Source organism: Armigeres subalbatus, chromosome 3 (genome assembly GCF_024139115.2).
Source record: "Armigeres subalbatus isolate Guangzhou_Male chromosome 3, GZ_Asu_2, whole genome shotgun sequence".
Lineage (NCBI taxonomy): Eukaryota > Metazoa > Arthropoda > Insecta > Diptera > Culicidae > Armigeres > Armigeres subalbatus.
This window is the reverse complement of record NC_085141.1, coordinates 279,524,795-279,585,742: the sequence shown is the minus strand read 5'-3', so window position 1 is coordinate 279,585,742 and position 60,948 is coordinate 279,524,795. Positions and strand designations below refer to the sequence as shown.

The 60,948-nt window shown below is 41.7% G+C and overlaps 2 protein-coding genes across 2 annotated transcripts; both read left to right on the top strand.

The window, feature by feature from the left end:
• Positions 1-743: 743 nt before the first annotated feature.
• On the top strand, positions 744-2,764 carry LOC134224592 (PRADC1-like protein). The gene is made up of 3 exons (XM_062703998.1): positions 744-1,030; positions 1,093-1,351; positions 2,222-2,764. The coding sequence occupies exons 1-3, from the start codon at positions 940-942 to the stop codon at positions 2,514-2,516; spliced, it is 645 nt and encodes a 214-aa protein (XP_062559982.1). The 5' UTR covers positions 744-939; the 3' UTR covers positions 2,517-2,764.
• A 1-nt stretch (position 2,765) lies between these two features.
• On the top strand, positions 2,766-26,598 carry LOC134224591 (alpha-L-iduronidase). The gene is made up of 7 exons (XM_062703997.1): positions 2,766-3,055; positions 23,652-23,848; positions 23,906-24,001; positions 24,069-24,372; positions 24,431-25,231; positions 25,298-25,431; positions 26,119-26,598. Exons 1-7 carry the CDS (start codon positions 2,775-2,777, stop codon positions 26,193-26,195), a joined length of 1,890 nt encoding a protein of 629 aa, XP_062559981.1. The 5' UTR covers positions 2,766-2,774; the 3' UTR covers positions 26,196-26,598.
• Positions 26,599-60,948: the final 34,350 nt, after the last annotated feature.

Here is a 60,948-nt window from a genome sequence, read left to right as displayed (position 1 = left end):
CATTTCTGTTGATGTATACAAGAAGTGCTTGGAAAAAATCGAGATTTCAAATCATATACCCGAGCTAGAAAACGCACTTGCATTGCAAACGACGAAAAAGTTCATTTCAGCGATGTTGTCGCGTTACGAAATGCAGCGCGTTTTATATTTAAAGCAAGAAATCCTAAAGGAAATTTAGTGAGGATTATTATAAACCTGTTTAATCATATGCCTCCGAAGCTAATTTTCGAATGCAGACCTAATTTCTCCCTGAAAGTCGGCTCCTCATGGTGTCGCGTTACGCTGGAATGTGTCGTATGTACTCGACTTGCTGTACTTAAAAAAAATTATTGGAACCAACTGATTTTTAACTTTAGTTATAGTTTACTAGAAATCAAACGAGGGCGTTTTGGCTAGGGAGGGCACATTATACCGTCTTACCCTATATACGTTAACGCCTGGACGCAAGCAGGGACGGATAGAAAATTAGCATATGGAGGCGCGTGATACATTGAAAGGTAAATAGTGTCACAAAAGCGTTTTGCTTTCCCAAGTCCCTTGATGTGTTCAATTAAAAATGGCATTTGAAAAGTATACTTATAATGTTGTAAAGTATATTATAATGTTTCATCAAACTGTCGGTTCGATGTTTCCCCTATACTTTTCCAATAAGATTTGATTTTCCGAAGAAATTGCATGCAATATTCCAGACAATTTTTTTTGTAATCTGACAATTACTATTTGACATTTTACTTTCTTTTCTCTACCTTAATGGTGTGTTTTGATATGATTGGCCTGGCCGTGGTCATCGATGGTCATACCACAAATCTCGATAGCGCTTTGGTGAGATAATTATCTTATCAAATTTGCCACCTTGCTGGCACACGTTGTTAGACCGAGTGTTGCAATAGCTATGAATATCACAACCACAATCGGAGCTGATGGTGATGCTACAAAACAATGTCCCTGTCTGTGAAGATTTCGGCCAAGATAGTAGCTCTGATCGCCCTAGTTTCCCTATTCAGTATCTTTGCGGTGGTCAATAGTGGAGGTTTGTTCGACTGGGATTTTTAAACTGGAGTAATGTATTCTAAATGGTGTTACTTTATTTAGCAAATAATCTTCACATGTATGATGGAGTTCGCACGCAGGACATCATAGCTGGTGACGTGTTCTTTGAAATCGTTGATCCACCAGAGTTGGAATACACCTACCGGATAAGGCCGGCAAAAGATTTCGGGTCGTCGTTCGAGTCGGCTTCGTTCAGAGTGCGGGAAGGCAAACTTGTTCCGGCAATCCCTTCCGATGCTTGTGAGGGACGTTTTTTAAACGAGAAGGACTTGAAGGGCAATATCGTTCTTGTAGAAAGAGGGTAAGTAGATGTGTAGTTTGGACATGAAGTTTTCAATGAAGATGAAAAAATGTTGAATTTACGATGAAGAATTTTAAAACCCACCCAACTCCTACCAAATTCAATACAAAATTGAGCGAGAAGATTAGAGTTTATCCGGTGATGCTATTGGCATTTTACTAAAGTCATTTTAATGGACAGACCTCACCTCAAAAAACTCGGGAGAGCATTCAAAGAACTTTTCCTAAAATTCTAAAAGCAATTTTATTAAAAAGGTTAGTAATTCGGAGTTATATGGAAATTCCATTGAAAATGCCTTCTGAAATTTCGTTGAAAACTACTCCAGGAAATCTTTCGGAAATTATGCCAGAAATTTAGTTAATTATTCAAGGGATTCGCTGAATGCCTTTTTTAAAATCATTCGTCAATTTCTTCATGATTTTTTGTGAAAAATGATCGAGCTGTTGTTCAGACATTCCTCCAGGAAATAATTCAAATATGTCTCCTTTGGAAATTTCTTTAAAAACTTGCTTAGAGGTTGATTTGGAAATTCCTTCACAAATTCTATCGGAAATTTCTTCCTTTGAAAAATGCTTCAAGAATTTATTTGGAAATTCATCCAGGAAACCCTCCAGGAATTCTTTTGGAAACTCCTCCAAGATATCTTGCGGAAATTCCCTTAAAATAACTCCTTTTGTTATGCATTATTGTTCGGGTAGACTGATCTACTAGTTTCTATACTATCTACGTCGATGTCACATCACTTTACTCTGTTAGACGTCTGATTGCATGCAACATACGCTTATCGATCCGACATACAGTGTAATGTAGACTGAGACAGGCAACAAGAGCATTAATAAATTAACATATTACATGTTTTTCTTCTTCCAGAGAATGCTCATTCCTGACAAAAGCAATAAACGTCGAGAGCATCGGCGGTCGTGCGGTTATCATCACCGAGATCGATTCCAGCTCGGATGACTACGACTACTACATTGAGATGATACACGACAAAACCAGCCGGGAAACCAATATTCCGGCTGCTTTCCTGCTGGGCAAAAACGGGTTGGTCATCCGAAAAACGCTTACCAAGCTGAATCGGCGATACGCGTTAATCAACTTGCCGGTGAACTTGACTTTTGTTGCGCCGCACGAGATTAATCAGCCACCGTGGTTGCAGTGGTGAACAGCTAGCAAGATTTATCGCCGATTGTGTTAGAATTGACTCATGACTGTTCCACAAACCGGTGTGTGAAAGTGATCATCAGTTCCAGTGTGATATTTGCTTAACATGCGCTGAAAAAAAAAAACAATAAATGGTATTACTGACAAAAGAAGTAGAAGAGACTAATTTTCTAGTCAAGCTGTGACAAAAAAAAAATCGAGAAACGATAAGCAACAACATTTAATTGCAATAAACTTATTAAAAACGCAGTTCATCAAAATGTTCGTTTTACTGGTGTCGTTTGTTTTCGCTATAACTATGGCAGAACCTTCAAAGGTTTATGAAGTTGAAATTGATTTACAGCAAGTGTTCCAGCATGGCAAACCACTTCCACGATTTTGGACTAGCACTGGGTTGTGTCCTCCGGCACCACGAGAGAAAACCGCCGAATTCCTGCTTTCTGATGATAGTCTGCTGAATATGGAAATTGTAGGATCTCTACCGAACGAGGGACTAAAATTCGTAAGAATTCATTGGTTGCTCGAAATGATCAAGTTCTCGTAAGTATATTTTACTACATGCACAAGCGAATTATGGTGCAAAGTAATTTTTCCCACGTCTTCAAATCAATCTTATTGAATGCCCTTACAGAGATGCTCATGTAAATATTCACGGTCTCATCGTAATAAACGAAACAAAAATAAGAAAAGTGTCATTCTAGCTTGGTACTGTATACATTGCAGGGACCACCAGGGACCATTCTTAGCCTAGCGGGAAGAAAGATACATATTAGTGCTGTCTAATGACTCAGCTCGATCTTACTTGAAGTAGCTTTTTTGTTTCTTGGGATCAATGCAAGAAAAAACTAACTTTACTTCCTTTGTGGAGTTGCGGCTTCTGATTTGATAATTTTGATTCATTTGACAGCATGAGCATGAGCATGATTGACCGCCCACGGTTGCTTCTCCGTTATTGCCAGGCAGTGTTGTCCTACACTCAGGGCAAAAAATTCTGCTCTTTGATTTTACTCCTTCTAAACGATTTTATAGTTTCAAACTAAGTAAGTTCAACTAATAGAATGATATTTGAATTTTCTAAATGTCATGGCAAACTGTCAAAAAAAAGCACTCCAGAGCCACAGCAGCGCGCGCACTGAAACTACACTGGAGTGTATTTTGAGCGCGCGCGCTCCTGTGGCTCCGGAGTGCATTTTTTTGACAGTTTGCCATGACATTTAGAAAATCCAAATATCCTTCTATTAGTTGAACTTACTTAGTTGAGATTATAAATTCGTTTAGATGGAGTAAAATCAAAGAGCAGAATTTTTTGCCTTGAGTGTAGGACAACACTGTTGCCAGGCCAGCTGTAATTACACAGAGAACCAATAGATGAAGTTTGGGGCTAACATCATCTTCAATGTGTAAGAACTGGTATTACAAAAATAAGTAATACCCAGCCACCTGGCACGACGCCATGTTTTTGCAGCCAACATCTCAATGTAAAATTTATGGTAGTGTTTGTGTTGTTTACCAACATCTGATTTGATTTCCATTGGGATCCAGAAATGTCAGTGGGGACCAGTCGCGCAATGTTGGCTGCAAAACAAGCCCATTGTGCGAGATATGGATGACACCCACCTGGTAATACCAGCGCCGGCCATGTCCGAATGCAGGTCAATTGAGTAATAGGTAGGAAATTGTTGACGTGATACTCGCTTTGATAGAAGCCGACGAGTCATCTGCACTTCCACGAAAAATCACTGGGATGTTGGATATAGGGGTAAGGAGTATGGCAGGTTTCGCTTTGATAAACGGTCTGCCGTGTATAACGTGTAGTTTGATTTAAAACAAAAACAATCGAAAAACGCTAAATATTTTAATTATCGGATGCGAACTAAATTTTCACTTTCTGATTAACTTACTCACCCGCACAAAGCAGAAGAAAATTTCGGTGACCGGCCGATCGTCTTGCTTTCCGCACAAAGCAAAACTAAATTTTGACGACCGGCTGATCGCTCTGCTTACTGGAGGATCGGAAACACGAAAAATCACGCACTGAACTGCTTGATAATTTTGATTCATTTGACAACCGTCAAAATGTCTAGAACCCGACCTACCTCGAGTCACGATATACAAAAAACAAGGCAGGCTCATCACGTTTGTAAACATTCAGTTTGAATGTAAACATGTGACGTCACTGCTATCTTCGCACAAGCTGGACCGAGACGATGCTCTACACGTAAAAAAAGTAATTATTTTATTCATTTAATTGTATTTATATCCTTCATTATGCATAGCAACATACATTTTATTCCACTGGATATAATCTTCATAACATATTTGCATTCAATGTATTTAGCGTGTCCATATATTATATTTCACGTTGCTATGGAAAGTATAAGTTTTGCCTAGATCGGAGGTGAACTAGCCTTGGGCTAAAAACCTCTTTAATAAAGATTATAATAATAATAATAAGTTTTGCCTAATGGTAAAAATGTATAAGGCTAAACTTATACCTTTGATTAGGATCGGTATTGAGAAAAAAAGCAGCATGGCGCTGGAGCGGCTCAGAGAATTTGGATCCGGTATTTTTTTTTCAATAGATTGCAGTGATTCAACGAAATCATACACACTTAAAATAAATCGCCGAATTCGGTAAAATTTTACCGAAATCTCAACAGCAGAACTATTCGGTAAATAATTTAACTGATTTGCGGTGATTTTGACAGTTGAGCAAGGAAAAAAATTACAAAAAATCTGTAAAATATATTACCGAACAGCTCTGCTGTTGAGATTTCGGTAAAATTTACCGAATACGGTGAAATGAGGTAAGTGTGTATGTTTTCTATCTCGGACTTCAGTGACCGGAATGGATCAAAAATATTGGCTCGATCTGCCTGCCAACAGTTATAAGGTAAAATAAAAATATATTTTCGTTTTTCAATCATTATGAATATTTTGTAAACTTATAGCGAAAATTGGCGATGCACTCCGCAATCATCGCATACAAATATAAACTGCTCGAGAGAAAAACAGGTACGTAACATTATAATTATTGTGGATAAAGAATGAGTTCATGTTTATGCAAACGCAATGTTCATGTTCCAGTGATTTGAGGATCCCGAGCTAATCCGGTCATGGTTAGCACGCGCGAAAACGACATAATGCCCAGAGAAAAACCCGCATCTTCGCTAGCATAATGATATGCGTCTGCCTGCATTGAAGCCTGCATCTTATTTTATGAATGATTTAGGATGAAAGGTGTGTAATGAAATTTAATCTTGCAAATAAAGAAAATATGTTTATTCTACAAATACAAATGCCTAAATATCAGAGTGACATGAAAATGAAAGAAAACGGGATAATTATCTGACATAAAATTATTTTGAGAACCAAATAATTTTGTTATTGTTTTCCAAATGACGATTATCAGCTTAATTTATACAGGTTATTAATCGACCCTAATCATGCATATGAACATTTGACATGAAATGTATAAGTTTCATGTTATGATTATCTTATGCAGTGTCGCATAGTATTTATTCCAATTGGGTATATGTTTCATAACAAAATCGCAATGGCAAAAATGTATGTGTTTTGCTGAATACATTCGTTATGAAGATTTTTTTTCGTGTACGGTCGCAGCATGCTTACTTTTGTACTCCAACATGTGGCGATAAAACATGCATCACATTCGAAGTGTCATTTTTCTAACGAGCCTACCTTGTTTTCTGTATACCGTGCGTCGAGTTGTTCGAACTTGCTCGCACTCGAGCTTCCAATCTGTATAATCTGCATAATCGAACTTATCGCATTCGCAATTGAAAAATTTCCTTGAAATTTAAGTATATACACTGACCCCACAATCATGGGTCACACACTAATATGGGTCATTTCCATTTGATCAACATGCAAAATTGAGTCACTAATAATTGTTACAAAGTGACCCATATGTGTGGGATCAGTGTACACTAAAATTGTTCTAAAAAAAAAGATTTTCTGCCAATTTCCAAAGTCACTGGTGGAGTTTAGACTGTACGCCAAAATTGTTCGGGAAAAAAAAATGCTGTTCCGCCGATTTTTATAAATCCTTAAACCTTTCCTTGAAATGGTAGCTGTAGAGCTCCATCAAATTTTGCACTTTCCAACATTCATCGAATTAATTCAACAACAAAAAGCAGTATTTGGCACGACTTTATGATTTTATTAGACTGCAAATATAATCAATTTTGAGTAAAAATGGTGAAACTATTTAAAACAATCAAGTAACTATTGATTTACAATCAAAAACTTTTCTTTTCGTTTTCCACTAATTTAAGCTATGCCAAATAACTTTTGTTCTAGCAATTTTTCCATAGATGATTCCTTCCTATTGAAATCTTTGAAAAAAGTCATGGGAAAGAGAGGGTTAAGAAACTTTCGAACCAAATTTATGGAAAAATTTACGAAAGAATCCCAGGAGAAATTCTAGCATGAATTAACGGAAGAATTCTCGAAAGAATCATGGAGAAATCTAGGATTTTTTTTGAAATGCGTGTTCCTTTGAGAATTCTCTCGGACTTTTCTTATCCTCGGAAATTCCCTAAGGAAATTCGATTCTTTTCGGAAATTCATTCTGAATCTTTTCCAGGAATTTTCTCCAGGAATAGATAAGAAAATTCAAGGAAGAAATGTTAGGTAATTTTTCGGAATTCCATTAGGCCGATGCCAATGTTAAAAAAAAATATATCTCCCCTCTTCGGATTTTTTTGCCCAAAAATAACAATGTGAGGGTTGTTACTCCCTTCCGAAAAATTTTGATAATTTTCAAAACATTTTTCAACAAGTACGAGCACGCTGTTAAAAATGTCATTAAAATGAAGCACGGGGTGTTTCAAAATATTTCATCGGCCTTTTTGAAAAAGCGATTATTTTTTTGTTAACCCTTTATGCGGCCAACAAAAAAAAACACACGTGGATGGCCGACAGGGTACCCGTGTTCCCATAAATTGATATTCTCATAACTTCAACAATTTTCAACCGATTTGGATAATTTTGACAGTTTTGGAAACAGAAGCTCATATACTTTTTGCCCATTGTCAAAGTTTACAGCTTATGCGCATGGTTATACAAGAAATCTTTGAAGTAAGGCTTAAGAGTCTACACGCGTAACCAAAGGCCATTCAACCAGTTTCAAATATGCTACAAGCTCTTTGCGCTTCTTAGAATTGAAGGTGTTCACAGTATATGCTTCGGGTAATGCAAAAATCCCTAAAGGTCTTAGTCATCCGAGAAATCTCTGGAGTAAAGCCCAAAGATCTACTCGCGTAACCAATGGCCTATTATGCATATTCAAATAATGTACATGCTCTTTGTGGTACTTAGCATAGAATGCGTTCACAGTATATGTTCCGAGTCATCCAAGAAATCTCTGGAGTAAGGCCTTAAGGTCTACACTCGTAACCATGGGTCTATGGACTTCTCTCAAAAGTGGTACATACTCTTTGCGCATCTTGAAATCAAATGTGATCACTACATATGTTCTGCGACTCTCGGATAAGTCCTCTGGCGCCTTCATTGCATATGTTCATGGTCATCCAAGAAAACCCTGGAAAAGGCCTTCAGGTCTACACGCGTAACCAGAGATCTTTTAGATTGTTGCAAAACTGGTACATGCCCTTTGTGGTACATAGAATGGAACGCCTTTTTTGTATAAGTTCATGGTCCTCCAAGAAAACCCTGGAAAAGGCCTTAAGATCTACACGCGTAACCAAAGATCTTTCAGATTTTTTCAAAAGTGTTACATGCCCTTTGTGGTACATTGAATAGATTGCGTCCATTGCATAGGTTCATGGTCATCCAGGAAAACCCTGGAATAGGCCTTTAAATCTGCATGGGTACCCAGAGATCTTTTGGCTTGTTTCAAAAGTGGTACATGCCCTTTGTGGTACATAGAATAGAATACGTCTATTGCATATGTTTATGGTCTTCCAAGAAAATGCTAGAATAGGCCTCAGGATCTTCACACGTAACCAGATACCTTTCGGATTGTTTCAAAAGTGGTACATAGAATATACCGCTTTCATTGCATATGTTCATGATTATCCAAGAGAACACTTGAGCAATCCTCAAGAACATCTCGCGTAGCCAGAGATCGTTCGGCCTGTTTGAATAGTTATACATGCCCTTTATGGTACGTAGAATAGAATGCACCCATTTCAAATGTTCATGGTCATCCAAGAAAACCCTGAAGTAAGGCATTAGGATCTACACCAGAGATATATCAGCCTGTTTTAAATATGGTACATGAATAAAATGCGTTCATGGCATATGCTAATGGTCATCCTAAAAATTTATGGAGTAAGACTTCTAGACTTACACGAATATCTAGAGGGTCTTTAAGGTCACTCCTTACGGAACCAAGTTTCAAAGTGCTCGCGTTTTCGGGGGCACTCCACTCGATACGGAAGCAACGCACAACTGTCATTTTTATTATTTCACGCATGCAGCAAAGCTAAATCAACAAAAATGACCGTTGTGCACCGCCTCCGTATCGATTGCTGTGCCTCCGAAAACGCGAGCACTTTGAAACTTGGATTCCGTGACGAGTGTCCTCAATCTAATTTTAATATGGTACATGATCTTTTTTCCCGTTTTTTCCCTCACGTTCTCGGCGTGAAGTTGCATCGTTCCAATTTATTCACATTTTGCATTTCCAAAGAATAGACAACTTCATATTAGTGATATGAATGAAGTTTGTATACTACCTGGAGCCAACAACAACAAGACAACAATAACTACTTGGAATGCTAATATATCAAGATGAGGTTTTACATCTTGTTTGATTTTCAATAACTGCCCAGAGCTAATGACAACAACTTGAACTACTTGAAATGCAAACATATACCAATAGCCTTCCGTTCGTGGGTTGATCTGCAGATCAACCTATATGGAGTTCATAGACTACCTAGTACCATGGCAAAAACAAAAACTACTAGGAATGCGTTAATTCACTCAGATGAGGTTGACCCGATTTTGCAACTCCCAGATTTTGTCTACCCCTGATTTTGCCTAACCCGATTTTATCACGTTTTCGACCCAATTTGCCGAAAACAACAATGATTTTCATGAAATAACTTTCACTGCTTGTAGCTTATTATGAGTCATTTATGAGTACCTGTTAATAAGTTTGTAAGTCTCTTCGAATAAAAATTATGGATTCCATTCACGTATTTTGCCTTGCCTTTATTACGGAGCCCATGAAAATAAAAATAACTACTTAAAATACAAACATATACCAAAAAGGGGTCTCACAACTTGTTTATTTTCAAATAACTGCCTCCATTAGGGAGGTTGATCCACCGATCTTGACTCTATTTCATAGACTACCTGGAGCTCAAGACAACAACAAGAACTACTTGGAATACAAACATATACCAAGATGGGGTCACAAAACATGTTTATTCTTCGATAACTGCCTCCATTACGGAGATTGATCTACGAAGGACCTCCGTCGTCCTCCGCAGCTTAGCGGGTACTGATGAAACCAAATTCACAGCACCGGGCATGTAGCCGAACTCTCGCAATGCATTCTTGGAACTAACTCTCTCATATATGTTTTTGTACAATGCCAACCAAGTAGGATGAGTATTTACCATTATCTGGCTCCTACACACTTGCTTCATCACCAACGGTGCTCAATGAAGTAGGGTTGTGTGAGATTGTGCCAGTTGGTCGTCAGATCCCAACCCGACCACATAAGCGAAGAGAGATCGCCTTTCGAGTTCAGTACATTCAAAGTTAATTGCCTATGTTCCGGGTATTGAGCCACCCAGAGTGGAAATTAATTACTACGTCTGAAACTCGATTATGCATATGCACAACATGTGATAGATTAAGTTCTAAAAAGATATTGGAGGAAAACCGCTACCTTCCGTCCCTCCCAGTTGTTCTTCAATAACTGCATCCGTTACGGGGGTCGATCCCAAGACCTTGACACTATGGAGTTCGTAGACTACCTGGAGTCCACGACAACAACAAGAACTACTTGAAGTACACACATATACCAAGAAGGGGTCACGCAACTTGTTTATTCTTCGATAACTGCCTCCATTACGGAGATTGATCCGAAGACTTTGACTGTATGTAGTTCATAGACTACCTGGAACTCACGACAACAACAAGAACTACATGAAAAACAAACATATGCCAAGAAGGGGTCACAAAACTTGTTTATTCTTCAATAACTGCCTCCATTACGGAGGTTGATCCACAGACCTTGAATTTATGGAGTTTGTAGACTACCTGGAACCAATGACAACAACAAGAATTACTTGGAATACAAACAAATACCAAGAAGGGGTCACACAACTTGTTTATTCTTCAATAACTGCCTCCGTTACTGAGGTTGATCCACAGATCTTGACTCTATGGAGTTCGTAGACTACCTGGAGCCCACGACAACAACAAGAACTACTTGGAATACAAACATATACCAAGAAGGGGTCACGCAACTTGTTTATTCTTCGTTAACTGCCTCCATTACGGAGATTGATCCGAAGACCTGGAATCAATGACAGCAACAAGAACTACTAGGAATGCAAACATGTTTTAAGAAAAGGTCATTGGATGACCCGGAACATATACTGTGAAAGCATTACAGGTATACCTCGATTATATGGACTTTTTCGATGCAAAAAAGTCCATATAATCGAATTTTCCATATAATCGAAGCAATTTTTTTTTCTCGAAATTTGTGTTACACGATGAAATAAGTCTTAATAGTTGAAAGAAAATATCCATATACTGCCTTACAGTCTAATCCGCATGTTTGGGCTCATTTTATGATAACTCAGTAGATTATGATTTTCTAAAAGAACGTAACCTTTTTTCGTTCGTTTCTAAGATTACATTAGTAATGAAGACTTCTGTGCTCAATGTGAGCACACTAATATACTTATTCACGAATTCTAACTACAGTGCCTTCCTGTTTCAGCAACAAAGCAAACACTGAGTGGTCGAGAAAGGTATATGTTAGATTCAAAAACTGGCTTTATATAGAAGGACTGACACTTTTGATCCTCTTTTGATTTGATCGCAGCAAATTGAAAACGATGTAAAGTTTTGTCCTATTGTCTCCTTATGAAAATTGGCCGGATTGGACTATGGGCTCAGAAGATATGCATTTGTTTATGCAAAAATCGCGTAGAAACAGTCTCACTTTTCTGACACTTATCTTTAGGCTGACCAGATCCTTTCGGTGGAAAAACGGGACAAACGCACTTGCAAAACGGGACACGTAAAAAACTTTGTGACAAAATTTAAGAGCTGTGAAAACTTCAAAATTTATGGGCTTAGTATTAATTTTCTGTGTCAGAATTTTAGAGAAAAGTTTTAGAGTGAATTTTTCACCATCATAACCTTCTATTGAGTACCTTCTAACCTCCTAGCCTTCTAAGCATTAAGTCAGTTATGGAAAAATACTGAACAACAAATATTTCGCTCTTAAAGAGGCGCGCACAAAAACAAGATGCAACAAAAATACGTATTTTTCAATATTAAAAAAGTAGAAGCTTGTAGACACGACCACAAATTGAACATAGAATTTACCTGGGTGCTGCGGATAGAGCCGCTTTTATGCTATCAAGCGAGTAACGGGATATTTTGAAATCAATCCCATAAGCAAAATTATTTTGCAGTACTCGGCTGTCAAACATTTCCCGCTCTTAGAATTTCTCTTTCCATGCTGCATGAAGGCGCACAAATGCGGGAGACTCTACATGACTTTACGATGGTATACATATATTCCTGCTCCAATCAGCTGCTGAATCTCGAGAAATTTCGTAACGAGTGCTTTTTAGTTGCATTCCTACTAATTATCCACTCGAAATACAATGTGAATATATTTGTTACAAAAAATGCAAAACTCAAACTAAGTTTATTTTAATTTTTTCCCCAAATAATAACAATACTTCTCAATATAAGATCTAAAACAAACATAACCACAATCTTCAATGTTTGGCTCCGGCACAATAGAAAATTTTGGCTTCAGTTTGACAACCAAATCAATTCTATCCGCACCACCCAGGAATTTACGTATCGTTCGATAGTCCAAGTGATATTCATTTATTTTGTGCACGTTTATTGCGGATGGATATTGCCACAATGTAGGCAACTTACTGTGAAAGTGAAATTTGAACACTACCTGTCGAAATTGGATTTTCAATAGTTAAATGCATTGAAACAATTGTTTACAATAAATAGTCTTGAAGAGTTAACTGATCGATTCATACCAAAATCTCCAGAATCCGTTGAAATTCGGCTGAGTTACCAATTTGAAACTTTGGAATAACTCCCCTACATATATAAATTACCGAAGACGTAATTCTACGTCAAAAATGTGGAATTTTAAAAATTAGTTTTAATCATCTTTTAAACATGCATTAAGGTTTAAGGATTTTATTATTGACCAATATCGAAAACTTTTCCAATTTTTCAACATTTATAAATAGAAAAATAGCCAAAATATCCTTCCTGGAGGCTAGTTTATAGTTCAGAAAACGTGTCATGGGAGTTATTCCCTCATGCATTTTTCAAGGGGGGAATGAGGCGGTCTATCGTTTTCCTAGCCCAAATCCCCTAAATCCCGCCACTTTAAAAATGCATGAGGAATCAAATCCCGTGATACGTTTTCTGAACTGTAAATCAGCCTTTAAAGCCGGTGTGGGCATTAGAGAGATAAAAAAAATAATTTTAAGAAAAAAATGTCGAAAGACAAATGCGAAAAAAGAAATAAGATGGGATTATTGATTTCCCGTGCCAAAACCCTGGAGTGTAGAAAAATCTGCGGAACAAGAATCTCAACAAGGAAAGAACATTATTACGAAGTATTTCTAATTATTTCCACGAATATGGTTGGCGCATGTGAATAGATTTCAAATCTAAGCAATTCACAGTCCTTTTTGATCGAAATTGATTTAAATGATGCTAAAAGTAGCATCACATCTAGGGAATCTTGTCCATTAATTTTGTTCTCATGGTCATGTGCAACCAAAAAGGCCCACACATATAGAAGCTCCTGATCAGTAAACTAGTCTTAAAGTACGTGAGGACCGAAATCCGACCAAATTTTCACTCGGTTTGAAACCGCCTTAAACTCGATTTGATTTTGTTCAGCTTCATTGATTTTTTTTTTACAGTGGATGAATTCGAAATATTCTGAATTATTCAGAAAGACTCCGTGATTCTTAATGTTTTGAAAAGAATCAAACAATTGGAAAATATGTGGTAAAGCAGATCTGAAAAATAAAATAGAATTAACCTACTTCGTAAAAAAATCGAAAGTGAACTTAATCTGGAAATCTGTCTATTGATCTGATTTTCAGGATATACTTGCCTACCAAGTTACCGGTTCTGTTCAATCCACTAATGAAATTTTAATGCCATTTTGAAGCTCTTCGAAAGAATCAATTAAAAAACGGGACAAATTGGGGATTTTTTAGATTACGACGGGACAGCACAATAACGTCTTAAAAACGGGACTGTCCCGTTAAATACGGTACGTATGGTCAGCCTACTTATCTTTAAAAGATCTCCTTGCAACAAGTTGCGTTTGATTGATATTCTTAAAAAGAATTTAAATCAATGTAAACAAGGGGCTCTATCCATGTATCAGTGTCATTTTTACAAGAACCATTTTTTCCGTTTCCCGTCATTTCCCGCCAAAAAATGTATCTCGTTTTATTGTCTCACTCAATTCTATGACTTATTTAAGTTCAACTTTTTCACAGAATTCATATTTTAGAATTAAAAAAAATCGGAAAAGTGCCGCACGTTTGAAGAATTGGAACTGGCCTTATTTTAATTCAAAATCGGGCGAATGTTAGGTCAAGCTTGGAAACCAGCACTATTCGTCAAAAAGTATGGCGTCAAAAAGTATGGGTTCTTTGGGAAAGTTGTCCTCAAAAAATTGAAGAATCGATTGAGCGGATAAAAATTGTTGACGGGAAAGGTCAATTGCACAGTGCACCTACACCTACACCTGCTAATATTAAAGGATAAATTGTTACGGCTATTTTGGACTATGTTCGTATATTAAAGCAGGGCTGTATTTTGCAACGGGTTTTAAAATTCAAAACGACGCACAGTGGCGGGCCCTCATAAAAATCCCGGACAAAACTTAAGATTGCATTCAAAATTTCACCACCGCGCGCTGTTGTATTTTGTACAACACTAACAAAAAACACAGCTCACATTACACAGCATGAACGAGTTTGCATGAGCGTTACAGGATCACGCTTTGCTGAACTGTTTAGCAGCAATTGATTTAAGAACTGCTAACAAGAACATTCTAAAGATATTCAATTTCTTTTCCTACCGTTGAGCGTCAGTATAATCCTTAAGCCCTGTGCTGAACAAATGTGATATTCGACAACCTTTATGTAAACATAAAGACTGCTCGAAGAGTTTTCAGTTTTTTACATTCAAATAATTATCAAGTTCGTCCAGAAGAAATAATACCAGGTTTGAAAACCATTTGGAACTTTATGTATCACATATTGAAATAAACTCTTCCAGTTTCGTGGATATACCTAAAAAATCAGTCTCAGTGGGTCCGGTTTGCTAAATGTTAATGAGTTAATGAGCGAGAAAAAATGTCCATTAATCGAGGTAAAAAGTCCATATAATCGAGGGTCCATATAATCGAGGTAAGCCTGTATATGCTAAGCACCATAAAGAGTATGTACCGTTTTTGAATTTACACGATAGACCTGTGGTTACGTTAGCAGACCATAAGATCTTATTCCAGTGATTTTTGGATGACTGAGGCCTTACTCCAGGGGTTTTTGGAGACCCAGAATATATACTGTGAACACCGACTATTCTAAGAAGCGCAATGAGCATGTAATATATTTGAAACTGGTTGATAGCCTTTCGGTTACGTGTGTAGACTCTTAAGTTTAACTTCAAAGATTTCTTGTATAACCATGGACAAAAGCTGTAAACCTTGACAATAAGCAAAAAGTATATGAGTTTCTGTTTCCAAAACTGTCAAAATTATCTAAATCGGTTGAAAATTGTTAAAGTTATGAAAATATCAATTTATGAGAACACGGGTACCCTGTCGGCCATCCACGTGGTAAAAAAAATCAGATGCCCCTCCCCACGTCCCTCCTCACTGTATTAATGTGATTTTCTCACAGATGCTACATTTTATGGAGTTCTTAAATGTCACCGAGTTTCAGCTTTCAGCTATGAAAATTCATTGAAATATCACCACTTGAATTTGAAAAAGGAACACGGGTACCCCGTCGGCCGCATAAGGGTTAAATATCTTGGCTGTGCATATGCACAGCACATGTTTCGAAATGGACAAATTGATATGAAATTTGCGAAAAGGAATCCACGTGTCTTAGAGATTTTCGCGTGAATAACAATCTTTTTTAAGTAATTTTCATCTATCTCCGGCATCTATCCTGTTCTTTATTGAACAGTAATTGCATCCTGTTGATAAAATTGCATATCTTCCGACATTTGCGTTAGTGTGTTTAGTCGTCATAAAGTACGCTGTATTTTATAATATTTATAACATTTTTTTTAACATATTATACAGCTCGTAATTCATGCGTATGCGCTCTTCTTCCTTATTTTTTCTTCTTATTTTTATGGATTCTTACTGAGTATTGTACGCAACAGGTTCCGCTCGAAACATCCGAAAGCTTTATAGACTACCTCTCCACGTTGTAGGCCCGTAATTGATCACCGGAAGAATTAAGGTATTATGAAAAGCGAATTTTGTCCCCGTCTGTTATTGTACGAGACCTAATTTAGTTCTAGAACTGGTTACATAAGCCGAAGGTAACCTTATTCGCTCGCAGTAATCTCTCTGTCTCTACACTAAACAATGTAAGCTTACAAACAAATATTATGAGAAAAGCTTGCAAAATTGTAAGGTCCCCTACAATTTTTGTATAAGGATCTAGTATTTTCATATATGCCCAGTTCTTAAACATTTTTTGGTAGATTCTTATCAGTACTGTAATTTCTCAATTTCAATGAGAGATGACACGCGATGTTGACATATCTACCACAAAAAATAATTTAGAAATTTTTATTTTTAAACAAAGCACAACATCCTTTCATGACTGCTTTTTATGCGAAATTGATATTATGTTTTGACTTACATTTTTGTATAGAAATACAAACCCAGACTAACAATCCCATCAATCTATTATTCAAAGTCGTATGAAAATTACTTACTTGATACTTGATGGGCTACAGCTCTTCGATGAACCTACGCCGAATGGAGTATCCTTCTCCACTGGACTCGATCCTGGGCCAATCGCTTCCAGTCGCCCTGAACATTGAGCGCCCTCAGGTCCTCTTCAACTGCAAAAAGTCATCGTGTACGCGGCCTTCCACGAAGCCTGCGGCCTTTTCCGGGTTCCCTACTAAATATTATTTTTGCTTGACGTTCTTCCGGCATACGAACAACGTGACCAGCCCACCGTAGTCTGCCGTGTTGTATAAGCTTAATAATATCCAGCCCTTTATACACCTGGTACAATTCGTGATTCATGCGACGCCGCCAGATACCGTTCTCCTGTTTACCGCCGAGTATTGTCCGCAGCACCTTACGGTCAAACACTCCGAGAGCTCTCCGATCAGCCTCCTTTAACGTCCATGTCTCATGGCCGTATAAAGCCACCGGAAGAATCAGAGTAGTATACAGCGCGAGTTTTGTTTTCGTTTGCAGACTACGGGACTTAAGCTGGTTACGAAGTCCGTAATAAGCCCTATTTGCAGCTGCAATACGCCTTTTCACCTCGCGGGTAACATCATTATCGCACGTCACTAATGTTCCAAGATATATAAATACTTCTACCACTTCAAATTTTTCACCATCCAGCACCATTTCGCTACCACCACCACTAATGAACCCACGTTGATTGCCAGCGACCATGTACTTCGTTTTGCTGGTATTGATCGTGAGTCCAATCCTCGCTGTCTCCCTTTTAAAAGGCACAAAAGCCTCTTCCACGGCACGGCGATCAATTCCGATAATATCGATATCGTCCGCAAATCCCAGGAGCATATGCGATTTTGTGATGATGGTACCGCTTCTTTGCACACCAGCTCTCCTAATCGCTCCCTCGAGCGCTATATTGAACAGTAGATTCGAGAGTGCCCTGCTTTAATCCATCTAAGGTAACAAATGACGTCGATATTTCATCCGCAACCCTTACACTTGATTTCGATCCGTCCAACGTTATACGAATCAGCCGTACCAGTTTCGCCGGAAAACCATGTTCAAGCATAATTTGCCATTATTCATTCCGTTCCACTGAATCGTACGCCGCCTTGAAATCTATAAACAGATGATGTGTCTGCAAGTTGTACTTCCGGAATCTATCAAGGATTTGTCTCAGGGTAAACATTTGATCCGTCGTTGAGCGGCCCTCACGAAAACCTGCTTGGTATTCGCCGACGAAGGACTCTTCAAGCGGTCTCAATCTGTTAAACATAATACGACACATAATTTTGTACGCCGAATTAAGGAGGGTTATTCCTCGGTAATTGGCGCACTCCAGTCTGTGCCCTTTCTTAAAGAGAGGGCAAATGAGGCCGTCCAACCGTATGAAAATTAATCATATCAAAAGTATCATATCAATTTTCTCTATCTCACCAAATTTGTCTCCCTTGGTTGAGGGTCTCCGAGTGTCATGTATCTAAGCTAAGTGATAATATACATTAGAGTGGGAATCCCAAGGTGTCAGGCAACCCGTGCCGAGGGGATGAATGACCTGAGGGGTGAAACAATTAGCCAGGTTGTTAACGGAGCCTGTGGAGGCTTCACAGAGTGAGAGCTGCTTCGGTGGCAAGTGGGTGGTACCCACACACCCCCCTCCACAGAGTGAGGGACCGAGTGTATGGTTGAGCACACAAGTAAGCCACGCATGGTACGCATGGTTGATAGTGATAGAATGACTGAAATCGAGTGAGGTCTGGCAGGAGTGTCGTGGGGCAGATACCTCTGCGGCACCTCAGAATTAAGGGACCCGAAAGCCTTTCTATGCCTGGTAGGAGTGTCGGACGTGAAAGGGTCTGCTTCGTAGCTGAGGTAGAAGCGGCATAGGAGCCAACAACCTAGGTTCGCCTCCGGCTTGGTAGAAAAAGTGGTAATTACTCTGGTGCAAGACGGATGATTACCACACTGATTGAGGACCAACTGGGTCGTTAGATACCAACTCGGGGTAACCCTTGCAAGGTACCTGCACAGCAAATAATTTTGAAAATTCAACAACGTGTAAAATTGCAGCTCATCCCATCAAACGAAATAACATTCGATATTCAATTAAATATGATTGAATTTTACAAGTAAGCACCATTTAAATTTATTTCGATTGAAAAGAATAGTGAGATCGATTGAGATTTACGTTTATTTGCATGCTCCTGCATGGGCTCCCTAACATAGCTCTGGTCCTCACAAGTTCCAATACTCACGCTTCCACGGGTCTTCCGATGACAATTGACCGCCAGCTAAGGGTTGCGTACTTAGCTGGTAGTGCAGCCTGGGCACTGTTGTCCTTCTGACATCAGCTAGAGTGAGAGGGTGCGTACTGTGGGGTCTGCCTAGGATGTGGTGGGGTTCGACAGTGGGCTCTGTTGAACTTCTATAAAAAGCTGCATGTGTCCCCAAGCAGGCCCTATCAAAGCGACCGTGTGCCGCTCAAAGCGCACTAGCCTAGTCCTGGTGTTGGGTGGGACTTTAAACAAATTTGACCCGACTGATCGAGCGTCTGTCCACCAAGGAGGTGCGGCTCCAACAGCGTCTGTTCTGGCATCCAGCGGCTGAGTATGAAATGCTATTCCCCGGAAGCTATACCTAAGATGACAGCCCCATCCCGGTGGATAGGGAACCTTGGGCCAACAACCTACTGTTCCCGAAACATCAATTTGTTCGAGAATCCTAAAGCATGCTCCAAATATGTGCATTAAAATACGTTTAAAATCACAACATATTTTTATCTGTGTGGTCCTCTACTTGTTGGTGGTCTCGCGGCTCAGTTGAGTGAGTGTTGGGGCACAGGTGGTGCATGGGAAGAAAAAAATGTTGTCGAATTCCACGGAGAAAATCAATCTCTCAAAATTTCAGGTCAATCGACTGTTGCCTAAGCTGGCGGACTTGATTTGAAGTTTGCACGGGGATTTCAGTCAAAATATATAGGAAAATACTCCTCCGACACTCATTCGATCTGGAAATTGGTTCTGATTGCTCGAATGAGCCCAAAGCTGCAAATAGGGCAGTATGTAACAGAACAATTTAACAGAACATTGCACGATGATTAAATGAACTTTTATATAGTGGGACTGAGTAAAGTCCGTTGGCCAAACTTTGGAGAACACAGAACGCCGTCGGGACAAGTTCTGCTATACTCTGGTTTACGAGGTGAACACGCTCCCCGGAATCGCGGAGTTGGGTTCCTTCTAAGCGCTCAGGCACACTCTACGCTTATGAAGTGGGAACCTATAAGTGAAAGGATAATCGTTGCCAGATTTAGAACACTGGTCCGAAATCTTACTATAATCCGTTGCTGCCGATCTTCTACAGAACTTCTACAGCCAACTCAATAATGTTGTTTGGGTGATTTCAATGCGAAGATCGGATCCGACAACTCGAACCATAAGCGCATTATGGGATGCCATGGTCTCATAGAAATAAGCGAAGCTGTTCGCAGAATCTTGTGGTAATAACAACATGGTGATCAGGGGTTCGCTCTTCCTTCATTGACCGGTTCACAAGGTCACGTGGGTCTCCCGTGACGGCTTTACAGAAAATAAAATCGACTACATCTGCATCAGCTGAAAATGAAAACGGAGGCTTCTTGATGTATGGAATAAACGTAGTGCCGATATCGCGTCTGATCATCACCTCCTCATCATCGAAAAACGCCTGCGCATTGCGCGGATTCGTCGGCAGGAGGAGAGAGTTGGACAACGCTTCAACACAACCTCGAAACGGTCCTTCGTTGAAGAACTGGAGACGCGTGCTGCAGATATTCCGGAAGATGGCAGCGTTGAAGACCAATGGACTGCCATCAAGAATGCCTTCATCGCCACCAGCGAGAATATTCTGGGCGAACTGCGTACCCAGAGAAAACAATGGATCACCGATGAGATCTGGAGGAAGGTAGAGGAGCGAAGAGAAGCCAAAGCCGCGATAGAGCGATCAAAAACCAGAGGAGCCAAAGTCTTAGCCCGTCAACGATGCAGGGCTCTGGAGAAGGAAGTAAAACGCTCATGTCGACGGGACAAGCGAACGTGGGCGGACTCTCTGGCCGACGAAGGAGAGAGAGCCGCAGCAACCGGGGACATTCGCCTTCTTTACGATATCTCACGACGCTTAAGCGAGGCGAAGATGAATGCAACGATGTCTGTGAAAGACGTGAATGATCAGTAATTGACCGACTCATCTGACCAGCTGAAACGCTGGTTCGAGCACTTCGAACAACTTTTTCAAGTTCCAGCCAGGCCATCACCACTTCGGCATGATCTGCCTAGGATCCGACGTATAACACGCATCAATACCGAAGCTCCATCACAGCTACATAGAGATTCAAACAGCCATCCAAAGCATGAAATCGAATAAAGCCCCAGGGGTCGATCGCATATCAGCCGAGATGCTCAAAGCTGACCCCATGACATCCGCTCAACTACTGCATCATTTATTTCGTAATATCTGGGACACCGCAACTTTCCCGGTCGACTGGATGCAAGGTATCTTAGTGAAGGTACTCAAAAAGGGTGACCTGACTGTATGCGATAACTGGCGAGGCATTATGTTGCTGTGTACCGTTCTCAAAGTTCTATGCAAAGTTATCCTAGCCCGGATTCAGGAGAAGATCGATGCGACTCTCCGGCGGTAGCAGGCCGGATTCCGTGCCGGAAGATCCTGTGTGGACAATATTGTCACGCTCCGCATCATTCTGGAGCAGGTCAACGAATTCCAAGAGTCCCTTTACTTGGTATTCATTGACTACGAAAAAGCTTTCGACCGTCTCAATCACGAGAATATGTGGGGCGCCCTGAGGCGCAAGGGGGTTCCTGAAAAAATTATCAGCCTCATAGAGGCACAGTACGAAGCCTTCTCGTGTAGAGTGCTGCACAATGGGGTCTTGTACGACCTTATCCGGGTCGTAGCTGTTGTGAGCAGGCTTGTAAAATGTCATCTGCATGTCATTTGACTAATTTGTTCATAACTTTTTTCAGAAGCCAAATGTATTCCATAATTTTAGATGTACTCATAACGCTTGAGTAGGGCTATATTTATTCCAAGGGTACATTGCTCTAAATATTACATATGAGGCTGGATAGTGAAAACTCTCCAAAATGTCACGTGTCATTTGACATAATGTCATTTGAATGACATTTTGCCTCCCACGCCTCAGATTACATATTTACAGCAATGTCTTGTTAGACAAAGTTGTAGGCACATTTAAGCGCTATAAGTTCGTCATACCTCAGGAATGATGGCTACCTTCAGAAAAAAGTTCTGGGAAAATTATACAACCGAATGCAAATGACATTTTACAACACTGGTTGTGAGGCAAGGATGTATTCTATCACCGTTGCTGTTCCTCATCGTAATCGACGAGATTCTGTGATTGACCGTGAACCAAACCGAGGGCTGCTTTAACCATGGAGCACCTAAACGACTTCGAATTGGATGATGACCTCGCTCAACGGTGCTCTGATATGCATAGTAAGCTCAACGACCTTGCCGAGCACTCCTCTTCAGCAGGCTTAGTGATCAACGTCAACAAAACCAAATCATTGGATGTAAACACGGTGACACCTTCCAGTTTCACAATAGCCGAGCAACCAGTGGAGTATGTTGAAAGCTTCCAATATCTTGGTAGCCAAATGGCGTCAGCCGACGGTACCAAGATCGTCATAGGGGCACGGATCAAGAAAGCAAGGGCTGCCTTTGCGAGTTCAAGAAATGTCTGGAAAAACAGGCAGATAAGTGAACGCACCAAAATACGAATTTTCAACTCTAACGTGAAATCTGTGCTGTTATACGCTAGCGAAACATGGTGTGTATCAGTGGAGAACGCTCAACGGCTGCAGGTGTTTATCAACAAATGCCTGCGGTATATAATTCGGGCCTGGTGGCCTCACAACTGCATCTCAAACAACGAGCTCCATCGTCGTTGTCACCAGAGGCTGATAGCTACAGAAATTCGGGATCGGAAGTGGGGCTGGATCGGCCACACTCTACGTAGGGGCGGAAACGAAATCTGTAAACAAGCATTAGACTGGAACCCAGCGGGACATCGCAGCAAAGGCAGACCCAGAGGCTCATGGTGGCGAAGCCTCAATAAAGAAATAAAAGAAGTCGACCGAAATCTAACCTGGCAACAGGTTAAAGCGATAGCCGGGCAACGCTCAGGATGGAGATTTTTCAAGTCGGCCCTTTGCACCACCGGAGGTGTACAGGATCCATAAGTAAGTAAGTTTCCTGTATTGTCTGGTGCTCAAAAATCGGATAGTGCACACAGGATCGGGTTCTGTGTCCCTCGATCGGACCGCGGCGACCGGAGATCCGGATTTTTCGATTCGGCCGGTGACGTCTTCCGGCTGACCCGGTCTCAATATATTTCGAACATTTTCCTCCATTTCAATGGAGACGCGTGGTATTTTTCGTTCGTAGCAAACATTCTTGCTGCGTAATTTCAGGATGAACAGGGTTGGGATTTAGGTTTGGGGTTTTTCAGCTGCTCATCCGGATATTTGACGTCATTGACGGTGTAGCGTCGTGCTCGAGTTGTGGTTTGTCAGGGAGCATCTTCCGAATGGCCAGAGCTTCGTGGTACGCGGAACAATGAGACAGAGATGAGATGAAAAAAAAAACTGACAATGAAAAAATAAAAGTATTACACTTTGATGTCGGACGTGCAACGAAAGGCATAAATAGCCTACGTGTGCAAAAGTTTGTGATCCCCTAAAACACTTCTTACCTCCCTGTAGGGTTGCTTACCTCGGGCCACAAGGTTATCCAATAGTTGCTCTCTGGAGGCGTCATTTTCCGAGCAATACCAAACTACGTGATCAATGTCATCGGCTCCACACCTACATAAGTTGCTATCGACAAAGTTTATACTGTATAGATTTTCAGATACTACGATCAGAAGAAGACAATTTTCTACGACTACTCCCGTCTGGATGCATTGATGGACAAACTACGTGTATTTGGGCTATATCCCGCTTTCGAATTCATGGGCATTCCGGCTGGCGTTTACAATAATGAGCGAAAGCATCGTTTCGAATACTTCTGGTCCGATTTGGTAATGCAAATCGTGTCGCACTATCTGCGTAAGACACCTATGATTTTTTTTAATGCAATTATACTTCAATAATGTTGTTCCATAGGTCGATACGGTATACAATACGTGCAAAACTGGCGATTCGAAACGTGGAATGAACCAGATCTTAAGGGATACAACGCTCTGAATTTCACCATTGATGGTGAGGCAAAGTCATGAATTTTAGCTCAAATATACATTCTTTTATTTAACTTTAACCTTTTTTTTAGAATACATAACTTACGTCCAATCGATTCGATTTGGCCTTGATGCAGCAGGTCGTCTTCTAAATAATATTCGTTTGCCGCTCCGCGGTCCGGCCGGACTGTTCAAATCAGTTGAACGCCACCCTTTTTGTTGGAATTCCATAAAGTTGTGCAACGACTCACCAAAGAAGTGTCCCTTCGATGTAATCACGTTTCATCGCAAAGGTTCTGGGTTACGAGCAGATGAAATTCTGCAAAGTAGTTTGGAACTGTTGAAGCAGTTAAGCAAAACATTTCCCAATATAAGTCAAATGCAATTTTCTAACGAGTATGATTTGCTGTTACGCATTCAAAAATGCTTTTTAATACTTCTTCTTCATTTATAGTGAAGCAGACCCAATTGCCGGATGGTCCACGCACCGCAAGTTTCAGGCCAATCTTAGTTATGGATCAATGTTGGTGTCTACAGTATTGCAGCATTGGTCTGCTTTATTTAATGGTCGTTTTAGGAATTTAGAATCAATTTCCCACGATAATGCGTTTCTCAGCTATCATCCGTATGAGTTTGAACAGAGAACTCTTTTAGCTCGTTTCCAAATGAATCTTACTCGCCCTAGACATGTCCAGTTCGTAGTTAAACCCGTTTTCTCAGCGTTGGGGATGCTTTCCAATTTAGGGTCAATGGCGACTGATGGTTTCGCAGTGAGTGACAATATAAGTCACATTGTGTCATATCTAATTGAACCCTTCTACGTGTGCACATTATTAATATCATCAAACGATACTTTCGAATCAGTAGAAAAAAGGCAAGTGATAAATCTCAGCATTGATTTGGACAACGAGTTATCACAACAAGCTATCGGATACATTGTTGAGGGACTGCAAAGTAGTTTAAATGATCCCTACGATGTTTGGAACTTTTATGGTAGACCGCCCTACCCGACCAAATTCCAATTGGAGCAAATGAGGTCCGTTCAATTTCCGAGTATTCTGGAAGGACCAGCAGTTCTTCCTAAAGGACATAAGAAATTGACACTAACGTTGAATCTTCGTTCCCCGTGGATAGTCACAGTTCGAATGTGCAGCCTCCTGTCTTCTAGGCCTACCGAAGTTCTAAACGTTAGAGTCAGAAGTATCAACTCGCACGAGGTTATCATATTTTGGCACGAGATGTCAACAGATGTCAGGTGAGGACGAGGTACGATGGAGCATGGAATTAAACTAATTTTCGATTTCAACTTGTACAACTATAGATGCACTGTGGACTATGAGGTGTGGTTCAGCCAATCTAATCGATCGAACGAATGGCGACAAATTAATTCCGGGAAACATACGCCGTTTTTGGTCTATCAATATGCACCCGATGGCGGAGCAGCTGGCGTGACGGGTGAGTTCGGCTTACTAATACGCAATTGAATTATTGAATTATGATTTTCCAATCGAGTTGTGCTATTTGAAGGATTATGATGTTGTGTTTCGCCATGCCTGAGCAGAAAATTTATGATGGTTGTTGAAGTTTTTTATTTAATTTAAGCAATGAAATTTAGCCTGGAAAAATATATAGGCTGCTACATATATTATGAATTTGTGTTAATTTGCGTTTTAAATGCGTTATAAAGAAATGCATTTTTTAACGTAAAGATGGGCTGTTTCGATATAATTTACCGAATCGAATAGGTTGTAAAATAATCGCCCATGTGCTTCTCGGTGACTCTTTTCATTGCCAGATGGTAATGACAGAGCATGCATTCATTCGAATGCATTATAAACTTCCGACTTATTTTTCACGATGACAAAATGCTTTGTGGTAGTTACTCATTTCAATTTGTATTTCGTTCCGCATCGGCGAACTAGCCAAACTTTTTCACATTCGGCAAATACGTTTTGTCTGCCACACTGGTTAACAATGTATGCACCCCCTTTTTTTCTGTAGTCTATAGAATTTAACAAATTTGTCACTGGCATCGTAATCCCAAAAGCATTTCAAACTGTCATTGGGCGCAGTGTCCCTTTTTATAACACCACCACACCGCTAACAGCGCTAAGCCACGGAATGTATGCTTTTTCGTTGCAGGTCTCTACCGCGTTCGGTCCGTTGATTTGTTCGGGCGTGTTGGCGCTTTTTCCAAAGCTCATTATCATGACGGCTGATTTTTTAATTATTTCGAACTTTTAATTATCCGTGTTTGGTGGTTCCAAACGAAAAAGGGTAAGTCCGTATGTGTGCTTGCAGCACACGCACCGAGTGTTAAATTAATTAGGTACAACGAGGACTACTCTAGAGGCGAAAACGTGGATGCCGATACCCGCTGGGGCGGCAGTGCATCCCATTCGAACGAATGGCCGATTCAGTTTTCCGAGCTTAACGTTGAGTATGGGTTATTAAATGGAATTTATTTTGACTGCGGCGGAGGCAAGCCGAAATTATGCATCTTGTGTGAAGTATAAAAAAATAGGTAGCCAATAGATTATTTGATTAGGAAGGTGCTCGATTTAATAGCTTAATAATGTAGAAGATACATTGATGTTCATTAGTGGTAGATACCTTATTTTAAAAGAGATAAATAAAGAATTAATACTATTAACTCGGCATAATTTTATTTAGGGTAATTGATTCAATAGTCGTGGGTGTTCCTATAGTTGCGGTAGTGTTGTTTATACAAAATCTACGTATTTAACGCAGCAACCCATGTAGTCAATCAAACTGTTGTCCTGTCATTAGATGATATAACTAAGATCGGTTTTGGATTTCCCTCAAAATCGGTAAATTATCACTAAAATTCATTATCTTTATCTCGCCTTTGCTCCAATAGTTGCGGTAGTGTTCCTTCCCATAGTTGCGAGTCCCATATAAAAACAATGGGATTCGCAACTATAGGAACACGAATTAAAAAATATCGCAACTATTGGAACACTGAACCAATAATTGGAGGTATCATTTTAGGTAACAATGGTGGATGCTGCTGCAATTTCGAAACTTTTCTTTTGGAGCACAATTGGTGACTATTCGTATGTATACTTGAGGTAGGTGAAATGAAGTATAGGCTTGGTGTGAACCAAAAAATAGTGGTGGAACGTGCTTAGTTCCTCCACTATTGGGTCTTTTACCCTATGGCTAGGCGAACCTGTCTGATCTCGCTCGGGTTTTATTTTTACTGTCAATCATTTAGTTGGTTGCAGCGTCGCACTCTAGATCGATTTCAGTTCGAGCTTGATGGCTTCAGAACTCATGAAACCTATACTGCCGCTAACCGCAAATCGAGCACATCTGTATAAGATATAGAATAGATAGGTAGTAGAATCTATAGATGAGCAAGAAGATTATCACGTCGAGTTCGGATAACTTTACACGCTTTTTTTTCTCTCACTAAATTGAAAAAACCGTTTTTTTTTGTGGAAAAATGAAGAAAATATAGTAGTTGGCAATTGCTACTCGAGCGTGACAGACGTTTTTCCGCACAGTCGTTCAGTAAACACAGTCCCTTGGTTATTGTGATGTATCCACTCGGCGAAAATGTCGCATAGAAAGAACACGCTGGTTGTAGACGTTAGTGTTCTCCCAAAACGACCCCCTTTAGAGCAGGTAAATAAGTTTCTGGAGGAGTCCATCAAACGTGACATGGCTGATGTTAAGAGTATTTAGCTACACAATCTCGAAAACTGCGGGTTTATCGAAATGAACGATGCAGGTGTTGCTTTACGACTACAAAAGCAAAACCACCTTAAACACTCTTTCCATCACCTGGGAGTAGTCTATCACGTACCAGTGTACGTCGATGTTCCAACTACGACAATAAAACTACATGACCTTTCGCCACGCATGCCGAACACCACCACCTCCAACCATCTGAAGCAATACGGTAAAATAATCTTCATACAAAATGAGACTTGGAAAAACTTCCTCCCGGGAGTGCTGAACGGTGTGAGAGTAGTGCGGATGATGGTAGAAAAACCAATACCTTCGCGCTTCTTTATCGAGAACGAACCGACGCTAGTTACTGGTCAAAAACAAAAAAATTACCGCAAACAAAGTGCTCAGTGGCGGCCACAGAACGCACAACATCAGCAATGACATCAAACTCATTCAAACAAACCACTACCGGCCCTCCGCCAGTGAAAACGGAAACAATAGAAAGCGAAAACGACGATGATGATTCTGGTGTAGCTCGGAGGCGAGCCAGCCTAGGGCTGAAAGTCTCCTTAACCTTCCTAATGCATTAGAAAAAAGTTACACATTGTGCATTGGGCTCCATTTGGGCCCAAGATTTCATCTCGATCACAAAAACTCAAATTTCAACCGATTTTCAGTTCAATCAAAGATAATTGCCTATTTCCGGGGATTAAACCACCCGACTTGGACGTTAATTTACAATGTTATGAAAACTCATATGTGAATATGTACGTTATGTGGAAGATATTGATTTGGAAAATGTATTGGAGGTAGCCACTTTCCCTTCGATGGGACTCGAACCCATAACCCTGTAGTACGCTAGACTGGTGTTTTAACCAACTAAGCTACGAAGGACCTCCGTCGGCCTTCGCAACCTAGAGGCTACTGAACGAGCTCGAGATTCCCAAATTGGATGCATAGTCAAATCACTCGCAATCCATTTCTCAAGCCAATACTTCCACATGTGTATAGTGCACGTCCACATTAGAGGAGCGTGAGTATTTAGAATGTCTGGCGGCTATACACATACTTCATTAGTAACTGTACTTATCAAGTGAGGTTGTGTAAGCTATTTGCCAGTCGGTCATCAAGCTCAGACCCGACCGCATTGCGTAGGCAAGAGCACGCATCTCAGGTTCAGTTCAATCAAAGATAATTGCCTATTTTCGATCTTTAGGCACCAAAAGAAAGCTGTAAGTACCAATAACAAGCCCACGGGGTGATTCATCCAAATTGACCACTCTAGTCCCCGGGAATCTGTGCTAAAAGGGTACTGTTTGAGCTTCTCAATTTGGCACCAAATTTTCGAGTTTCGTGTTATGAAACATAAAATTGCTTGCAAATATGTGCTCTGATGATCCCAACTGTATTTGCTATATTGTATATGCCATTTCTGGGCAAATTTATCCCTCGAGCGGTCATCGGTAAGCCCTCTGGAAGATCCGGAACTTCCGTAAAAGTGGCCAATCCTAAAAGTTAATCCCAGAGCTCCGCGATTTTTTCGTAACCATTCATTCTGGCAAATTGTGGGGGCAATCAATATCAAAAGCCTTCTGTGAACTACAGATGTCCCAGAAACGGTCCTCCGGAAGATCCGGAACATCCGTAAAACGGCCAATTCCAAAAGTTTATAAAAGAGCTTCGCGATTTTTTGATAACCATTCATTCTGGAAAATTGTGGGTGCAATCAATATAGTTCTGTGACCACCAGTCTTCTGTGACCCCCAAATGTCCCAGACATGGTCTCTGGAAGATCCGGAACACCCGTAAAAGTGGCCAATTCCAAAAGTTCATCCCAGAACTTCGCGATTTATTTTTTGATAACCATTCTTTCCAGCAAAATGTGGGCGCAATCAATAGTCAAAGCCTTCTGTGACCTACAAATGTCTCAGAAACGGTCCTCCGGATGATCTGGAACATCCGTAAAAGTGGCCAATTCTAAAAGTTAATACCAGAGCTTTGAGTTTTTTTCGGAACATCCGTGAAGGTGGTCAATTCCAAAAGGTAATCCCAGAGATTCATATTATTTCGTAATCATCCACCCTGACGAATAATTGATGCAATCAGTAGTAAAGGTCTTCAGTCTCCAAAGGTCTCCCGAATCGGTCGAAGGTCTCCAAAAAGCTCCCGAATCGGTCATCCGACAGATCCGGACCATACGTAAAAGTGGCCAATTTCAAAACTACATCTCAGAGCTTAGCAATTCATTCATAACCGAATTGCCTGTGCAATCAATTGTGCAAGTCTTCTGTGACCCGCAAATGCTTCCGAAAGGGGCCGATACCACAAAATCATTCCAGAGCATTGCGATTTTATTCGTAACCATCCATACGGGCAAATTGTGTATGCAATAAATTGTTTAAGTCTTCTGAGATGACCACAAACGGCCCTCCGGGAAATCCGAAACATTCGTAGTTCATCTCAAGGCAAATTTTCGAAACTGTTTATACCATCGAATGGATTGTGCAATCAATAGTGAAAGTCTATTGGGTCCCGAAATTACCACAATACGGTCTTCAAGAAACCCGAAACATTCGTAAAATAGGTTAATCCTAAAATTTGATCCCAGACCTGAGCATTTTTGTTAGCATTCACGTAGTAACGGTGAATTATATTTGGAGTAAATAGATAAAAGTCCTCTGTGACCTACCAAAAGTTAATCACATACGATTTTTTAGACATTAACATTGTTAACGGCTCCGGTTCTCCGGGAAATTTGGAACATCCGCTAAAATTATGAATTCCAGAAGTTTATCCCACAGCTCCACATTTTATTTCGAAAACTTCCATAGCGGAGAAGTGATTGTACAATCAATATGGGAAGGTGGGGAGACTTGATCCCCGGGGAGACTTGATTACCCCCTGTTTTATCGAGAGCTAAAGTAGTTTTGTTCTAGCGTATTTTTAAGTATATATCCTCTAGACAAATGACCTTTATGTGGTGAGTTGTTTTCTGGATTGACAAATCTTATTCATTCTGCAGGCCGGTTATGCCAAGACATTGTTAAGTCAATAGTTTCGCAGTGTTGATTGTAAACAGCCATCATTCGGTTGAGGGGCCCAAATCTGGCGTAATTTGTTCGGCAGTGGTTGGTTAAAAATAATGTTCTATGTCGAAGTAGCCGAGAAAACATGTAAAAATTAAATTTCGATAATTCTTAGAGAGTCTGTGTGGAAATAGCGTATGTTTATTTATTTTTGGTTGCGATACATCGGAAATCATAAAACGGGATCAAGTTAACCCAGTCTCCCCTAGTTGGAACTTTCTAGGACGCCTCAATGTGCACAAAACCGTCCTCCAGGAGATCAGGAATATCAGTGAAAATAGTCAATTTCAAAAGTTCATCCCACAGCTTTGCTAATTTTCGCTTTCAATCATATGGGTGAATTATGTGCGCAATCAATAGCGAAAATCCTCCATGATATGCAATGACAATAATAAAATACGAGTCAAGTACGAGACACTGAAGACGGCCTTACTGTTAAGGTCGAAATACGTATCTGTCAAATCACATAGTGGAATCAAATCAATTGTTGGAATTAAATTGAATTGCACAAACTCGTATGATGACAAGTAATGACATTCTACTGATAGCTCAAAATAGTTTTTTTTATCAGTAATAAAAATTCCTTCGTAAAATCCGGAACATCCGTAAAAGAGGCCAAATCCAACAGTTAGCGTAACAGATCATCATTAGCCAGCGACGGCGGCGTGGCGGCGTTCCTCCTTGAATCCCTCCGAAGCTTTTCCAGAAGCTCCTCTGGAAGTTATTCAAGAACTTCCTCCGGAAGTTCGTTCAGAAGTTCCTCCGGTAATCTCTTCGGAAGTTCATCAAGTAATACCTTGGAAAGTTCCTAAAGACATTCCTCTAGAAATCCTTCTTAGAATTCTGAGAGTTCTTCCGCAAATCTTTTCAGAAGTTTAACAAGTAATTCCTCGGGGAGCTGCTCCGGGAGCTCCACCGAACTTCTTCCGGAAGTTCCTCTAGAAATTCTCAACGAAGTATGAATCCGGAAGTTCCTCCGTGAATTTTACGGATGTTTCAGATCTTCCGAAGGATTGTTTCTGCGACATTTGTAGACCACAGAAGACTTCCACTTTTGATTGCACCCACAATTCACCAGAATGGATTGCTATGCTCTGGGGTGAAGTTTTGGAATGGCCACTTTCACGGATGATCCATATCTTCTGGAGGACCGTTTTTGTGGCATTTTGGAGGTCACAGAAGATTTTCATTATTGATTGCATCCATAATTCGCCAGAATATATTATTATGAAAAAATACAAAGCTCTGGGACGAACCTTTGGATTTGGCCATTTTTACGGATGTCCCACAGCCGAAGGACCGTTTCTGGGACATTTAGGGATCACTGGAAATTTTTACTATTTATTGCACGTACAATTTGTCAGAATGGATGCTTACGAAAAAATCACGAAGCTCTGTGATGAATTTTTGGAATTGGCCATTTAACGGATGTTCCGAATCTTTCGGAGAACCATTTCTGGGACATTTGTAGGTCACAGAAGGCTTTAACAATTAATTGCACCCACAATTTGCCAGAATGAATGGTTACGAAAAAATCGCGGAGCTCTGCACAGAAAAAAAATAATGAAAACTAATCAGCGCGTAAAAAATACAGACCCGGAAAATTACACTATTCTGAGCATACATGATTTTTTTCCATAAATTTCACACTTAATGTATGCAATTTGTATAGCATTATACCACTTAATCGAATAAATAGTGGCATAATGTAATACAAATTGCATATATCGAAGCGAAAACATCGTTCAAATTTACGCTCGTTTTGGCATTCTCTTTATGTGCATTACTTTCATGTAAATTTCAACAACTTTTTCTATCTGTGTGGGATTAACATTTAGAATAGGTCACTTTTACGGAAGTTCCGGATCTTCCGGAGGACCTTTTCTAGGATATTTGATGGTGACAGAAGACATTTACTATTGATTGCACCCTCAATTTGCCAGAATGAATGGTTACGAAAAATCACGGAGCTCTGGGATTAACATTTAGAATAGGTCACTTTTACGGAATTCCGGATCTTCCGGATGACCATTTCTGGGACATTTGTAGGTCACAGAAGGCTTTACCTATTGATTGCACCCACAATTTGCTAGACTAAATGGTTATCAAAATATCGAGAAGCTCTAGGATAAACTTTTGGAATTGACCGTTTTACGGATGTTCCGGATCTTCCGGAGGACCGTTTATGGGACATTTGGGGGTTAAGAAGACTTTAACTATTGATTGCACCCACAATTTTCCAGAATGAATGGTTTTAAAAATATCGTTTGCTTGTTTTTGGAACCTACAGCTTTCGTTTGGTGCCTAAAGATCGAAAATCGGTTGGAATTTGAGTTTTTGTGATCGTGATGAAATCTTGGGTCCAAATGGACCCCAATGCACAATGTGCCACTTTTTGTGTGGCGCCTCTCCTGGATGTCGCTGGAAGCTGATTTTCTCAGGGAATCTTAGTTTCCAAAAGTTAGGAAAAGTCAGAATTTTTCAGATTTTTATCTCGTTGAATTACAAAGTTACAGCGGTGTTTTGGGTGTGCTTGGGTCGAAATGGACCCCAATGCACTAGGAAGGTTAAAAAGCGAAAAACGTCATAAATTATTGTTTTGACTTAATTAAAACTTATTGAAAAAAAAAAACGTAAAAAGTTACAAAACGAGATCACACAAACTTCAGCAGCTGTTAATTTAAACAAAAATACGAGAAAGGCAAAACCCAGAATAATCCACCTAGCGGTGATGGTGCCTTTCTCGTTTCTTTCGAGTGAGTAATTTCTACGCACTTTTGGTGAAAAAAAGTATTTTGACCATAACTTCTGAGCCTATAGTCCGATCCGGCCAATTTTCAACAGGAAACAATGGGACCGGATTCTGCATCGAATGCAACTTCTGGCGAGCAAACCGGCTGAGGGTACATATGTGACTAAAATGAGTGAGATTTTGAAAAATGTATTTTGGCCATAACTCCATAGTCCGATTCCGCCAATTTTCAATATGAAACAATGGGTCAAGATTCCGCGTCGAATGCAACTTGTTGCGAGACAATCCGTTAAAGATAAGTGCCTGATAAATGAGTGAGAATTTTGCACGTGTGTCTTATGTAAAAAAATTAATTTTAGCGATAACTTCGAAACCCATAGTCCGATTGGGCCAATTTTCAATACGAAAAATCGGACAATATTCTACGTCGAATGAAACTTGTTGCGAGTGAATCAGCTAAGAGTAAGTGCCTAAAAAATGAGTGAGAATTTTTTTTATAAAAAAATATATTTTGGCTATAACTCCGAATCCCATAGTCCGATTCCACCAACTTTCAATACGAAACAATGGGACAAGATTTCGCGTCGAATGCAACTTGTTGTGAGAAAATCCGTTAAAGATAAAGCCTGAAAAATGAGTGAGAATTTTGTACGTGTTCTTATGTAAAAAATGAATTTTGACCATAACTTCGAAAATCATAGTCCGATTGGGCCAATTTTCAATACGAAATAATGGGACAAGATTCTACGTCGAATGAAACTTGTTGCGAGCAAATCGATTGAGGATAAGTGCCTGAAAAATGAGTGAGATTATTTTGCGCACACACATACACACACACATACACACACACGCACACACAGACATCACCTCAATTCGTCGAGCTGAGTCGATCGGTATATAACACTATGGGTCTCCGGGACTCCTGTCAAAAGTTCGTTTTTGGAGCGAACATATAGCCTTTACGTATACTTTGTATACGAGAAAGGCAAAACAGAATAACCCACCTAGCGGTGCTGGTGCCTTTTTCGTGTATTGTAAAATGTCACAAGAAAAGCACATAAGAGAGGTCAAAATTGCACTTTAGGGGGATGTATTCAGTTATTTCCATCAATTCACATTTATTTGCGTTCAATTGAATGGATTGCAGCAGTTTATGAAATTTTTTTTTTTTGTTCGGATAAATTCAAACTCCGCAACCCATACCGAGAAATAGAGGGGGCGATTATACATAAAGCTGTGACAAACGGTTCTATGCTAAGAAGACAATCTAACAATAAAACGGGACTTAGTTAACTCCTTGATAAAGGTACAATATATGTAAACAAAACGTCGGATAAAATCGTTAAACCCGTTTTTGAGCATAAGAAGACTGAAAGCCATAACCTCAAATTGTACTTTACATTTCGTCCACGCAGTCAAAAAAAAAATGGGTCGTCCGATACACAATGGTCGAAAAAATTTGCTACATATCTTCAAACTCGAATCGAAATGTAGACATTTTTCACGTCCACCGTAGACAAGCATCCGTTGTTCGCTGATTAATCCTAATTTATACGGCACAATGCTTTAGAATTAGCAGTGCTTGGTCCTCGGATGGTCGGCACAGCAAGCAGCACACAGAATTTAACCGATGCAATCGCAACAGCAATAAATTCTCCTTACCAAATTGATTCCCACCTTCTTGTTAGTGCCTGTACAGTACTAACTAGCAGATCTATATCAATATCTCCAGGCAGCTCAACCCGACGGATGCAGAGGTTGGCATTACCTGGTACCGCGAAAACATTAGGGCTATTGCGCAAATGATGTAATGGAAAAAATGACCGTTTCCAAACATCCCTTTCCTCCGTTTGTCAACTTCGTTCAAATAATACGATTCCAAATATAATGCAAGGGTTGTCACGTTTTGCAAGTTCTACTTCCTTAAAAAGCAAGACATAACTTATGCATGGGCCTTAAAGGGAAAGCGACTTTTTACGAAAAAGACAGCACAAGGTGGTAGTCACTACCAGGTAAAAAAGGGATTCTAAAGGGACTGAACTTGGCGTTATCGTAAACAGACATGCTCGTTAGGGCCCCACCAGAGCGTCAGTGAAGCTTTCGAACAGGGACAGCCGTCGTCGACGACGACGACTGCTTTGCCTAAAGGAAGGTGAATGGACTTAGTTCTCTTCCTGCGTTTCCGCATGGCAATTTTTCTCAACTTATCAGTATGTATCTACCACTAAACCGTTGAAATCACTAATGAAGGCAGTGTTCGGTAAACAGTATTTCCACGAATCTGTCGAAATCTTATTCCAGGCGGTATCTTGATTCCATAGGCTTATTTAGGGTTTGAGCACATTTGAGACAGCACAGGTGAAACTGCGAGGAACTAATAAACTGGTAGTTCAGTGCTACACAGATCAACAACCAATGAATGGTTTTACAACAAGAAATAGGTACAATACTGTATGATATATATTGATCACGAAAAGACATTTCCTATTCGCTTTAGTTGGAAAGTGTTTGCAAAATTGAGGATTATTTTTAAAGTTGTTTTGATATTTTTGGCATTTGTAGAACTGGTATTTAAATTCATACACCGACGAATAAATCCAAATTATTCAAAATAACTCAATAAATTTTCACATAACTTATCTACATGCATTTCTCACTCTGTTCGCCAATCTATATACTCTGGATTAGCCTATGCACTTGATAAAGCTAGGCAAAGCATGTCGAGAAAGCCTCTATCACTACGGAGTAGTAAGAATATGCAGAAAATTCCCCCGCTAACGATGGCAGAAACGTTTTGCAGCCCATATTTTTCTCGGTACGATAAGATTGCTTGGTCTAAGGAATAGGTGCATGCTGATTCGAAATAGATGATTGTGTACACTGGTGTTGAATACAAATCGAAAAAGAATACCTTGCCTATTGGAGGATGGAAACGACCCGCTTTTCGTTAGACAGCTTCTTCGATTTTACGATGCCACTTCCACGCTCTGTTTGTTGCTTAATAGGGCGTTCGTGGAATTTTCAAATTGTAAAATATGAAGATGAATAAATGGCTGATGAATTCATGTTCAATATTTTTGTATTCTAAAAATTTTGCAAACTTTTTTTATCTACCATATTTTGATGTATGTACGATAAGATGAGCTCTGAAAATTAACTCAAAGTCGGGTGTTGTAAGTGGAGTGGTATGGTGGACTATGATATTAAGTGTTATTATCATTTAGTATATTAAATGATACTAGCGTTTTAAGCTGTAAATATTAAACATAGAGCAATGTACCCTTAGACAAAGCTGTAGAGGGAAAATTGTGCTAGAAGTCCACCATACAACACCATACAGCACAACTCGACTGATACACCGAACGGTTCGCCCCTACCTTCTACTGGTTCCAACCACGGCAGCACACTTGCTGCCTTCCCGACCCCCTCTCTTCCGCTGGAAGCCAATCTCTGTCTCCAGTGTTACATCAACGGCTTCTGGAATAACCACCACAACCTAGAACTTCTCACGCACGACAACCCGCCGTGGATCATTGGCCTTCAGGAGGTCAATCGGATTGTTCTCGACTCCATGGACCGCTCCCTTGGAGGGAAGTACAAGTGGGCCATAAAGGTAGGTTCGAATATCCGGCATTCGGTGGCGATAGGGGTCCTTCGGGATGTCCCGTTCGATGTACTTCAGCTCGAGTTTTCTTCCAGTTGTCATAGTCCGTCTCCGAGGTAGTTATAAAGTCAGCGTGGTGAATCTCTACTAACCCTGCGGCCCTCAACCAGGCTGCGAAAAAAGGTAAGCGATATCATCAACTCCTCCTCATGGGGGATATAAACGCGCATCATCCAGCCTGAGGTGATCGTGGGTCTGATCCCCATGGTATCGACTCTTTCGAGAACGCGGACCTAGTAACTCTAAACAACGGTTCGCCCACCTTCTTTAACGGCCACTCGGCCACCGCCATCGACGTGACCGCACCCAAGTAGCACGCTTATCACATATCAGTTACTGCGACTCATATGCAACCAAATCCAGTCACATTGGAGTTGCTGCAACTAAATCGATATGCATTGTGTTACTAGGACCATTCTGTCCATACTCTCATCTCTTAAATGGGATGTGTCTACCGACCTTTTCTGGAGCAATCATTATCCGATTTCGGTCACTGTCCACGCTTCGCCCCCGAACATCATCCGGAGACCTACGATGCCGCCGACTGGAAAGCATATGACCACCACCTTCGACGCAAATTTGAACGAAATACACGCACAACTTTTTCAGACTTCACAAAAACCGTCCTCGATGCCGCCGTTGCCTGCATACCATAAACTTGAACTCGACTAGGACGAAAGGCACTCTGTTGGTGGTCGAACGACGCGCGCCGTTTGGTTAAGGCGAGAAGGAAGGCCTTCCGAGCGCTGCGGAGACATCCCGCTGGTCATCCTAGCAAAGTAACTGCCCTCCAGGACTTTAAAGAAATACACTATGAATGCAGGTCAGTGATTCTTGAAGCAAAGAGAAAACAGTGGGAGGATTTTCTCTACTCGGTCAACCACGGCCAATCTGCAGCCGAACTCTGGGGAAAAGTGAACGCACTCAGCTGTAAGCGAAGATCTTCCCCCATCCATCTCGACACACCGGATCATACCATCTCCGATCCCCCGGAGGTGGCCAATGCTCCAGGGGAATATTTCTCGGGAACTTTTTCAAATCGGCGTATGTAACATTTTGATCAAGCTGAGAAAATGAGCTTGAAAGTTTTCAGATTTTATTTTTATTCCTATTCAGAAACTAATCATTTTTATTGCAATTAAATACACTTCAACGATACATTATGAAAAGGTTCATCGTCACTGACCCTGAAATCTGCACTGCATGTGAACATTTCAGTTATTTTGATAAAAATATATGTTACAACGTTCTGCAACAGATAAATCACATACGTCGTTTTGATACGTCAGCATGACCGAGGACATGCTACTTTCGTCGAAATGTTACGCTGCTCCGTATGCTGCATTGTTGATACGTCGAAATGTTGCGTCAAGTTGAAACGTTTCACGCACATGCGACAAAAAAATTGCAACACTTACAACATGACGTAACAACATTTGCTGCAGAAAAACAACGTAAAATGTTTTTCTTAACGAAAATCAGAATATTTAAGCAATATGCTTAATTTTGAAATCAGTGATGAAAAAGTACAAGCAGACGCACGTTTTAAAATATTTAGTTGTTCGAAAAAACTTTTTAAAGTACATTTTCTGCTAAGCGGTGTATGTGCAATATTTTCAAGAATGATGTTACACCGTTTTGCAAAAAAATGATTTACATTTTTAAAAACACATTTTCATGTAGCTTTGAAGATATACACATTTTTAGATGAATTTGATGCCATATGCTGTTGAAAACGGGTTTGTTTACAATTTGCGACATACGCCGTTTTGAAAAAGTACCCGAGATTTCGCTGGTTTATTATCCGTCCAGCTCGTTTTCAGCGGACTGTTGCCAGCAGATCTTCGTCTCTCTTCAACTTTCGAGTTCCTCAGGATTCACAAAATGCCGCTTTTAATGTTCCATTTTCCTCTCCTGAGCTGTCGTTCGCCCTCTCAAGGATTAACGAAAATCATCCGGTCCCGATGGGATTGGTTATCCCATGATCAAAAACCTCCCTCTATGCGTCAAAATCAGGTTTCTGGAGTTGATCAACTAAGCATGGTCTGATCATCGTTGTAGCCATTTTTACAACATTTCCTCCCGAGATGTCACAAAGTGCCAGCCTATTTCACTAACATCTTGTGTCTCTAAGGTTGTTGAGAGGTTAGTGAATCGTCGTCTGAGGGATAAATTAGAAGCCGCGCGTTTGGACCGGGATACGGCACGGGAACATACTGCGTATACCTGGGAGATGTACTGCAGAACGCCTACAACAACGGCAAGCACGTGGATCTATTCATTTATTTAGTCTACATATAAACAGATAACACTGCATCAATAATTTGACGCTACAATACACGGTTCGAGGCCGTATCTTTCCATCCTCGAATACGCCCCACGCTCTCCAAGTCGTTTTGCACCTGGTCTGCCCATCTCGCTCGCTGCGCTCCACGCCGTCTCGTACCTGCCGGATCGGAAACGAACACCATCTTTGCAGGGTTGCTGTCCGGCATTCTTGCAACATGTCCTGCCCATCGTACCCTTCCGGCTTTAGCTACCTTCTGGATACTGGGTTCGCCGTAGAGTTGGGCGAGCTCATGGTTCATTCTTCGCTGCCACACGCCGTCTTCTTGCACACCGCCAAAGATGGTCCTAAGCACCCGTCTCTCGAATACTCCGAGTGCTTGCAAGTCCTCCTCGAGCATTGTCCATGTTTCATGTCCGTAGAGGACAACCGGTCTTATTAGCGTCTTGTACATAACACATTTGGTGTGGTGGCGAGTCTTTTTTGACCGCAGTTTCTTCTGGAGCCCGTAGTAGGCCCGACTTTCACAGATGATGCGCCTTCGTATTTCACGACTAACATTGTTTTCAGCCGTTAGCAAAGATGCGAGGTAGACGAATTCCTCGACCACCTCGAAGGTATCCCCGTCTATCGTCACACTGCTTCCTAGGCGGGCCCTGTCGCGCTCAGTTCCGCCCACAAGCATGTACTTTGTCTTTGAGGCATTCACCACTAGTCCAACTTTTGTTGCTTCACGTTTCAGGCGAGTGTATAGTTCTGCCACCTTTGCAAATGTTCGGCCGATAATGTCCATGTCATCCGCAAAACAAATAAATTGACTGGACCTGTTGAATATCGTACCCCGGCTATTACACCCGGCTCTATGCATGACACCTTCTAGCGCAATGTTGAACAACAGGCACGAAAGTCCATCACCTTGTCTTAGTCCCCGGCGCGATTCTAACGAACTGGAGTTTTCGCCCGAAATCTTCACACAGTTTTGCACACCATCCACCGTTGCTTTGATCAGTCTGGTAAGCTTCTCAGGGAAGCTGTTCTTGTCCATAGTTATCCATAGCTCTATGCTGTCTATACTGTCGTATGCCGCCTTGAAATCAACGAATAGCTTAAGCGTTGGGACCTGGTATTCACGGAATTTTGGTATTCAAGGATTTGCCGTACAGTAAAGATCTGGTCCGTTGTCGAGCGGCCGTCAACGAAGCCGGCTTGATAACTTCCCACGAACTCATTCACTAATGGTGACAGACGACAGAAGATGATCTGGGATATCACTTTGTAGGCGGCATTAAGGATGGTGTTAAGGAAAGTTCTCACACTCCAGCTTGTCGCCTTTCTTGAAAATGGGGCATATAACCCCTTCCTTCCACTCCTCCGGTAGTTGTTCAGTTTCCCAGATTCTGACTATTAATTTGTGCAGGCAGGTGGCTAGCCCATCTTGATGAGCTCAGCTCCGATACCATCCTTACCAGCTGATTTGTTGGTCTTTAGCTGTTGGAAGACATCCTTAACTTCCCTCAAGGTGGGGGCTGGTTGGCTTCCATCGTTCGCTGAACTGATGTAGTCATCTCCTCCGCTGCCTTGACTTTCACTGCCTGTACTCTCAGCGCCATTCAAATGTTCCTCGTAGTGCTGCTTCCACCTTTCGATCACCACACGTTCGTCCGTCAAGATGCTCCCATCTTTATCCCGGCACATTTCGGCTCGCGGCACGAAGGCTTTGTGGGATGCGTTGAGCTTCTGATATAACTTGCGTGTTTCTTGAGAACGGCACAGCTGTTCCATCTCCTCACACTCCGCTTCTTCCAGGCGGCGTTTCTTCTCCTGAAAAAGGCGGGTCTGCCGTCTCCGCTTCCGTCTATAATGTTCCACGTTCTGCCGGTTACCTTGCTGCAGCGCGACCGCCCGTGCTGCGTCCTTCTCCTCCAGAATCTGTCTGCAATCTTCGTCGAACCAATCGTTCCGTCGACTTCCTTCCATATACCCGACGTTGTTCTCCGCTGCGTCGTTAATAGCTGCTTTGACTGTATTCCAGCAGTCCTCAAGAGGGGCCCCATCGAGCTCACCCTCTCCCGGCAACGCTGCCTCGAAAGACTGCGCGTATGCAGTGGCGACATCAGGTTGCTTCAGTCGCTCTAGGTCGTACCGCGGCGGTCGTCGGTACCGAACATTGTTGATGACGGATAGTTTTGGGCGCAGTTTAACCATCACCAGATAGTGGTCAGAGTCGATGTTAGCGCCACGGTATGTCCTGACGTCGATAATGTCGGAGAAGTGCCGTCCATCAATCAGAACGTGGTCGATTTGTGATTCTGTCTGCAGTGGTGATCTCCAGGGTTACCGATACGGAAGGCTGTGTTGGAAGTAGGTGCTGCGAATGGCCATATTCTTGGAGGCAGCGAAATCAATTAGTCGTAGGTCGTTTTCGTTCGTCAGCCGGTGAGCGCTGAACTTTCCAATAGTCGGTCTAAACTCCTCCTCTTGGCCAATCTGAGCGTTCAAATCTCCTATGATGATTTTGACGTCGTGGCTTGAGCAGCTGTCGTACTCACGTTCCAGCTGCGCGTAGAATGCGTCCTTATCATCATCAGTTATTAAATCAGTGCTTCCGGAGTGTGGGCTGTGGACGTTGATTATGCTGAAGTTGAAGAACCGACCCTTGATCCTCAACCTTCACATTCTCTCGTTGATCGGCCACCACCCGATCACGCGCCTTTACATATCGCCCATCACTATGAAAGCTATTCCCAGCTCGTGTGTGTTGCCGCAGCTCTGGTAGATGGTATGATTACCTCTAAACGTTCGCACCATTGATCCCTTCCAACAAACCTCCTGCAGCGCTATGATGCCGAATCCACGGTCCTTGAGCACATCAGCGAGTATGCGTGTGCTCCCGATGAAGTTGAGAGATTTGCAGTTCCACGAACCGAGTTTTCAATCGCTAGTCCCTTTTCGTCGCAGTGGTCTTCGCCGATGGTTCCGGTCCGTACTCTCTTGTTGATTGTTCGTTGCGTGAGTTTTTTTTTGGCTGGCTTGCAGGGCCTGACACCAAATTCCCTAAATTTCCGGAGGACCATTCCTCCTTATTTCCGGTGGACCATGGTGCACAGTTTCACTTAGAGTCCCTCGCTGGCACTCGGACGATGATCAGCCGCCCCTAACATGGAGAACAGACGCTGTTGTGAGCCGATACTGACATGGAGAACAGACGCTCAATAAGATTTGCACCTCCGGAGAGGAGCAAACCCCCCCTTCCCTGTCAGCATACGACCATAGTTCCCACCGGGGTTGGTTACCCGATCTTCCCTAAGGTTGCTCGTATCCCGGCCAGCACCACGGGGAGGTAGGGATAGAAGTTGCTGGGTAAGAGGCTAAGGACCACGAGATGGGATCTATTTTATTCCTTCATGTACGCGAAGTACCAATGGTACGCTTTACCCAGCATTTGCCGTGCCATCTAGTTTCCTTGGATATCTCCAAGGCCTTCAATAGGACTTGGGCGACACGCCCGCTCGTACTCGGATCAAGGCACAACCCGCGGCCAGTGACGTCCTCCGTTGGGCTAACTCAGTAGGTTTTACTATGACAGCCAGCAAATGCGTACGAGGACACGTCTGCAGGTGGAGACATCAGCTATCTGGACCGAGCTTTAAATTGGGTGACCAGCCCATCCCCAACAAAAAATTGTGTAAGTTCTCGCAGTTTTCATTGACCGGAGTCTCTCGTTCCTCCCGCACTTCCGCGAAGTCAAACTAAGTTGCCAAACCAGAGTAACCTGGTTCGAACCTTGTCTGAGCCTCATCGAACCAATAACAGAAAGCTCATGTTAAAGATCGGAGAGGATATCATTGATAGCCGCCTTTTCTATGACCTGGAACTGACCTGTGTCGCCCACCGTAACATCGTCGAAACTATGTCACCGACTTTTAATTCCTACGTTCGTGCCTCCTCAGTCGAGTCCAGCAGTCCTCAAGAGGGGCCCCGTCGAGCTCACCCTCTCCCGGCAACGCTGCCTCGAAAGACTGCGCGTATGCAGTGGCGACATCAGGTTGCTTCAGTCGCTCTAGGTCGTACCGCGGCGGTCGTCGGTACTGAACATTGTTGATGACGGATAGTTTTGGGCGCAGTTTAACCATCACCAGATAGTGGTCAGAGTCGATGTTAGCGCCACGATATGTCCTGACGTCGATAATGTCGGAGAAGTGCCGTCCATCAATCAGAACGTGGTCGATTTGTGATTCTGTCTGCAGTGGTGATCTCCAGGGTTACCTATACGGAAGGCTGTGTTGGAAGTAGGTGCTACGAATGGCCATATTCTTGGAGGCAGCGAAATCAATTAGACGTAGGCCGTTTTCGTTCGTCAGCCGGTGAGCGCTGAACTTTCCAATAGTCGGTCTAAAATCCTCCTCTTGGCCAACCTGAGCGTTCAAATCTTCTATGATGATTTTGATGTCGTGGCTTGGGCAGCTGTCGTACTCACGTTCCAGCTGCGCGTAGAATGCGTCCTTATCATCATCTGTGCTTCTGGAGTGTGGGCTGTGGACGTTGATTATGCTGAAGTTGAAGGCCTTTGATGATGTACTGAGGCAAGCATCTTGCCTTTGCGAAACCGTGCGATGGCGACCATTTGCCGCACAGACACTTCCGGAGAATATAGGATCCCTCTCCTCACTCAAGGGTCGGATTCTGCGCACGATAACCGGCGTTGGTCTCCCCCCAGTGGCGCGAGTCCACTGGCATGGAGCGAGGAGCTGGAACTCCTCAACAGCCACCATAAATAGTTCCATAGCTAGCAATTTCCGCAGGGGCCTTTTAGAAGGTTGGTGGCCGAGCTCCTTAACAGAGATTTCCCCAACCATGAACACAGGTTTACGGTTGGGTCGGCATTGGGGTCACCGGGACCGGCTTCACAGCTTCCAGGATATGTGCACCATCTTGTCGGCCGAAGCAGCCGCGGCTTTCATTGCCGCCACCTATCCAACAAGGAAAACAATCCTCGAGCGAGGAGCTGGAACTCCTCAACAGCCACCATAAATAGTTCCATAGCTAGCAATTTCCGCAGGGGCCTTTTAGAAGGTTGGTGGCCGAGCTCCTTAACAGAGATTTCCCCAACCATGAACACAGGTTTACGGTTGGGTCGGCATTGGGGTCACCGGGACCGGCTTCACAGCTTCCAGGATATGTGCACCATCTTGTCGGCCGAAGCAGCCGCGGCTTTCATTGCCGCCACCTATCCAACAAGGAAAACAATCCTCGTCCTGGCCGCACTCCAGAGCGACGAGCCTAAGCACCCCTGGATCCAAAGCATCTTAGCCAACATGCTCCCGAACACGACCTTCGCTGCGGAGTGCCTGGAAACTTCACGGCAGATCTCCTTGCCGGAGACGAATATCAGGGCCAGCGTTTTAGGTCATCCGTCCCGTTGGGTGACATAAAAACCTGGATGAGGAAAGCTGTACGAGAAAACTGGGAAATTTCCTGGATTGTCACAACTTCCGGATACTTTCGGAAAATTAAGGGGACCACTTCGGCATGGACAGACCTATCCAACCTCAAAGAACAGCAAATCATCTCCCGGCTCCAAACCAGACACGCACGGCTCTTGCATAATTTCGACGGGAGCCCTTTTCATACAACCTGCGACGTCTGTGATGTTCGCAACACCGTGGAACATTATGTCTGTCGATGCCCCAAATGTCAGGCTCTCAGGGATACCTACGGGATACCTGCAAGCAACAGGGATGCACTATCCAATGACGCTGCTAGCACCGCCGCCCTCTTCTCTTTCTTAAAAAGATGGGGGCCTTTACAAACTAATTTAACAGCTTCACTGGTGTAGTGATAGCAATGAGGTTATTAAGAAAAAAAATAATAAGAAATTAAAGTTAAACAAAAAAAATATTTTAATGTACTGACACAAAAAGTACATACAAGGCACTTTATAAATCTGCGCATATCACAAATTCTTGAACATGCGATGTAACCAAGCTATGAAAGCTCAATGCGTATTACTGATAATTCGCCAAAAAGTAGGCAATAATATTGCACATAATGAACTTGAAGGCATTAATGGTAAAATATGGCAACAGGGTATGAATGGCACGAACGGAGTGTTGACTCATCACTAACGAACCATGTCTCATATGTCCATAAATATGAGTAAAATGGTTCAATTGATTTGAATTTTTGGCCGATGTGTTGAACCACATCCAGCAGCAGGACCATCGACGGGCCAAGGCGGCCCATTCTAGGATCCACAGGAGTGGATCCGAAGGATTTCCCGATGACATTCCGGTGGTGAGTAAGCGGGTGGCACCGCCCTCTGCCAATACCGGAATGACTCATCGGAGGTAGCAGCGAGCATCCGCTTCGATGCCGAGTAGTGGGTGGCACCCTACATGGCTAATCGGAGCGTCGATGAACATCAACAACATTTATGTTGTTGATGCAACGGTTAGTGACTAGGACCGGTCACGACAATGGCGCAAAAGGGTAGGATTGGTAGGCTCTCCGGTGGAGATAGACGGAGAGCCGAGGAAAAGAAAAGACTCCGGTTAAGTTAGACGGAGGTCTGATGGCTCTCCGGTGGAAATAGACGGAGAGTCAGGAAAAAATAAGAAGACTCCGGTGGTGGAAGACGGAAGTCCAAGAGTAAAGAAGACCCATCGGAAAGATATGGTGTGTCGAAAAAAAAAGGAAAAGACTCCGGTTAAGTTAGACGGAGGTCTGATGGCTCTCCGGTGGAAATAGACGGAGAGTCAGGAAAAAATAAGAAGACTCCGGTGGTGGAAGACGGAAGTCCAAGAGTAAAGAAGGCCCATCGGAAAGATATGGTGTGTCGAAAAAAAAAGGAAAAGACTCCGGTTAAGTTAGACGGAGGTCTGATGGCTCTCCGGTGGAAATAGACGGAGAGTCAGGAAAAAAATAAGAAGACTCCGCTGGTGGAAGACGGAAGTCCAAGAGTAAAGAATCGGCCCATCGGAAAGATATGGTATGTCGAAAAAAAAAAAGGAAAAGACTCCGGTTGAGGTGCACGGAGGTTAAAAAAACAAAGATGGCTCTCCGGTGAAGATAAACGGGGTTCTGTAAAAATGGAGAATCCGGTGGAAGTAGACTGAGGCAATTAGAATTCAATTAGATTTGGAATTGTATTCTCAAATGAGTTTAGAGTTAGATTTTTAAATATGGTCCTAACTGAAACAGGCAAAGGTTTGACATGGATGTATGGATTTCAAATCGGTTTTTAAATTCTATTTAAAATTATACTGATTTTAAGTTTGAAAACGAATACATTTTAATAAGTTGCGATTTACAAACGAATTAAATACTTTGGAGAAGATAAGACTTTGGATTCAGATAAGATACGGTTTAAATTGGAATTGGACTTGGATTGTATTTGCATTGAAATCGGATTCGATTTGGATTGCATTTGGATTGGATTTAGATTGAAGTTGATTTGGATTTCATTTAGATTGCTTTGAATTTGGAATAGATTTGAATTTGTTTGGTATCTGGATTGGATTTGAATTGTATTTGCATTGAAATCGGATAAGGTTTAGATTGGATTTGGATTTCATTTGAATTGAACTTGGATTGGATTTGAATTCGATTTAGATTGGATTGAATTTGAAATAGATTTGAATTGGGTTTGTATTGGAATTGTATGTGCATTGAAATCGGATACGATTTTCATTCGATTAGATTTGGATTCGATTTGAATGGATTTTAATTGTATTTGCACGATTCGGTTTGATTGGATCTGGATTGGATTTGGATTAGATTTGAATTCCATTAGGTTTGAATTTAGATTGGAGTTGAATTGGATTTAGTTTGCATGTAGATTGGATTGAATTTGGAATAGATTTGAATTTGATTTGTATCTGGATTTGGATTGTATTAGCATTGCAATCGGATTAGAATTATATTGGATTTGAATTGGATTCAGATTGGATTGAAGCTAAATAGATTTGAATTTGATTTGTATTTGAATTGCGTGCATTGAAATCGGATTGGATTTCGATTAGATTTGGATTCGATTTGAATGGATTTCGATTAGATTTGGATTCGATTTGAATGGATCTGGATTTGGATTGGAGTTAAATTGGATTTAGATTGCACTGAGATTAGATTTAATTTGAAGTATATTTGAATTGGATTTGTATTTGAAGTGTATGTGGATTGAAATCGGATTGGATTTTCATTCGATTAGATTTGGATTCGATTTGAATGGATTTGGCACGGCAAATGCTGGGTAAAGCGTACCATTGGTACTTCGCGTACCTGAAGGAATAAAATAGACCCCATCTCGCGGTCCTTAGCCTCTTACCCAGCAACTCCTATCCCTACCTCCCCGCGGTGCTGGCCGGGATACGAGCAACCTTAGGGAAGATCGGGTAACCAACCCCGGTGGGAACTATGGTCGTATGCTGACAGGAAAGGGGGTTTGCTCCTCTCCGGAGGTGCAAATCTTACTGAGCGTCTATTGTCCATGTCAGGATCGGCTCACAACAGCGTCTGTTCTCCATGTTAGGGCAGCTGATCATTGTCCGAGTGCCAGCGAGGGACTCTAAGTGAAACTGTGCACCATGGTCCACCGGGAATAAGGAGGAATGGTCCTCCGGAAATTTAGGGGGTTTGGTGTCAGGCCCTGCAAGCCAGCCTTTAAAAAACATAAGCAACGAACAATCAACAAGAGAGTACGGACCGGAACCATCGGCGAAGACCACTGCGACGAAAAGGGACTAGCGATTGGAAACTCGGTTCGTGGAACTGCAAATCTCTCAACTTCATCGGGAGCACACGCATACTCGCCGATGTGCTCAAGGACCGTGGATTCGGCATCGTAGCGCTGCAGGAGGTTTGTTGGAAGGGATCAATGGTGCGAACGTTTAGAGGTAATCATACCATCTACCAGAGCTGCGGCAGCACACACGAGCTGGGAACAGCTTTCATAGTGATGGGCGATATGCAAAGGCGCGTGATCGGGTGGTGGCCGATCAACGAGAGAATGTGCAGGTTGAGGATCAAAGGCCGGTTCTTCAACTTCAGCATAATCAACGTCCATAGCCCACACTCCGGAAGCACTGATGATGATAAGGACGCATTCTACGCGCAGCTGGAACGTGAGTACGACAGCTGCCCAAGCCACGACGTCAAAATCATCATAGGAGATTTGAACGCTCAGGTTGGCCAAGAGGAGGAGTTTAGACCGACTATTGGAAAGTTCAGCGCTCACCGGCTGACGAACGAAAACGGCCTACGACTAATTGATTTCGCCGCCTCCAAGAATATGGCCATTCGCAGCACCTACTTCCAACACAGCCTCCCGTATCGGTACACCTGGAGATCGCCACTGCAGACAGAATCACAAATCGACCACGTTCTGATTGATGGACGGCACTTCTCCGACATTATCGACGTCAGGACATATCGTGGCGCTAACATCGACTCTGACCACTATCTGGTGATGGTTAAACTGCGCCCAAAACTATCCGTCATCAACAATGTTCGGTACCGACGACCGCCGCGGTACGACCTAGAGCGACTGAGGCAACCTGATGTCGCCACTGCATACGCGCAGTCTTTCGAGGCAGCGTTGCCGGAAGAGGATGAGCTCGATGGGGCCCCTCTTGAGGACTGCTGGAATACAGTCAAAGCAGCCATTAACGACGCAGCGGAGAACAACGTCGGGTATATGGGTCGAAGTCGACGGAACGATTGGTTCGACGAAGAGTGCAGACAGATTCTGGAGGAGAAGGACGCAGCGCGGGCGGTCGCGCTGCAGCAAGGTACCCGGCAGAACGTGGAACGTTATAGACGGAAGCGGAGACAGCAGACCCGCCTTTTCAGGAGAAGAAACGCCGCCTGGAAGAAGCGGAGTGCGAGGAGATGGAACAGCTGTGCCGTTCTCAAGATACACGCAAGTTCTATCAAAAGCTCAACGCATCCCGCAAAGGCTTTGTGCCGCGAGCCGAAATGTGCCGGGATAAGGATGGGAGCATCTTGACGGACGAACGTGTGGTGATCGAAAGGTGGAAGCAGCACTACGAGGAACATCTGAATGGCGCTGAGAGTACAGGCAATGAAAGTCAAGGCAGCGGAGGAGATGACTACGTCAGTTCAGCGGACGATGGAAGCCAACCAGCCCCACCTTGAGGGAAGTTAAGGATGCCATTCAACAGCTAAAGACCAATAAAGCAGCTGGTAAGGATGGTATCGGAGCTGAGCTCATCAAGATGGGCCCGGAAAAGCTGGCCACTTGCCTGCACAAACTGATAGTCAGAATCTGGGAAAACGAACAGCTACCGGAGGAGTGGAAGGAAGGGGTTATATGCCCCATCTACAAGAAAGGCGACAAACTGGAGTGTGAGAACTTTCGAGCGATCACCATCCTTAATGCCGCCTACAAAGTGATATCCCAGATCATCTTCCGACGTCTGTCACCATTAGTGAACGAGTTCGTGGGAAGTTATCAAGCCGGCTTCGTTGACGGCCGCTCGACAACGGACCAGATCTTTACTGTACGGCAAATCCTTCAATGCCGTGAATATCAGGTCCCAACGCACCATCTGTTCGTTGATTTCAAGGCGGCATACGACAGTATAGACCGCGTAGAGCTATGGAAAATTATGGACGAGAACAGCTTCCCTGGAAAGCTTACCAGACTGATCAAAGCAACGGTGGATGGTGTGCAAAACTGTGTGAAGATCTCGGGCGAACATTCCAGTTCGTTCGAATCGCGCCGGGGACTAAGACAAGGTGATGGACTTTCGTGCCTGTTGTTCAACATTGCGCTAGAAGGTGTCATGCGGAGAGCCGGGTGTAACAGCCGGGGAACGATTTTCAACAGATCCAGTCAATTTATTTGCTTCGCGGATGACATGGACATTGTCGGCCGAACATTTGCAAAGGTGGCAGAACTGTACACCCGCCTGAAACGTGAAGCAACAAAAGTTGGACTGGTGGTGAATGCGTCAAAGACAAAGTACATGCTTGTGGGTGGAACCGAGCGCGACAGGGTCCGCCTGGGAAGCAGTGTTACGATAGACGGGGATACCTTCGAGGTGGTCGAGGAATTCGTCTACCTCGGATCCTTGCTAACGGCTGACAACAACGTTAGTCGTGAAATACGAAGGCGCATCATCTGTGGAAGTCGGGCCTACTACGGGCTCCAGAAGAAACTGCGGTCGAAAAGATTCGCCACCGCACCAAATGTGTCATGTACAAGACGTTAATAAGACCGGTAGTCCTCTACGGACATGAAACATGGACAATGCTCGAGGAGGACTTGCAAGCACTCGGAGTATTCGAGAGACGGGTGCTTAGGACCATCTTTGGCGGTGTACAAGAAGACGGTGTGTGGCGGCGAAGAATGAACCATGAGCTCGCCCAGCTCTACGGCGAACCCAGTATCCAGAAGGTAGCTAAAGCCGGAAGGGTACGATGGGCAGGGCATGTTGCAAGAATGCCGGACAGCAACCCTGCAAAGATGGTGTTCGCTTCCGATCCGGCAGGTACGAGACGACGTGGAGCGCAGCGAGCGAGATGGGCAGACCAGGTGCAGAACGACTTGGCGAGCGTGGGGCGTATTCGAGGATGGAGAGATGCGGCCTCGAACCGTGTATTGTGGCGTCAAATTGTTGATTCAGTGTTATCTGTATAGATGTAGACTAAATAAATGAAAAAATGAAATGAATTGAATGGATTTTGACTGGATTTAATGTGGATCTAGATTGGATTATGTGGGCCCTCCTTAGCCGTGCGGTAAGACGCGCGGCTACAAAGCAACACCATGCTGAGGGTGGCTGGGTTCGATTCCCGGTGCCGGTCTAGCCAATTTTCGGATTGGAAATTGTCTCGACTTCCCTGGGCATAAAAGTATCATCGTGCTAGCCCCATGATATACGAATGCAAAAATGGTAATCTGGCTTAGAAACCTCGCAGTTAATAACTGTGGAAGTGCTTAATGAACACTAAGCTGCGAGGCGGCTCTGCCCCAGTGTGGGGATGTAATGCCAATAACAAGAACAACAAGAAGATTGGATTATATTTGGAACAGATTTGAATTAGATTTAGATTGTACTTGTATTGAAATCGGATTGGATTTGGATTGAATTTAGATTGCATTTGGATAGGATTTAACTTGGATTTAGATTGGAGTTGAATAGGATGTGAATTGGATTTAGAATGCATTGGGATTGGAGTTGGATTGAATTTGAATTGGATTTTGAACAGGTTTAGATTGGATTGAGTTTGGAATATATTTGAATAAGATTTACATTGGCATTGGATTTGAATGTGTATTTGAATTGTATGTGCATTGAAATCGGATTGGATTTTCATTAGATTAGATTTGGATTCGATTTGAATGGATTTGTATTGGATTTGCACTGTATTTAATTTAGATCTGGATTGGATTTGATTTAGATTTGGATTGTATTTGCATTGAAATCGGATTGGATTTTTATTGCATTTAGACTGCATTTGGATCGGATTTAGCTTGGATTCAGATTGGAGTTGAATTGGATATGAACTGGATTTTGATTGCATAGGATTTGGATTGGATTTGCAGTGTTTTTGCATTAGATTTGGATTTGGATTGAATTTGGAATATACTTAGATTGGATTTTAATAAGATTCATTTTGGATTTCATCTGGATTTAAATTTGATTGGATTTGTATTTGCATTGAAATCGGATTGGATTTAGATCAAATTTGGATTGGAGTTGCATTGATTTGAGTTGGATTTGGATTGGATTTAAATTGGATTGAATTTAAAATAGATTTGAATAGGATTTTTTATTTGGATTAGATTTAGTTTGTATTTGCATTGAAATCATATTGGATTTGGGTTAAATTTGTACTGGATTTGGATTGGATGTGCATTGAATTAGGATTAGATTTATATTGATTGGATTGAAATTGAAATCCGATTTGATTCAGATTGCATTGGAGCTGGACTAGATTTGAATTGGATTTTGACTGGATTGAATTTAAACTGGAATTGAATTGCTCTTGAATTGGATTTAAATTGGTTTGAATTTGGAATATATTTGAATGGGCTTTGTATTAGGAATGGATTTGAATTGTAGTTGTGTTTAATTCGAATTCGATTTAGATAGCATTCGAATTAGATTTGGATTGCAATTTAATGGGATTCAGATTGAGTTGAATATGGGTTGGTTTTATTTTTGGATTGGATTTGAATTAGATTTGGATTGGATTTGGATGGTATTTAGATTGGATCTGGATTGGTTTTGGATTGGATTTGGAATGAATTGGGATAGGATTTGGATTGGATTTGGATGGGATTTGGATTGAATTTGGATTGGTTTTGGAATGGATTTGAACTGGATTTGGACTGGATTTGGATTGATTTTTGATTGGTATAAATTTGGATTGGATTTGGATTGAATTCCTATTGAATTTGGATTGGATTCGGATTAAGGTTGGACTAGATTTCGATTGGATTTGGATTAGATTTGCATTGAAATCGAATTGGATTTGGATTGAATTTGGATTGGTTTTATATTGGAGTTGGATTGGATTTGAATTTGATTTAGATTGCGTTTTGATTAGATTAAGATTGGATCGAGTTAGAAACAGATGTGTAATGGGTTTGGATTTGATTTGGAATTAGATTGCAATTTAATTGGATTTAGATTGGGTTGAATATTGATTGAATTTTTGATTTTGATTAGATTTTGATTGGAAGTGATTAGGATTTGGATTGGATTTGGTTTGGATTGACTTTTAACTGAATTTGGATTGAATTTTGATTAGGTGTAGATTGGATTTGGATTGAACTGAATTATTGATTGGATTGGATTTTGATTGAAGGTGAATAGGGTTTAGATAGGATTTGTTATGTATATTGATTGAATTTTTTTATTGCATATGATTGATTTTTTTTGCATGTGACTAGGATTTGGATTGGATTTGTATTGGATTTAGATTAGATTAAGATTGAATTTTAATTGGATTTGAATTCGATTTGGATTGGATTTGGAATGGATTAGATTGAATTTGGTTTGAATTGGATTTGAATTGGAATGTTTTTGGCTTGGATTTGGACTGAATTTTGGTTTTGGTTGGAATGAGATTGGATTAGTATTAGACTTAGCTTTGAACTGTTTTTTTTGGATTTGTTGTATAATATTGGATATTCAATTTGGAAATGAACTGCTAATATGCTGGATCCTGGAGATCCTGGAAACACAAGAGTTCGACCGCAAAAGCATTGGATAGATGGATGTGAATATCATGCGAATTTGTAAAGCATTTGGACTCGATTCGAGTTTAATGTTATTTCAAAAGGATGAAATTTTGATTAAATATTAAATATTATTATATTGCTAAATATTATTATATTATTATATTAGAGAGTAGAGGTGAGCGGGATTGTAGTGATAGCAATGAGGTTATTAAGAAAAAAAATAATAAGAAATTAAAGTTAAACAAAAAAAATATTTTAATGTACTGACACAAAAAGTACATACAAGGCACTTTATAAATCTGCGCATATCACAAATTCTTGAACATGCGATGTAACCAAGCTATGAAAGCTCAATGCGTATTACTGATAATTCGCCAAAAAGTAGGCAATAATATTGCACATAATGAACTTGAAGGCATTAATGGTAAAATATGGCAACAGGGTATGAATGGCACGAACGGAGTGTTGACTCCTCACTAACGAACCATGTCTCATATGTCCATAAATATGAGTAAAATGGTTCAATTGATTTGAATTTTTGGCCGATGTGTTGAACCACATCCAGCAGCAGGACCATCGACGGGCCAAGGCGGCCCATTCTAGGATCCACAGGAGTGGATCCGAAGGATTTCCCGATGACATTCCGGTGGTGAGTAAGCGGGTGGCACCGCCCTCTGCCAATACCGGAATGACTCATCGGAGGTAGCAGCGAGCATCCGCTTCGATGCCGAGTAGTGGGTGGCACCCTACATGGCTAATCGGAGCGTCGATGAACATCAACAACATTTATGTTGTTGATGCAACGGTTAGTGACTAGGACCGGTCACGACAACTGGGACCCCGAGATCAATCTTGTGAGCAAGTTCCTACAGTTCGAGGCTTTCGGGCATCCTTTGGTTACCCCAAGGTTATAAGTCCCCATCCCTCCAGTGACAGGGCAGTCCGGGAACCCCAACCCAGGTTCTGAGTTCCTCACAACATTAACCACAAGGTCAGCTGGGGGGCATCGCACTTCCCCAATTCCATTACTCGCCTCATTCACATAGCCATTATTTCCCTGATCGTTTTACTGCAGCAATGCAAGAACTAATATGCTGATTTCAACAATTTCAGTGCGCTAAAGCTGATATCCAGCGTTCTGATATTGTTTAATTCATTCTCCCGGCGTTCTGCATACTTGTAACTACGGTCGGATATATTGGATCATCGTTGGACGGAATCTCATTTCCATTTCGAGTTCAGATGGCCAGAGGTAATAAGGGGCTTGACCGCGACATTTGGGGTGAGTGTCCTGCCTCAAGCAATTTAAATTATTTCCGGAGAGCAGTTTACTCAACGTCACCTGGACCTATTTTATTACTACCAAGATTATGGTTTATTTTTAACGTTCATTCTGGTCCAGAGATGTCATACTTTAAAATGTCCACACAGATAGAAATGATTTCCAAACAGCAAAGAAAGTCTACCAATACATCTATATTTATATATCACAATAACATTGTGAGGTCATCGACATATCAATGTCTAACAGACTAGTGTGGAAAATAATAAACAGTATAGTGAAATAGTATATAGAAATAGTAATAGTAATAATAGTAGAAATAGTAATTAAAACAAATATGCAAACAGAGTTCTTAAGGTCACTCCTGACAGAATCCAAGTTTTAAAGTGCTCGCGTTTTCGGGGGCACACCACTCGATACGGAGGCAGCGGACTTGCATGCTTGAGCTTGAGCTTGAGCTTGATTGACGTAGTTGCTACTCCATTATGACCAGATCAGCTGTTCTTGCACAGGGAATCAACAGATGTTTGCTTGGGACTACCACACATTTTCAATGTACACTGGTGAACTCATTTGTTGGGTCATACTGGCGCCTGCCACGTCAGAATGCAATGTAGAGAAGAGGGAGGAGATGATGATGCAATCACTCGCCCACTGCAAGCCGAATATACCTCTGCACTTGCCACGAGCTAATGCGGAATTTTTTTGGAATTTTTGGGTTAGGTTCGAGAGGCAGAGGTCCGTCTTGGTTAACGAGCTGTCAATGTGATAGATAGGAGAAAGCAACTGATGGAATTTCTAATTGGATGTAAGGAAATGAGTTCTATATAGTTCATTTCCAATTCTAGCAGATTACTGTTAGAATACTCAAGTTGAAGGTATAGGAATAGTAATGGAAACGGTGTGGAAGTCCTTTTCCAGTTCTAGCGATTGCTAGAACATGAGAAATATAGAGAAACATACAAAGTAGGAGAATGGAACGGACCTGGGGTTGAACCCATGACCTCCTGCATATGAGGCAGAAGCAGTAGCCATGTGACTACCAAGCCCGCAGCATGCGTGAAAACATAAAAATGACAGTTGTGCGTTGCTTCCGTATCGAGTGGTGTGCCCCCGAAAACGCGAGCACTTTGAAACTTGGATTCTGTCAGGAGTGACCTTAAGGGCACTCCTCACGGAATCCAAATTTCAAAGTACTCGCGTTTCTAATTCCTCAAACTGAAAAAATGAAAATGACAGTTGTGCGTTGCTCCCGTATCGAATGGTGTGCCCTTGAAAACGGCTATACATTCCAACTGGAACTTGGCCTGCTTTTCAACTTAGTATTAGACATATTAGCATTTACTCAGTTATTAATTGAAAGCTTTTCTATGCCCGCCATTGCATGAGTATGTATATTGTGTGGCAAGTACAATGGATATACTATGCCCAGGGAGTCGAGAATGTTTCCCACCGAAAACATCCTAGACCGGACCGAGAATCGAAATAGCCATCTCCGGATCGGCAATCCTACGCCTTTTCTCGCAAGGCTATCTGGAGACATGGCCGGTGACGTTAATGTCAATTAAAAAGTTTGAGCGATGAAAACAGGCCGATGGGAAAGATCAATATTATGCTCAGTGAACCATTGATTTGATATTATGGGGTGCTACACGACAACGATTTATAAGAATATTGGAGCAATTTTAAAATATGAGAATGCTTAGAAATTCGAAAAAGAAAACACCTTTGCTACAATATGATCAGTTCAAATTTGCTCTTTTCTACAGAAACGGAGACCCCGTCTAATGCAAATTCTCTGTTGATTCTTATCCGTAATCGTGTCCCGGCCATAATCATTCGTATTAATGTGCCCGATTTCTTGCATCAATGGTATCGTACAATGACGAAGGCTATGATATCAATGCTGTTGCTCCATTCTGAACTCTGGTGCCACGTCGAGTGAGTTGGTTCGTATTGAAATCTCGAATCTACCCCAGTGCTTCTCACAGAGACAATTGTTTCCGTTGAGGGCCGGTGGTGGTGGTGGAGGTGCCATCACCTACCGTCAACTGTAAAGTCATCTTCTCGCCTGAGGAGCAAAGCGGAAGTGTACTTTTTCCACTCCAATACCGTACACTCGTGCAGACAGTGCCAGTGTGTGATGACGTGGGTGGGAATGTACCCGGAAAGTGCCAAGCCACGTAATGGTTGCTGGAGCATACAATGGCCACTTCACTATAGTTTGGTGGAAACTGAACCTATCAATTCAGTAACATTGCTTTAGTTTTAAAAGCGAACTTTTTCATATAGATTGCGAAAACTTGCTTCTAACCGAAAAACATTGTGACTATTTTTAGATTTCTCAATGAGGTTTAATTTTAAAAAATCGGCAGGCAAGCACAAAAGTGTCGGAAAAGTATAATAAAATCACAGTATTCCTAATAACCTTTGAATCACATTGTTGGAATTCTTATCATTCGTAAAATATTGCAGTGTTCTTGCAGTGCTTGCATTTGCCAGACTACAGTAAAATGGCCAGAAATCATACTCATCTCCCCAATCTGTGACACCCGTTTCTCTCAGTTCGACTGTCGTTAATGTGCCGTAGTATTACACTATCACATTCACTGAGTAGAGTATAGATTTGCATATAACAACTCTGTGCCGTGTTTGCCCGGAGTCCTTCGAGGAGACCATCTTTCACATGGACTGCGGGTGAGACTGTAAGACGTTCTTCTGAATGAGACCCTATTACAGCTTGTTAGGTTATTTCAAAGCAATTTGATTTTCGAATGATTCATGAATGGCTTTCGGATTTGTCGTAGGAGGTCCAAGCGGAAAGGCAACATGCTACCACCCTCCCTCTGACAGTATCCCGTCATAGTTATCTTATCTCACCATTAGGAACGTGTTGATACGCTCATTTTCTTTTGTCGTTTCGTTTCTTTCGGCCCTACTGTTGCATTTTGTTGGTGCCGGTGGTTCTAACTTCAAGTATATGTTGAATGAAACATGAATTGAAGTTTGTTAAATATCGCTGATGCTTGGATATGATATGATAAGAAATATGTGATAAGAAGCTTCACTAACACATTTTTGAATTCATTGTATAGCAAAGTAATGAAGAAATCATATAAAAAATGTCTTAAAATGGAGGGCAGACATAATTTGAACATGTTAAAAGCCGGGTCATCACTGTATCTTGTACATATTTATTTATGGAAAGATGTTGGAGCAATTTCACTGTAAAGAATTGAAAATAATCTTATTTGAAGTTAAATTGTAAACAAATAACCAATCGCAAAGCAAAAATAGTCAACCATTTAAATTACTTATGTTTGAAAATCTAAACAAAATTCACAGAATGTCCAAAAATATTGAGGATGTAGCTATTTTGAGAGCTTATTCCGACTACAAGCTTTTTCAGGATTAAGATATCTTGATGTGTATGCAAGCCACCGATTGCATGATTTTTTCCATTTGCTGTGGCTGGCTGTTGGAATTTGAATTGAACAATAGTTATGAATAATGATAATCAAGAAATTTAAGATTCAGACCGCATCGTGTTTTCGTGCTGTGCGGTTCTTTCTCTCTTTGCGGAAGGAAGTTTTTAATACTACCCGAAGCTATTTTAATTTCAACAGTGCTTCTCAGCGCTATTTATACCCACTGATACCGTTACGATCTTTGCAAGGACCCGTGCCTTCGTTTTACGTTAGACCCGTTTGCGGAAGTAAAATTCCGACAAGCGGTGGTAATCCTGCAGGGACACCGTTCTGGGAAAAAACCTCTTAGAAGGTCACGTCTCCACGCTCAGCAATGAGCATTAATAAAAACAAGAGGAAGGGGGAGTCTCTGAATTCTCCACTTCCTTCAAAGAAACAAGGTTTCAAGACCGTCCTGCCCAAGCGTGGAAAAATAGAAGGAAGCTGGAGACTTCAGATATTCCTTCTAAATCTAACGTTGACATTATTTCTTCTCCTATCGAACTGAGCAATCAGTTCGATTTGATTAATAATGAAATTGAGCAAATCGAATCTACCTTTAGCCCAGGTGATTCGATTCATGCGAAGAAACAACGGATTCCGCCAATTGTGGTATCTGTTGCCGAGTTTTCTGGCTTTCGGAATGAAATCTTGAGTAACCTTCAGGGGATCAAGGTTTCATTTCAGATTGCAAGGAAGGGTGACTGCCGCGTTTTGCCGGGATCTTTTGACGATCGCAAACGTCTTCTTCAGTATTTATCTGAGAAGCGCCATAAATTCTTCACATACGACGACAATACTGAGCGATTGTTCAAAGTCGTCTTGAAAGGTCTCCCCAGTGATGACAAATCACTGGATGAGATTAAAATTGAAATTCCTCAATTCCTTGGATTTTCACCAGTCCAAGTAATTAAGATGAAAAAGAAATCCCACTCTGGTACTTCCCAGAGGGGCATTTCTCAAGAATTTTATTTAGTTCATTTTAACAAAAGTGAACTAAATAATATGAAAAGTTTGGAAAAGGCCTGTATTATGTCTCATGTCCGTGTTAAGGCTCCCCCAAACCTAAGCGATTTCATCGCCGCGACGGCGACAACTAGTCGCCTCGATTCTATCGTTGGGTCGCTGCAGGCAATACTCTATTTACTCTTCCATTCCAACGGCGACAGAATCGCTGTCGCCAAGCGATAGAATCGCGTTGCGACTGTCGTGTCGCGTGTGTTTGGGGGAACCTTTACAAATTTTGCCGCTCGTCAACGGGTAGCAAGCACTTCAGTAAATTCCAATTTTTCCAATGTACCTACGTATGCAAACATCGCTGCTGGTAGACAAAATTTATCTTCTCAAAATGAGGTTTATACCCATGTCCCAACGGAAAATAACGGTCATGTTGCCGATTCAGGTAGCATAACTGCTTCCGATTTTGATTTTTTAACTGAACAATTGCATCACATGATTGATGCAATGTTCAAAGCAAATACCATTCCTGAAGCTGTTCAGGTTGGCATGAAGTACACACAAAAAATTGTTATCGGACTCCGTTTCAATGGATCCAAATAATTGTGTGAAAGTTCTAAATTGGAATGCCCGCTCTCTAAAGGGTAAGGAAGATGAATTGTTCAACTTCCTAACAGTTCATAATGTGCATATTGCCATTATAACTGAAACTTATTTAAAACCAGGACTCTCCATTAAAAGAGATCCAAATTATTTTATCTACAGAAATGATCGTCTTGACAGCGCCTGTGGTGGGGTCGCCATTGTCATTAATAGACGTATCAAACATAAATTATTTTCTTCGTTCGAAACCAAAGTTTTTGAAACCTTGGGAGTTTCTGTTGAAACAAATTTTGGACAATTTTCCTTCGTTGCAGCCTACTTGCCTTTTCAATGCAATGGGCAGCAAAAGAATTTGTTGAAAGATGATCTTCAAATTCTGATTCGCAACAAATCAAAATTCTTCGTAATTGGTGACTTCAATGCCAAACACCGTTCATGGAATAATGTTCAAAGCAATTCCAATGGTAAAATTTTATTTGAAGATTGTTCTGCGGGATATTATACTATTCAATATCCCAATGGACCAACTTGTTTTTCTTCCAGTCGAAATCCTTCTACAATTGATTTAGTTTTAACCATTGGCGTAGCCAAGGGGGGGCAGGGGGGGGCCGTCGCCCCCCCCTAAGTTGTGGAAAGATTGAACGGGTACTGAAATGAATTCCCTCAAACATGTGCACTTTACGATCCAATCATATACAGAAATAGGTGGTTGAAATTCAAAAAATTCCCAAAACTTATTAGGGCATAATATATGAAAGTTCAAAACAACTCGAAACATTTCGGGCTCATAAATTCTCCTTGAAATCCTTCTAGAAGCTCCCCTGGGAACTTCTAAATTCCTCCGGAAAGTTATCCACAAATTCCTCTGAAAATCGTTGGAAAATCCTTCTCATGTAATTGTAATTCCTCTTTATCTAGAAACCCCCCACTATTTTTTTAGGAAATTCACGAGGAAATTCCTTG

Excerpts from the sequence above, each read along its gene's own strand:
- LOC134224591 (XM_062703997.1), top strand. The coding sequence starts at position 2,775 with ATGTTCGTTTTACTGGTGTCGTTTGTTTTCGCTATAACTATGGCAGAA. Across the intron at positions 3,056-23,651 it reads CTCGAAATGATCAAGTTCTC|ATACTACGATCAGAAGAAGA; the intron begins GTAAGTATATTT and ends ATAGATTTTCAG. Across the intron at positions 25,432-26,118 it reads CGGAGCAGCTGGCGTGACGG|GTCTCTACCGCGTTCGGTCC; the intron begins GTGAGTTCGGCT and ends TTTTCGTTGCAG.
- LOC134224592 (XM_062703998.1), top strand. The coding sequence starts at position 940 with ATGTCCCTGTCTGTGAAGATTTCGGCCAAGATAGTAGCTCTGATCGCC. Across the intron at positions 1,031-1,092 it reads TGCGGTGGTCAATAGTGGAG|CAAATAATCTTCACATGTAT; the intron begins GTTTGTTCGACT and ends TACTTTATTTAG. Across the intron at positions 1,352-2,221 it reads ATCGTTCTTGTAGAAAGAGG|AGAATGCTCATTCCTGACAA; the intron begins GTAAGTAGATGT and ends TTCTTCTTCCAG.